The 72089-nt window shown below is 37.8% G+C and overlaps 4 protein-coding genes across 8 annotated transcripts in view; 2 read left to right on the top strand and 2 right to left on the bottom strand.

The window, feature by feature from the left end:
* The window catches only part of LOC127617869 (interferon gamma receptor 1-like), a 24740-nt gene extending 10398 nt beyond the window's left edge, over positions 1-14342 (bottom strand). For both annotated transcript variants that reach the window (XM_052089986.1, XM_052089987.1), the window contains exon 1: positions 14166-14342. In XM_052089986.1, coding sequence (XP_051945946.1) covers positions 14166-14235 — 70 coding nt within the window. In that variant the 5' untranslated portion in view covers positions 14236-14342. The remainder of the gene's footprint in view (positions 1-14165) is intronic.
* Positions 14343-19435: 5093 nt separating this feature from the next.
* On the top strand, positions 19436-37375 carry LOC127618246 (uncharacterized). 2 transcript variants are annotated; one of them, XM_052090603.1, is made up of 6 exons: positions 19436-19563; positions 28842-29022; positions 33514-33692; positions 34152-34478; positions 35605-35847; positions 36491-37375. In XM_052090603.1, the coding sequence occupies exon 6, from the start codon at positions 36517-36519 to the stop codon at positions 37159-37161; it is 645 nt and encodes a 214-aa protein (XP_051946563.1). In that variant the 5' UTR covers positions 19436-19563; positions 28842-29022; positions 33514-33692; positions 34152-34478; positions 35605-35847; positions 36491-36516; the 3' UTR covers positions 37162-37375. The 2 variants fall into 2 exon arrangements, with proteins under 2 accessions (XP_051946563.1, XP_051946564.1); XM_052090604.1 differs by lacking the exon at positions 34152-34478.
* A 157-nt stretch (positions 37376-37532) lies between these two features.
* Positions 37533-41111, top strand: LOC127618245 (acanthoscurrin-1-like). 2 transcript variants are annotated; one of them, XM_052090601.1, is made up of 2 exons: positions 37533-38356; positions 38517-41111. In XM_052090601.1, the coding sequence occupies exon 2, from the start codon at positions 39002-39004 to the stop codon at positions 39662-39664; it is 663 nt and encodes a 220-aa protein (XP_051946561.1). In that variant the 5' UTR covers positions 37533-38356; positions 38517-39001; the 3' UTR covers positions 39665-41111. The 2 variants fall into 2 exon arrangements, with proteins under 2 accessions (XP_051946561.1, XP_051946562.1); XM_052090602.1 differs by having other exon boundaries at positions 37533-38384.
* Positions 41112-49967: 8856 nt separating this feature from the next.
* LOC127618185 (tumor necrosis factor alpha-induced protein 3-like) lies at positions 49968-64507 on the bottom strand. 2 transcript variants are annotated; one of them, XM_052090485.1, is made up of 9 exons: positions 64257-64507; positions 63097-63433; positions 57399-57589; positions 55585-55726; positions 55281-55451; positions 55011-55191; positions 53782-54689; positions 52205-52407; positions 49968-51717 (listed from the first exon to the last, which is right to left on the bottom strand). In XM_052090485.1, the coding sequence occupies exons 1-9, from the start codon at positions 64290-64292 to the stop codon at positions 51457-51459; spliced, it is 2430 nt and encodes an 809-aa protein (XP_051946445.1). In that variant the 5' UTR covers positions 64293-64507; the 3' UTR covers positions 49968-51456. The 2 variants fall into 2 exon arrangements, with proteins under 2 accessions (XP_051946445.1, XP_051946446.1); XM_052090486.1 differs by having other exon boundaries at positions 49968-51714.
* Positions 64508-72089: the final 7582 nt, after the last annotated feature.

Here is a 72089-nt window from a genome sequence, read left to right as displayed (position 1 = left end):
TTCTTAAGTGGAAAATAGTATTTATGTAAAGAGATATATTAAAATAAAAAGTGCACAACTCTTCTTAAGTGAAAGCTAAAAAAAAAGCTTCGTGTCGTGCAACCTACTGATAAAGCGCCGACGAGTCATTAGTTGGGTTAGTAAAATAACGAAATAATTTGTCATATCATTTTTTAAAATTATATGAAATTATATACCACCACCCCCCCCCGACGATATCATCGTCCATCGTGATGTTTTACTGTCAACATCGTCAACTGCCAATTTAGGGGACATCGCCCAACCCTAGTTCATGATGCTGCCACCCCCATGCTTCACGGTTGGGATGGTGTTCTTCAGCTTGCAAGCCTCACCCTTTTTCCTCCAAACATAATAATGGTCATTATGGCCGAAGAGTTCAATTTCTATTTCAAATTTCTCCAAATAGTAAGATCATTTTCCCTATGTGCACTTGCAAACGGCTTTATGGCAGTTTTGGAGCAGTGGCTCCTTCCTTGCGGAGCAGTCTTTACAGTTATGTTCATATAGGACTTGTTTTACTGTGGATATAGATACTTGTCTACCCGTTTCCTCTAGCATCTTCACAAGGTCCTTTGGTGTTGTTCTGGGATTGATTTATTATGTAAATCAAACTATGTTCATCTCTAGAAGACAGAATGCATCTCCTTCCTGAGTGGTATGATGGCTGCTTGGTCCCATGGCGTTTATACTTGCATACTGTTGTTTGTACAGATGAACGTGGTACCTTCAGCAGTTTGGAGGTCCACAATTTTTTTTCCGGAGGTCTTAGCTACTTTTTTGATTTTCCTATGATGTCAAGCAAAGAGGCACTGCGTTTGAAGTTAGGCCTTAAAATACATCCACAGGTACACCTCCTATCAGAATCTAATTGGCTAATTGTCTAAAGGCTTGCGATAATTTTCTGGAATTTTCAAAGCTGCTTAAATGCAGTTAACTTAGTGTATGCAAACTTCTGACACACTGGAATTCTGATATAGTCAACTAAAATTGAAACAATCGGTCTATAAACAATTGCTGGAAAAATTACTCATCATGCACAAAGTAGATGTCCTAAATGACTTGTTTAGACTATAGTTTGCTAATATGAAATCTGTGGACTGGTTAAAAATTTGTTTTAATGACTTCAACCTAAGTGTATGTAAACTTCTGTCTTCAACTGTATGTTTGCTAGAACCAAACTTTATGCAACAATACATACAAATCCTCATATCACATCACATTGAGATTTCAGAATTTTGGATTATGAAGATTTTGACTTTTGCTCATACAATTTGTCTAAAGTTTGGACACACTTGACTGAACTGAATTTATGTTTCTAAAGATCTAAAGTTTAAAGACAAATATGAATTGCAGCTACATATGTATGTTTATACTTAAAATAATAATAATAATAAATGAGAAAGAAATGAGTGTCTAGAATGAGTGTGGCCTACTGCTGTATGTTCAAAGCAGCAAGATTTGAGTTTCATGAAAAATAAAACAAATACATGGGTGTTTTTAAATGTTTTTTAAAATGGTGAATTATCAACCATCACAGCAAACTGCTGTAATAAAAAAAGTTATTTTGGGTCATTTTGGACAAAGGAAATGGTTTCTCGTTTGTGTTACAAATTTACACTGGATATGCAAGTCTTACTCAAAGACTTGAAACACATTTTGAGGCATCAGACTTTTGTAAACATTTAGAGTACAACAGGTCTAAAGGCTCCGTGGGGTAATAGGCACCATTGATCTTATTTCTTCCCAAAACACTAAATAGCAATAAATACCACCACAGTACTTTGCTTAAAACCTGTTTGTCACTATACACTGCAAAATGTTCCTGATCCATGAGTTCTTTGCATGTGGCATCTATAGGTTTTCCTTGAGACAAAATACACATGTTAAAAATACATATCTTATGTAGTGTTGTTTCTAAAACAAGATTAATCTAATTGATCTTGAAGGATTTAGATATTTTTACAGGAAAAAATTCAATTATCACGAATACGATTTTTGCCCTAATATCAAAGGTCTTAAAAGAAATTATGATCCAACATGAATTTACTTGATAAAAAATATGATCGTGCCAGACACCCCTCACAAGGCAGGAAAGACCTTCCAACACATTGGCAAAGCCTTCTCATTGGTCCATGAGTGGTTTCTTAGCAACCTCTCAAACCCCCCCATCCTAAGGCCAGAGGTGAAAAGGACCATACATTTCTTCAAGACCTCTCGAAACAGCATTAAATTACCATGTGGAAAAAGCTGAAACAAAGAAGCCACAAAAGACAAATGTTTCACACAAACTTTTACTCCTAACATGGACACCAACTGCAACATGTTTGTTCACAGAACTGTACATGTCAATTTCAGTTGTTCAATTAGCACAATAGTTCACACAAACCAAACTATGAAAGAGAAGGGAGGGTGAGCCAGACTCTGTGGGACCCCTCAGATCTCAGCAGCCAACAATAACCCTGAAACAAGAAGCGCCAAATGAAAATCTCATCAGGAATGAATACAACTATCCTCTGGATGACCACACCTTTGTCCGGAGTACCTGTCCAGAGGGTCATTAACAGGATACACTTCTATAACACTTCTCCGTTCTGGTCTCACTCCATGAGAGAGGATAACACGATCATCCAACGTTCCTAGTCTGCATCCGAGAGACAGAAGATCACCCAAGTCTCACTACAAGATACTATTGCAACACCAAGTTCGGAATCCCTATACCAGGGAGATAACTACAGTGACAAGGTTTAGCTCTGGCGAGCAAACCTTCTCTTCAAGTTTGGTGCATCTGTGTGTTCCAGGTGAGGAATCTTGCACTGACATAAGGGCTGTATATCTGCATGTTCCAGATTGCAAGAACCCTCTCAGTGCTTCCTGGAGATCAGCATTCCTCAGCTCCTTCATGTCCAAGGCTGTTGAAATGGAATCCAGCTCCTTCCCCACTGTAATGTGGCCCTGAGCCCCAGTGGAAGACGTTGCAGTCACCAAACTTATAGACAAAGCAAGAAGAACGTAAAAATCACTACTAAACCTCTTTCTAGAGACCTTGGCATTAGTGTATACTATAAGTTTATGATTTTTTTAATGTTCTTTAGATTACCTAACCTATGTATTAAATGTCTTGCAAATAATCTATGGAGTTATTTGTTTAATCAGGAATAAGGTTTTCACCTTATTAATTAAAAGAGAAACAGACATTTATCTTTCCATAAGATAATAGTCATACTTTGCCATTGCTACTGCCATTGTCCAATTGAACCACTTGCATCTTTCCATCCTATGCACATTATTTACCAATTCGTTTATTTGATCTTTTAGCACATTATTACCATTTTGTTAGTTATTCATTTATCTTTTTGTAAAAAAACTGATTTATTACAACTGTTTGTTCCTTGTCTTGAGCTCTAAAGGGTTAGGCCGAATTTTACAACAACTTCAGATTAATCAGATGACCAACTCCCTCCAATGTACATATTTATTTTACTGTTAAGGTGAAACTCCTTAGCTGGTGTCCTGAGGATGGAGGGGCCATCTGATATTCACACACACACACACACACACACACACACACACACACACACACACACACACACACACACACACACACAAAGTGAAGTGTGATCACCACATGCTTTGGTGTCTTGTGTGAGGCCCAGTTCTTTTCAATTGGTGCCAGGGTGATTCTCACCACATACAAACACATATATGTATAGTATATACATAAATATTGTTCAGAACTGTGCATTGATAAGTTTAAAAGAAATCTTAACTGTATTTTACTACTTGCATTAAACATTTTAAATCCACTTTGCAATTTAGTTGAAATGATGGTTCCTCTGATTGGGGAGACAGACAGACTAATTTGCAATTCAAATAAAATGTATTGCGGGGTCACATTGGAGTACAAAAAAAGGATGTGCGTTATAGCTTGATCAGGGATAAGCTCTGCATTCTTAAGCAGCCGACCAAACCCATTCTCATGAAAAATCATAATAAAAGAATGAGATTGCAAAATAGGAAGAGTTGGCTTGTACTGTACAAAAGAATGACATTTACTACATTAAAGGAACAAAGCATTGAAAAATTATGTTTTTTCCAAGTGCAATCCCTTATCCAAACCCTAAACTTATCCATGATTTTAATAAGAAAATAACTAAAGAAACATCTGGATTTGGAATGAGATGAGGAAAGAGTATTAGAGGTAATTGACATGTATCATTTGTATTAGGGCTGGGCGATAAAACGATCTCGATATGGCATCGCGATAATATTTATTTAGACTACGATGATAAACTTTTGACATGTTTACGCGATATGGATAGACCTAACAGCCTATTACAAAGCAGAAATAAACGGACAGCAGCCAGTCAGAACGCAGATTTTGGCTTGTGCGTCTAAGTACACGCCCATTTGCTAGCAGAGCACTGTTTGAGCTACCGGCAGTGAAGAAAGTGAATGTAAAGAAAAAATGAGTGGAAACGACAAAAGCGACGGTGAAAGTGAACTCGAACTATCTTCCAAAGCTGAGGAAATTGTTGACAAAAAAAGGTAACAAGACGTTAATTATATGGAAGTGGTTTGGATATCTGAAAAGCGACGATGCGCAAATAAAGACGGTCTGCAAAATATGCCGTCGGTCGGTGATAACCAAGACGGGAAACACAACAAACCTTTTCGGTCACCTGAAAAGGTACCATCCCAGCGACCACACCGAGAGTATGAAAATGCGGGCCCATGTTAATGTTACTCCGTCCACAAGTTTTGCCCAATAGGCTAACGTTAGTTAACGCCAGATGCTGTGGACAGACTAGTCTTTCTGGCAAAAAACCTATAATAGGGTAATTAGGGTTACATGAGCACTACCTAAAAGGTGTAGCATAGTGACTGGTTTACAATGTTTACATTTTGCACTTTTTACTCAGATTGCTACCTCTAAAACATTTGAGATATTTAAAACCAGTACACAATTAATATTTTATTTATCTGACAGTTAAGTACTTAAATCTGCCAGGGACTTTGTGGTTCACTTGTTTACATTTGTTGTCTTGGTTGTACCTCTGCAAACATTTTGAAATGTTTGCTGCCCTGCCAAAGAAATTTGATGTGATAGTACTGTAGTCACGGCTTTTAGTTTTATATTTTATAATCAGTTACAAGGCAAGCTAACTTGCATTGTTTTGTCAAGGCAGATAAAGCATGTTTGCTAAAAGTAAAATGTTAACATTTAGATTTAAAGTTTATCAATATTCTTTTATAACAAAATATATTCTCAACCAATCCATGTTTGCACAGTTAAATGTTTGCATTGTTATTTATTTATGTTAATAAACTATATAGTTCAACAAATATTGAACCTTCAGGTTTCTTCAGGCATCATTATCAGTATACTTTTCAAACGGGCAGCATTATTAAATTATATATCGTAACAAATATCGATATCGATCAATATGGAAAAAAATATTGTGATAATATATTTTGCCATATCGCCCAGCCCTAATTTGTATTGCAAAGCCTAAATAAATATGCAGTATTTATAAATTTGTTTACTGACATTTCCGTTCATAAAATCAAGTGCTGTGTAGGTTACGAGCAAAAATTGAATGCCTGTTGTATTGAATCCATTTGAAAATCTGTTTGTTGTTTGGTAGGTCTAAAAGTTGTACCTTTTGTATGAGCCAGGTTGTACAATATCTCACGATTTTGCCAACACGTACTAATTATTACTAGTCATCATGAGAGTATTTTGGATGATCATTGTGTAGCATAGGCTAGTGTTGTAACGGTACCAAAATTTCAGTAGTCGATACCGATACCAGTGAAATTTCACAGTTCTCGAAACCAATTTAGGTACTGCAGCATAAAAAGGATAATATGAATTGAACACCCATTTAGCCAATTTAAAAAGTTACTTTTCAAAGTAAAAAATTTATTAAAAAGAAATCCATGTTTCCTTCAAGTGTTTTTTCAATCAAGGATGCATCAAGTGTTTTTAAAATAGTGCCCTACTGAAATCAGTTTATTCTTTACCAAATCATGTTTTCCTTTTTATTATATTTATGTTTCAGAACTCCATGTTTTAGAGATTCATTTAATTTAATCATCAAAATGGTGTCTAATCAATTCATTCTTAACTTAGCAAGTGAAAATAGAACTTTTCAACATGACATTGCATTTTTAGCCCCAAACTTTTATCCAACAGCAGTCTTGCTGTTGTTGGTGTTCATTTTTTTAAATGTTACATTTTAAAATGTCATTACTGTCAAGCACTTTGAGATATAAATAATGCAGAGTTGAGATTAAAGTGCAAATGCTGTGATTTGAACTATATATAGGTTTACATGTGTTGTATGGTTCAACTTCACAGAAGATTAGTGCTCTGCTCTGTCATCTGATACAACGTGTTGTGAATGATTCTCAAATCTGTGGAGTTTCCAGTGGATGAGCATTCAGATTTATACATTCAATGTACATTTACATTTATGCATTTGGCAGACGCTTTTATCCAAAGCGACTTACAGTGGAAAACAATCCCCCTGGAGCAACCTGGAGTTAAGTGCCTTGCTCAAGGACACAATGGTGGTGGCCGTGGGGTTAGAACCTGTGACCTTCTGATTAACAGCCCTGTGCTTTAACCACTCCAAAGTACACATCTCTTCTAGGATTGCAGTCTTTAGCGGTTTAATAAATCACGCTAGGACATTTCACAATTTTAATATGATTGATTTGAGTATGAGTAAAAGAGCACATGCTAAAAATGAGCATTTTAAAGCTGTGGTATGTCAGTCATACTGCGTGATGGTACTGGATTGAGTCGGTTCCCGGTACTACCGGTTCTGTAGAAATAATGGTTTTGTTACATCTTATATATTTTAGTATCGACTTGGTACCGAAGAACTAATACTTTTGACAGCACTAGCGTAGGCCTAATGTCTTTATTGTGCTCAACATAAGTACATGGTTATAAGTGAATAAATCCCCAAGTTCACATATACTGTACTGTAGAGTAGTCTGAAATTCACTTGTGGCATAAAAATGAAACTAACCTTAGCACATTGGGAAAAATTAAATGGGAAGAAATGATCAATCAGTTGAGTAAAACTCTTAACTCAGTTTCTGCATAGTAAGTTTTAGGAAGAATGAGCAAGACTATCAATGAAAATCAAATAAAATAACACAGACCTTGAAAAAAGTTATAAATACTTAGAGAAGTGAAATTTAGTAGGCAGAAACAATTTGCATGCAAGAGGAGGCCCACTGTTGCTAAATCTCTGGCATTCCGTTTTGATGTGAGGATATGAAAGAGTGTGAACTCGAGCCACAGCAATCACATGCCAGCATTGCACAAATGCCCAATCTTATTTTTTACTTAAAAACATCATTCTTTTGGCTGAAAGGACCGTTTTATTTGTGTGCCTTGACATGTGTAGGCATATTCTCTTTTCTCACACTTCCAACGATAGCGCTCCCCACCAGTTTGAATTTGTTTCTTTAATTATGGGTTCCTCTCTTACTGATAGGACCTGAAAGTTACAAAAAGAATAAAAGGTCCTCCAAATGCTCTTAAAAGGACATAAGTAAGGGTAAACGGGACTTAACTCGTAATGCTGTGATGGATAGAAGTACAGTCCATTCAAATGGTTGTAATCTTGCATATAATAGTGTTGATTATTAAGATGACAAAACTTTGAAAATAGTCTTTCCAGAAAGTTTCTGGTGAAAAGAAAAAATAACAAATGTTGGTTGAAAATGTTTTAGGTCACATGACCAAAGACTTGGAAGTCAGTACAACTATTGAATGGACTTTAGGAAACACTGGTATAAAAGCACCATTGATTTTATTTTCTCCCAAAACACTAAATGGCATCAAAACCTACCACAGTACTTTCCTAAACACCCGTTTGTCACTACGAACTGCAAATTGTTCCTGTTCCATGAGATAATTATGTGTAATGTCTAAATAAATTATCCTGAGGTAATTTGATCCAATATTTAATCATTTTTTTAAATGTTGCAAATTTATGTAGGTAATGAAAATCCCTGAAATAATTACATTTGTTTTGAGAAAAATATACTTTTAGGCCTCTATTAAACACATTGTTTCTTAAGTGGGGTGAACAGATTTATTAACAATTTTCAAAGTGGACTCTTATGACTCATTGAATCATAAGAGATTAGTTTGTTTATAGAATACTTGAGATGATATAAAATGCCAAATGTGTTTGAAATAAACAGGAAATGCACCATTTTCTGAAGTAGTAATTTTGAGGAAGCATCATCTTAATCGCTTACTCCAAAAAGCATCTTGCTGTCTCAAAAGTATTGTCATAAGTTGACAAATTGTGCCCTATAACGATTGCCCCGGTATCTACACTATATAAATATAACCGCCATCATGGCCTTTTAACCAACCTTCTATTGTTATTTCTTTTCACACATATGTTGCTCCATTAATATTCAATACAACTTGATTAATGTTTTTCAATCTTGAGACACTCTGTGACCAGAAAAAAGCTAATTTTCCTTAAGGTGTACCATTGTACCCTACTTTATTTCTTACAGCCTTGTTTTCATTTGCATCAAATTAAATATGGTTGTCTATCCACACTAAGGTCCACATTATCAAAATAATATTTATTAAATATCATAAAACTGAGAGTTCAGACTCTAAATTCTGATTGGATGAGGTGTGTTGTAAAATGTTGATAACTCTGCATATGTGATGCACATTCTTTATTAATGTGCCAAGTATTTTTTTGAACATCAAACATTGGTATTTTTTATCAAATTGCTGTTGCTGCCATTTTATGAAAGCAATAGTCCATGAGAGAATGTGCAACACAGTGAATTTACCATGTGGTTCCTCGCCACTGTGCTTAAAGGAATATTCCGGGTTCAATGCAAGTTAAACTCAATTGACAGCATGTGGCATAATGTTGATTACCACAAAAATGAATTTAGGCTTGCCCCCGTAAACCAGCAAAAATCATGGTTCCAGTGAGGCACATACAATGGAAGTGAATGAGGGCCAATTTGTAAACACTAAAATACTCACGGTTTTAAAAGTACAGCCACAAGAGGTAAACAACATGAGTGTAAACATAATTGTAATGTGATAATATCACTTACTAACATTTTCTGTGTAAAGTTATATATTTTAAAACCTCATTCCCATGACAAAGTAATGCTGTAAACACCAAAATGATGATTTAAACAACTTTACAGGTAAAATAAGTCACTTCCATTGCAAGTGCCTCACTGTAACCCAGTTTTTTGCTTCTTCGAAAGAAGACGAGTCAAAAATGTACACCACAAATGCTGTCTTTGAGCTTAATTTGTATTGAACCAGGAATTTTCCTTTAAAAAGTCTTCTTTAATGACGTTTATGCGGTTTCATTCTGATCCTGTTTTGATTTTTCACTGAAGCAACACAGACAATGCATTTAACAAAAAATGCCTGTGGTTTGAACCCACGCTGATGAGACTTCTGTAACCACGTGTGATCACTCACACGTTAACATTTTCACACTTCCTCAGAACAGATCAAGCTGTGGTTTTACTGTGATACAAGTGTGAAAATAAAATTCATACTGTACATGCCATAACTACTTCTGCCCAAAACAGATCTGGACCAGTACATGAGTGTAAACAAAGAATAGGGAGAGACATTAAGACCTAAGTGAAAGAACAGAAAAACAGGAAGTAAGATACAAACAAAGAAAGGTGTGACTTCAAAAGGAGGAAAGGCTGCATCTACAGCATATACAGTTGAAGTCAGAAGTTTCCAAGTCATTCAGGACATCTACTTTGTGCATGATACGAGTAATTTTTGCAACAATTGTTTGCAAACAGATTTGTACTTTTAATTGACTAGATCAAATTTCCAGTGGGTCAGAGGTTTACATTCACTAAGTTAACTGTGCCTTTAGACAAATAGATTCTGATAGTATAATTGGCTAATTAGAGTCAATTGGAGGTGTACCTGTGGGTGTATTTAACCTTCAAACTCAGTGCTTCTTTGCTTGACATCATGGGAAAATCAAAAGAAATCAGCCAAATCAGAAATCACAAAACTTGTGGACCTCCACAAGTCTGACTAATATTTGAGAGCAATTTCCAAACATCTGAATGTACCACATTCATCTGTACAAACAACAGAATGCAATTACAAACACCATGGGACCACGCAGCCAACATACCGCTCAGGAAGGAGATATATTCGGTCTTCTAGAAATTAACATAGTTTGTATTTTGAAAAGTGCAAATAAATCCCAGAACAACAGTAAAGGACCTTGTGAAGATGCTGGAAGAAACAGGTAGACAAGTATCTATATTCACAGTAGAAATGAGTCCTATATCGACATAAATTTAAAGGCTGCCCAGACTACAGTTTGAAAGGGCACATGGGGACAAAGATTTTTTGGGAAAAAAAATTCTGGTCTGATGATTTATTTATTTATTTATTTATATTTTTGATGGAATATCAGCAGCAATGGCTATATTCATGGCAAAGACAACATTCTTCCACTTGTGTGATGAAACTAAAATGTAACTGTTTGGCCATAATGACCATTGTTATGTTGGAGGAAAAATGGTGAAGCTTGTAAGCCAAAGAACACCATCCCAACCGTGAAGCATGGGGGAGGCAGCATTGTGTTGTGGGGGTCCTTTGCCGCAGCAGGGACTGGTGCACTTCACAAAATAGATGGCATCATGAGGAAGGAAAATTATGTGGACATATTGAAGCAATATCTCAATACATCAGCCATGAAGTTAAAGCTTGGTAGCAAATGGGTCTTCCAAGTAGACAACAACCCCAAGCATACATCCAAAGTTGTGGTAAAATGGCTTGAGGACAGCAAAGTCAAGGTACTGGAGTGGCCATCACAAAGCCCTGACCTAAATCCGATAGATTTGTGGGCAGAACTGAAAAATGTGTGCAAGCAAGGAGGCCTACAAACCTGACTCCATTACACCAGTTTTGTCTGGAGGAATGGGCCAAAATTCCAGCAACTTATTGTGCGAAGCTTGTGGAAGGCTACCCAAAACATTTGACCCAAGTTAAACAATTTAAAGGCAATGCAACCAAATACTAACAAAGTGTATGTAAACTCCTGAACCACTGGGAATGTGATGAAAGAAAGAAAAGCTGAAATAAATAATTCTCTCTACTATTATTCTGACATTTCACATTCTTAAAATAAAGTAGTGATCGTAACTGACCTAAGACAGTGAATGTTTTCTTAGATTAAATGTCAGGAATTGTGAAAAACTGAGATTAAATGTATTTGGCTAAGGTATATGTAAACTTGTGACTTATAGAAACAATAAACACCCATTTTCAGCAGCCGTGGTTTATTATTTAACGTCAAATACAGACTCGTGGCTTCTACAGAAGCATATCATCGTGTTAAGCTTGGAGCTCATGGAAGGTTTGTTAGGTTAAAAATCATTTTGGGATTTTACCTCCAGGGCCCAGTTGCAAGAAACCCCTTCAAAACCCCTAGTTATAATAGTAAGTGTATTGCCACTAAGGGTTCTCTGAATTTAAGGGGTTTGTTGCATGCAGCTGCTAAAACTTCCTAAAGCACATTATTCTACATTAAAAATAGGGATATGTTCTACCCCCCTATTGCGAACCAATCACAATCATTTCAATAGGAATCAAATACCTACAATCTCTGGATTGTATACCTGCTAAATGAAACTCAAATGCAAGTGCAAATGTAGTTGCAAGCTATGAAGTCTTACCATAAAAAAAAGAGAAGTGAGAAGTACACAAGCACAAAATTGGCCAGTGCCTGCAGGTAACACTTTATAATAACATCAGTACATCATGTAATGCTTAGCAGATCATATTAATTACATGTACTCATTTAGTCAGAAATATCATGAAACTGTGCATAATGTGTTTTTATTACATATTTTTCTGTAGCCTATACGAACTATGGATCTGTGAAGCAATGTATATACCATCTGGGAATGGACTTGAAGTTATTATATGTCGTTATATCTTCGATTTATTTTTCCAACATTAAACTTTATGATCTGCATTCGTAATGTTGTTTGCGCTGCCGTTTACCAGGAGAGAGCGAATGAAGTGATTATCATCAAGAAACCGCTGCTCAAACATACTCTTCAAAATTACAATATCTTTATTTTTTATGTAACAACATTCAAATAATCACAGAAGTCCTGTGACTTGTAAAGGGTCAATTTGTTACCGTTTGATGTGGCAAAGTTTTTTGCCATCAAAAGAAGAATGTAATAAGTGACTAGTTTGTTAACTTGAGCCTTATCCCAGTTCAACCGACACTAATTTTCACCATGCAGCATCCCAACGTAAACAAAATGGCAGTGCACATACGAGTAATTGCATCTTATTAAAAATTACAAACATATTTAAATCACGTATGAACAAACTGTTCTCCAATGCATCTGCTGTTAAGTCCAACGTGACATTTGATTAATACAGCGTGTGTTAAGTAATTCACGCTGGGGGATCAATCAGTACAATTTGAATGTACCTGCAAAAAGCGTTAACGTGAGTCAATATGTACTACTGCTATTATTCTGAATTTAGCCAAAGGGATTTCCATTAAATTATTTCCTTCAGTTTTCCAGATAAGAATGCCAGTCATATGGGTTTGGAACAACATGAGGGTGACTATGCTAAATAATGACAGCATTTTAATTCTTGGTGAACTATTTCTTCAAAAAGTAAAGCACACTTGTTTAGGTCTTTTGCTCAACCATTTTAAAGGCCAAGTATGCGGATGCAGAACCGAGTGCTTGGCTGACACATTGCAAATGTAAGGTTTGTTTAAACGTGCGTTCTTGCGTTAAGGTGGCGCTAACAAACCTCAGTTCTCAAGGGGGCGATAGAGTTACCTTCCAAAACTCGTGCCATAAAACTGGATGTGCCATTACTCAGGTAAATTGCTACAAATATATCGATTTGATTTGACTCTCTCATCAATATTCTCATCGAACAGTTGCTCTGCTATGATAGTTGTTGACAGTTCACACCAATCTCGCTATAGCGCCTCGTGTGGCAACGATGAGAATGCAACGCAGACTTGAATTGTGTTAATTGCGGTCTGACACATTTGGAACTCCTAGCTAGAATCGCCTACGTTTAAGTACTTGCATAGATGCTTTGCCTTAATTCTTAAAACTTTTTTTGCTATTTTTTTCTACAATACCTCCTAAACATGTCAAGCACTTTGTAAACACGGTTTTAAAAGGTGCTAAATAAAGTTTTACTTATATCCTGGTAAGTACTGTATGATGATTACTATATGTGTAACATGGTAATCAAAAGCACTTCAAAGAACACAATGATATTTGTGGTTACTGTTAGTGTATGAAATTATAATTATTGCTTTGGCAAAGCAAACCCTTCTTTATGATGCAATAAACATGTATCGTTTTAAACTTAATTTAACATATATGCCGATTATTATTTTGCTGTTGGAATAGTAAATAATAAAATGACAACTGAGTCCAGATGAAAAGAAAATGGAGCAGAGGAAAATATTTGTGACATTACAAATCAAGCCCCACTAGAACGGATGCTCTCTTGAACAGTGAAGGGAATCCGTGTTGCTTTGCTGATCCGCCTATCATGCGTTTTTTTTCTCCGATAATGTATTTAACTTTGAATCTTAAGCAAACCGTTCTTTGTTCTTTCTACATTAATTGAACTTCCCACACTTTTGACTAAGAAATTTCCCAGTCGTTCGTGATTTTGTAATAAATCACGAGAACGTGATGAAATATTTTAGAGTTGACAATAGCATTTTACGTTCACTTCAAAAAATACCCATGTGCTTATAATTATATTCATTTATTTTACTGATTTTAATTCTCCAGGCCTTGATATTATAACTCGAAAATTCCCCGACGTTTCTGTGAAGATGTTGTTGTATAAATGCATGGGAACTTTGGCCTGTTAACAGAAATAATTCAATCATTAAAATAATTAAATAAATACAAATAAAAACAGATTAAGGCATCTAATCGGACATAGCGAACTATTATTAATTTGAGATTTAAGACCACGCGTCGAATATCGAGTGAACACACCCGAACAAACTGATCCATGTTACACACCGTTAGCGTATAAGCTTTGACGACATGATACTCACCAAAACCACAGACACTTGCACACAGGAACGCGAAAAACAGCAACATCGTAAATACTGGATCCTTAAACATTGTGATTAGCCAGTTGTCCAAGACTCGACGGTCCGATTTCAGAAAATATGTTAGTCCCCAAACCGCATATCCTAGCTCGGCTATGTGTTTGTGCGTCTCCGCGTCCTCTCTTGAACTGGATTTAGACTAAAGGGTTGCCAAATATTCTATCCAGCCACGACACAATAAACAGATGGCTGTCCCACGCACTGATTCATATGTATACTGAAACGCCAATTGTTCTTATTTCGTGTTAATAGACGTGTTTGTAAATATATTAATTCTTCTTATGTTCTGACGCGAGCGCTTATATTTTATTCTTTATTTTATAATGCAATCTGGCAACCCGGTGAAATGAAAGCTCTGGTGCTTTCCACCTTGATGATTAACTACAAGCAAAAAGCCCCCATGAAGGTACGATACAGGTTATCTGAATGCTTTCTAACCGGGGCTAGTTGTCACACTTAATTACTCAGGTGAATATTCCTTCAGGTCACAAGTGGGGAAAAGAAGCTTTACAGTATAGAGGCTGTAAGCGACTTTTTAATTAAATGACAAGCAGAAAATGTCCCTATTCTCTATATCAATGAAACAAGTGCAATGAAACATCACACAAGTCTCTGCGACAGCACTAGGCTCTGTAAACCGTCCATCGTTTCTCTGAGCAACCAGTGGGCGGGGCTATGATGATTGCCTGTTTTGTATTTCTGGTCTCGAGTGGCCAAGTAAAAACGGACAAAACGAGCCATCCAGAGGAGAACAACAATCATTTAAGTGTTATTTGATGGAACATTTGAATTCAGGCTCAACTTGTCCCATTGTTAGCTGCTATAACAACTCAGAATAATTAATGATTATACCTGCCAACACTGGATTGTGAAAAATAGGGAGATCTAAAAAAAAATAATTATATATATATATATATATTGAAGATGAATAATACCAAGACATTCACCATTTATTCAGATGGACCCTTACCACGTCCTTCACAGTTTAGCAAAAAAATAAATAAAAAAATGCTTTTTGAGTTATCAATAAAATTGGTATTTCTTACATGCTGAGAATTTTCCTGACACATGACATAAAAAATATATTAATTTTTATTTCTAAAATGATTTATCTTCTTTATGTATACATCTGTGTTTATTTAAATGTATTTTGAAGTTTTTTATTTTATTTAAATTTACTTTAAATTAATTATTAATTTTTTCCCTTCACCTGTACATTCGCATTCTGGTGCGGTCCATTGTCCCGGGGTGGGCTTCATTTGACACTTTACTACTGTTCGCAGTTAATGGGGTTTAATGTAGCCCTGCTAGGGGCTGTTCGCTTACTGATACAGGACAATTTGTTTGTTTGTTTGATTTTATTCACCCTTTACGGCTGTTCGCAGTCCGTGGGCTTGTTTGCGGGGGACATCATGGCTTCTCCATGTTGCCGGTTTTGCCAATCAGCGATGGATCCCCGTGATGGACATCAAGAATGCCCCTTATGCCTGGGGATTGCTCACTTAAAGGAGGACATGTATAATCCCTGTAGTGCTTGTGACCTGCCTAGGGAGGAGCGACCAGGCCATGCTACCAGGGTTCACAGTTCTGTGCCTGAACATGGTTGGAAGAGAGAGAGAGATCTCTAGACAGGACTGGTGATAAGCGATCTCGCAAGCACTTACATGATCATCATCATGAATCCACTCACAGGTCAAACCGTGAGAGTGTGCGGGGGGTAGTGTAGATGCACAAATTCTGACTGCTCTGCAGAACTTATCACAGAGGATGGACAGTTTTGAGGCTCCTCCTCATCCCTGGCCCCCATCCTCTGCTGGTGCCTCAGCGCCATCTTGTTGAAGATGACACAGATGAGGTTGATGTGTTGTCTATTTTTTGCTCCCCACTCTCTGCAATCAGAAAATTAGAGCTATCGGGGAGATTCCCATTCAGAAAATGTGGAGATGGATGAGGAATCGACAAAGGTGGAAGAATTTTATGCAAATACTCTTGTTAATAGAGTATTTAGCACAATCAAGATTGTTGTGAACCACTCATGTCTGAACCAGTTCCTATGGGAGGTGTCTGGGAGGTCATATCTCAGACTAATTCCGCACCTTCCATTACGGTGGCAGATGATTACACTTCCATGCTGAGAACAGCATGGAAGAAACCATCTCAAAAGCCCAAATTTAATGCAGGCTGTAGATGATTAGTTAATGCCCGATTCCCAGTAGAAACCGGTCTTGGTGATATGTCACTGGTAGAGCAGTCAATAGCATCATGGACAGCCCTAGGAGCAGCCCGTGTATCTGCTAATCCTCACTGTCCTGGCAAGGAGTGTGCTAAAACCGACCGCATGATCTCACGCTCTTTAAATGGTGCTGCACGCACGACTCGTATGGGAAATGCTTTGGCTATCCTCCTAGCAGCATTGTGGAAAATAATGGGTGCAGAGGATCAGGATTCCAAAACTCGTATTGATTCAGCTTTGGCGACTCACTCACAACTGACACGTGATGTAGGGGAGAGTATGTCATTAGCCGCAGGCATATGTTATGTTGCAGGCAAATATGGCTGGCACAGACTTCTTTGCCAGATGCCATAAGGAATGAACTGATGAATTTGCCAGAAATGCCTGGTCAAGTCTTTCATTCCAGATTCTCAGGATGTGCTGGATAGGGCTGAGCGCTCCATTACATTGAGAGAAACTGTCTAGTGGGCTTGTCGTAAACCAACCCAGGCCTTCAGACAAAGGTCTAGAGTACCTCAAAAGCCACAGCATTCTGCTTGGTCTAGGCATGCGAGTGGTGTTCCTGCTGGTGTTCAGGAGCAAAGTTTTCTTACCCTCAGTCAGAATCCCACCACACATTCACAGAGGAGACCTCAGTCCCACAGGGGAGGTTGGAAGTTGTGTCGGACCCATGGGTTTTATCCACAGTAACTCACAGTAACTCACTGTTATCAATGTAAATTGTCACCATGTCAGCCATATGTCGTTTTAATCCTCTATGATTTTCTCTCTTTTGTAGAACACAAGAAGATTTTTCGAAGAATATTTTTTTGTCTATGCAATGAAAGTGAATGCGGTCCAAAATAACATGCTGTTTTGGACCCCATTGATTTTCATTGTACGGACAAAATAAATTTTTGTTAATATAGTCTTTTGTATTCCACAGAAGAGGAAAGTCATACAAGTTTAAGGGCAGATAAATGATTTAAAGCTAGCTATTTATTATTTCCACTGTTTAGATGATCTGTTTGTCTATACTGTTTAATTTGTCTATCTACACTCACCTAAAGGATTATTAGGAACACCTGTTCAATTTCTCATTAATGCAATTATCTAATCAACCAATCACATGGCAGTTGCTTCAATGCATTTAGGGGTGTGGTCCTGGTCAAGACAATCTCCTGAACTCCAAACTGAATGTCAGAATGGGAAAGAAAGGTGATTTAAGCAATTTTGAGCGTGGCATGGTTGTTGGTGCCAGACGGGCCGGTCTGAGTATTTCACAATCTGCTCAGTTACTGGGATTTTCACGCACAACCATTTCTAGGGTTTACAAAGAATGGTGTGAAAAGGGAAAAACATCCAGTATGCGGCAGTCCTGTGGGCTGAAAATGCCTTGTTGATGCTAGAGGTCAGAGGAGAATGGGCCGACTGATTCAAGCTGATAGAAGAGCAACTTTGCCTGAAATAACCACTCGTTACAACCGAGGTATGTAGCAAAGCATTTGTGAAGCCACAATACGCACAACCTTGAGGCGGATGGGCTACAACAGCAGAAGACCCCACCGGGTACCACTCATCTCCACTACAAATAGGAAAAAGAGGCTACAATTTGCAAGAGCTCACCAAAATTGGACAGTTGAAGACTGGAAAAATGTTGCCTGGTCTGATGAGTCTCGATTTCTGTTGAGACATTCAGATGGTAGAGTCAGAATTTGGCGTAAACAGAATGAGAACATGGATCCATCATGCCTTGTTACCACTGTGCAGACTGGTGGTGGTGTAATGGTGTGGTGGTGTAATGGTGTGGGGGATGTTTTCTCGGCACACTTTAGGCCCCTTAGTGCCAACTGGGCATCGTTTAAATGCCACAGCCTACCTGAGCATTGTTTCTGACCATGTCCATCCCTTTATGGCCACCATGTACCCATCCTCTGATGGCTACTTCCAGCAGGATAATGCACCATGTCACAAAGCTTGAATCATTTCAAATTGGTTTCTTGAACATGACAATGAGTTCACTGTACTAAAATGGCCCCCACAGTCACCAGATCTCAACCCAATAGAGCATCTTTGGGATGTGGTGGAACGGGAGCTTCGTGCCCTGGATGTGCATCCCACAAATCTCCATCAACTGCAAGATGCTATCCTATCAATATGGGCCAACATTTCTAAAGAATGCTTTCAGCACCTTGTTGAATCAATGCCACGTAGAATTAAGGCAGTTCTGAACATAGACATAATAAATACATAGACGCCCTATTGGCCGCTTTGGAACGTTGCTGCGATACGTCAACGCGTCCGCCATTTTGCGGAGGGCAAGACTGCGCTGTAATCAAATGCAAGTAAACGGGTGAGTTGCGGTTTTTCTGGATAAAAACAAAAATAACGTTTACATTTATCAACCGATTTCAGTGGTTCGTACATGGTGTAACGAGTACTTGTCATAAAAGTCGGTTTTAAGAAAATATTTAGATTTTCAGGAAATTCACTTTATAATATAAAATATAAAGATAAAACTATACTATAAATCATGTCAACTCATGTCTCAACTTTCACAGCTCGCAAGCAAGCTATTTTAGTCTGACTAACTCCGATGGCCAACTAACATTACTATTACTAATTATATAACGACCAAATACAACCAAAAACAAATGTTCAGTTTTACTTGTGAAAAGTAATTCCCCGAGACCTGTTTTCAATAGTGCGGCGATTTGTACAGCCCCAAGCAGCACATGAGGCAGGCATTTTTCCTCAACTCCCGTTATGAGAGAAATGGGAATGTTGCCTTCCGCAATATGGCGGCCCGTTGACGTACGCTCCAGCGGCCAATAGGGTGTCTATGTATTTATTATGTCTATGGTTCTGAAGGCGAAAGGGGGTCAAACACAGTATTAGTATGGTGTTCCTAATAATCCTTTAGGTGAGTGTATTTGTCTGTCTATCTCTTTTTCATAAATCGAAAACTAACTCACATTTGATAACTTTGTACACAGTTGTTCCAATCAGAGGCAACTTCTCCCGCCTCCCCAGCAGACTGTTGTGGCTCCAGACAGTGTTAGTTGCTACTGCCCGCATGACCCTCCTCACACACTCTCCTGGATTGGCCCCACCAATAAGGCTGAGATGGTGAGTCTGAGAATTAAGCCATTTTAACATAATTTGACTATAAAATATTTTCCAGGAATTTCATTATATGAAACACATTTGGTCAATAGCAAATGTAATTTTAGTTTTATGTTTTGCAATGTTGCATTACTACTTTTATAAGCAAATGTACATTTTACCTATACACATTACACATTCAGGTACTTCTCACAGTTTGCTGGTGTAAGCCCGTTTATCGGTCCAATAACGGTCTCCAATAATACGGGTGAAGGTCTCTGCGCGTTACAGTCTTTCTTGTACGCAACACAACAATATTAAATGAAATACATTTTCTCTTGTGTATTATCTCGTTATTTCATCTGACTCCATAAATGAAAAAGGTTTTTAATGATATCTGAGTATCATTAAAAGTGAGCGAATGTTTGATTATTCTTTTAACTCCTTTAATTATATTTTACCCGTTTAGATTAAGAAACTATGTCGCTTTGAGGTCCTCGCGTGTTTTTCTCTACACCGCGGGTCTCACGATCACAAGCGGCCAGTATTGGATCATCAAACAGAGGTAATTGCTATATACCTGAGATCGGTCACATTCACGTATACACAATCAAAGATACTTCAGTATAGCCCCATGGAATTGCATACACTTGAATGTAACTTAACGTTTTCTTCAGTAGAGGTCACGGCCACTATTACAGATGTAAGTTGACCAACATAACTTCTCTTATAATAGCTTTGGATTGGCCATGCGTGGTTTCCCACGTACACTTATCTGGAGAAACATCAAATTAAAACAGAGGTAAGACACCCAGATTTAGATTGGTCAAGCAGCGTTTGCTGTTCTAAACGGAAATTCCCTTTTTGTCTTTGCAAACCAAGTACACTTGAATCGATGCCAAATATTAGTCGTCACTAATCTGACGCAGACTTGCGGTAACATACGAATCATTCAATCTGTTTGGGAAACACAATGTCAGAGTCAGTCAGAATCAAATCAAATGTTGACAATTTATTGACCAGGTAACATAATCAATTCATCAATTCCAATTAGACATTGATAAGTCAAAGTTAGACATTTTATCAAAACATAAGAAATACGAATTGCAATCACCTGAAATAAACTACAAACAGTAAACTGTTTGGGATCGTCTGATTACAGAGAGCCCTGAGCAATGTGTGACATCTCCTTAAATACCCAGATAATTCAACATGCTTACCAAATGGTGGTGTCTGTCATTATAATTAGGTTTTGGTCCCCTGTTGAGGGGGTTCCTGTAGATTAACATACAGGAGGTATGGAGGATCTGGGGGAGGGCACACCTTTAAGGGGCACACCACATTTCACATATTTTATAACTTCTTTTAGCTTTTCATTATGGCTGGGAGGATGAGACCAGTTTACCAGGCGCACTGAGAGACTTTAAATGATACCAAACATGTTATAGTTACTTTTTGTACACACTTCACATTGCATAGGTTTTTAGTGAGCTTTAAGTGAGGAGGAGGAGTAAGATAGAAGGGAGGTGTTAGCTGCACAGTATGTTGCATCTCGGATGTTGCTGTTACATCTGCGAGAGAGAGTTCAGATGTTAATTCTCATGAGAGCCTTTTGTTTTCTCGAGGAGTAGCCCAGACTCACTGGCACCTGCCTTACAGTTTTCCCCGTTTGGCACCGTGGGCCACACACAGGGTTTCCTGCGGTGTCACTTCAGTCTTTGTAAGGTGGGCAGCTGTAAGGGGCTGAGAGCAAGTGCCATGTCTGTTGATAGACCTGATGAGGCATCTGAAGTCGCAACACTGTGTCTGGTTGAGGTTAGCACATGTGTTCAGTTCATAGAGTCCATCAAGGCATTTGTGGCTTGTTCAGTGGACATGTCATTCCATCATGGAGAAACATCTGCTTCTGGTTGTACCTTTAATGATGATCTGACTCTTTGAAGAATTCTCTGCCACCTCCATTGGTGGTCTTCTGGGCAGACCTCAATTAGGTGAAGGAGTTCTCCCTGGCAATGCATATACACCTGAACAGCTTCTTAAATGACCATGTAAAGATGAAACTCTGAAGAACTTAACTGACACAATAAAAGGTTGAGTAATACATGATGAAAAGACAAACAATGAATCAATGTCACCAGTGCGAGTGGTAATCCAGGTCTCAAGTGTGTATTTAAAAATGCAAAGGGGACTAATTAATCTGAATTAATTAAAGGAAAGGTGTCACAGAGCTCAAGGCAATTAGAACATGTATCATCAATATACCATATTACAGTGGATACTAAATTAAAGGAAACATACCACAAAGTCAGTATAACTAGTATTTCCATCAGTGGCAGGCATCAATAAACATATAGTTATAATACTAATTCTATGATTTTAGAATCACAGTTACAGACATATACAATAATAATAACAGTGTTAATTCAAAATGATCTAATGTGTGTGATTTGGTGGCTAAGTCACAATCGATGATACATGTCTATTTTCAAAATGTGAAGTGGATCGATAGAAGCCTCTGCATTTCATATCATCAACTTATTTTATTTTTATATTGTTATTAGCAATGCGTTGGAAACCAGGGGCCCTCTGGTTTGCAACCATTCCAACAACAATCAATTGGTTTGATTTATACGTACGTGGAAATGTTGAAATTTTGTTGCTTGCAATTAGTAATTAAATCATCGATGTGTGACTGTAGCCATGCACGTGTCCCATGTATATTACAGTATTTAAAAGGAAAGTTGTAAATAGTGCCTGTTTTATGGAAACAGGTTTGTAATATCCTATGTGTGAGAGGCTATGTGTATGTGAGAGGCGGGCCAGATCTTCAGTGGATTAGTATCTTCAGAATCTTGGCCATTATTTTGTTCCATGATGTGTCGTAATAAAAGTGGGTGCTCTGTATGTTTAGGAGATGGGTGGAACCTGATCTAGAGCAATTGGTGTTGTATAATTTTTGGTTCGGTGCTAAACCGGGAGGCCGTACAGATATTTTTGTTTTTGTGGAGCTGTGAGGTGTGAATGGCCTGTTAGATTTGCTTTCGCACCCATCTCCAGCATGGCCAAATTGATGTCCTGGCTTGAGGCCGGGGATCAGAATTCTTTTTCATCTGTCCCTCACGACATTGTAACCTGAAATATGAACAACTACAGAAAGAGAAAACAGTTAATGTTGAACCTTTAATTAATTTGCATTTAGACATGTGGTACTTTATTTTCCTCCGATGGTCAAAGCCAAACTGTTACAGACAGCTTTAGTCTCATAATGTATGGTTTGTGCCATCAGGGGAGAAACATGTACCATTGCAATGTCCAATGCAAATTTTATTTCAAAGATCAAATTAGACTGAGCATCTTTGGTGAGATCTGAATTACTGCTGATATTTTAGTGCAGTTTGGAGTGTGAAGCACCTTAAGCTGTTCTCACAGTTGAGTCTGTACAGTCTGCTGTTGTGAGCAATATAAGCCCCAGTTCTGCTGGGGAACTTTCTGAGCTTTGTTTTATTGCTCCCAACACAGATCTGTGGTCAAAGAATCAATTCACATTTTGGTGATGTGTCTTCTGCTTAGCATTTTTAAGGATGCTATTCACACGTTTGATCATCTATGACCTATGATCTCGGTGGTCCGTTAGGGTTATGAAATTTTGCCTGATGTTTAGCATTTTACACACAAATTTTTTCATTGTCTATCCAGTGGAATGGTTCCCCTGATCAGATTTTAAATTCAATTGGTGCTTCTCAGCGAGAGATGATTTGGTTCATTATCATGTGCCACTGCATTGGTGCACAGCAAACAACGACCGTATACTCCTCCCTCTTGGCACTGAGAAGAGAACCAATGAAATTCAAATCACAAGAATTTTCAGGGCCGGTAAGGTTGTTCGGTTTGCAGTGTCACTACAAATATACATGTCTAATATACATCTGCAATGCCATGCATAACCTTTCCCCGTCTGTGGCCATGCATGGCCATTATAATATAATGCATATTATAATGTGATTATAATACAACTATATTGTATTAAAATAGTATAAATTAAACTGATTTTATCACTGGTTTCTGGAGGGCTTCTGGAGCGATGTATTTATCGTCATAAATCATGCCTTCAGTGACCTTGACTAGTTGGTCCTGCTGCAGGTGCGGTGTCAGCTCTCCATCAGAGCTCCACAGTTCTTGTTGGTACTGTTTTGAGTTAATAGGAATAGTCTGAACCGCACTCTCAGCAGGAACAATCAGCCTGTCAGGCTGCCATTCATCTCCCTATGGGGATGGAGGCCACATATCCCTATTGGTGATGGTATTTTCCATTATTCCGTTTGCGTTGTGGGCCACGCCCTTTTGGCAGTTTTGTTTTTAAACTCTGTGAAGAAATTTGTGAACAGTTTCAACAGGTCGCTATAGGGCGTTTTTTGGCAATGTTTTGCTTGTTTTCTCAAATCTCTTTCTCTTTTTTGGCAATCTCTTATGAGATGGTTACACTTTTTGCAATAATGGCATTGCATTTTGCTCTGAGATCTTTGGTTAAGTTTCTCTGGGCCTTTCCTTCTGTTAACCATTTTGCAGACGCAACACTACGGGGTTTTGATCTCCACCTGCTTTCTATTCTTGAACCCCAGTCTACTATTGATCTGAACGTGTGTTCGGCCGGGTCGACACCATTGGATAAAGCCGTTTGAACTGGGATGCTGGCATTTTTCTTAACAAGCTGTAGTAATGCGTCATGGTCACGGTTTGCATTTTCTAGGCCTGAGTGTTCTTTGTATGTTACCCATAACCGTTCAGCGTACGTTTCAAATGACTCATTACTGGCTTGTTTGATTTCAAATATGTTTCTCCAATCTGCATGTGTCGGTCCCTCATGTCTAATAATGCCTGTTTTAGACGCTCGTAGATCATTTCGTCGGTTTCGTTATTTTCTCGGTTCATAATGTTGCCAGATTTCATCTCTGTGGTTAGTTTTGGTCTGAGCTCCTCAGGAATTGTGAAGAGAGCTATTTGCCAAACATCTCTAGTTTCTAATTTGTACACCGTGGCCTGTAACATCAATGCTTCCCAGTAGGGTTGAAACGGCCCTTTTCTCGGCATAATTCCTACGACTTGTTTATGTCTAGAGCATTCTTCGCATGTTAACGGGCGGCTGATTGTTGTGATTTCATCATCCGCGTTCGTCATGGTTTTAAGCACAGCGACATTAACTGATTTCTTTGGCAAGTCTTTCGATTTTGTTCGAGTCTTTACTGAGCTTTGCAGGTTTGGTTCTTCAGGCCGCAGGTTCACAAGAGCTCGGTTACGAGTTTCTCTCTGTGGCCTGTCTCCTAACGCGGCATTGTCATCATCATCATTTTGAGTCTCTAGCTCAAAGGTTTTATCCAGTGCTGCTCGTTTAACTGCAGCTACTGGAAACCCGGATTTATCACAGCAATCTTCGAGAGCAGATATGTAATTCCTGCCGGTTTTAAGTTTTCTTTGAATTTGATCAATTGTTTTTGCCATTTCTTCGCGTTGTCTAGCCCACCCCTGTTGCTCGTACGTGAAGGCTTCGACTTGTGCTCTTAACTTTTGCAATTCGTCAGATCGCAATCTTTCGATTTCTTTGATATTTGCTATTGTTCGTTCGTTCTCGGTTATGGTCTCGAGGTCGTTACGACGAAGCAAATAAACAATTGCAGCGGGAATGTTATTGTATTTTGATTTTGATTTCAATTTCGCACCCTCAGCAGAATACCAGGATATTAATTCGTTGTTGCTCCACTTTAATTTTAGTCCCTTGTCGCTTAACCGAACAAGGAGGTTTTTAATTGCACACCTAAAATATCCATAATTTCCCGTCTATACCGCTGCTGTGCTTTCCCTGGAAAGACATGTTTCCAGTCTAATTCTTATGCCCACCGGAGTTTTCGGTTCCGGTCTTAATAAATGTGAGGTGTAAACAATCTCCCCTCAACACTTCTAAAAGGCAAATAAAGATTGACTTACCACAGCAGCTGGAGATAGGTGAGAAGGTCAAACCTCATGTCCCGGGCAGGGATCAAGTTGAATGTTGCGCTGGAAAGACGTTGCTCGTCTGGTTGCGAGATCACGGAAGGGCTGTCACCACTTTGTAAGCCCGTTTATCGGTCCAATGACGGTCTCCAATAATACGGGTGAAGGTCTCTGCGCGTTACAGTCTTTCTTGTACGCAACACAACAATATTAAATGAAATACATTTTCTCTTATGTATTATCTCGTTATTTCATCTGACTCCATAAATGAAAAAGGTTTTTAATGATATCTGAGTATCATTAAAAGTGAGCGAATGTTTGATTATTCTTTTAACTCCTTTAATTATATTTTACCCGTTTAGATTAAGAAACTATGTCGCTTTGAGGTCCTCGCGTGTTTTCTCTACACCGCGGGTCTCATGATCACAAGCGGCCAGTATTGGATCATCAAACAGAGGTAATTGCTATATACCTGAGATCGGTCACATTCACGCAATCAAAGATACTTCAGTATAGCCCCATGGAATTGCATACACTTGAATGTAACTTAACGTTTTCTTCAGTAGAGGTCACGGCCACTATTACAGATGTAAGTTGACCAACATAACTTCTCTTATAATAGCTTTGGATTGGCCATGCGTGGTTTCCCACGTACACTTATCTGGAGAAACATCAAATTAAAACAGAGGTAAGACACCCAGATTTAGATTGGTCAAGCAGCGTTTGCTGTTCTAAACGGAAATTCCCTTTTTGTCTTTGCAAACCAAGTACACTTGAATCGATGCCAAATATTAGTCGTCACTAATCTGACGCAGACTTGCGGTAACATACGAATCATTCAATCTGTTTGGGAAACACAATGTCAGAGTCAGTCAGAATAAAATCAAATGTTGACAATTTATTGACCAGGTAACATAATCAATTCATCAATTCCAATTAGACATTGATAAGTCAAAGTTAGACATTTTATCAAAACATAAGAAATACGAATTGCAATCACCTGAAATAAAATACAAACAGTAAACTGTTTGGGATCGTCTGATTACAGAGAGCCCTGAGCAATGTGTGGCCTCTCCTTAAATACCCAGATAATTCAACATGCTTACCAAATGGTGGTGTCTGTCATTATAATTAGATTTTGGTCCCCTGTTGAGGGGTTCCTGTAGATTAACATACAGGAGGTATGGAGGATCTGGGGAGGGCACACCTTTAAGGGGCACACCACATTTCACATATTTTATAACTTCTTTTAGCTTTTCATTATGGCTGGGAGGATGAGACCAGTTTACCAGGCGCACTGAGAGACTTTAAATGATACCAAACATGTTATAGTTACTTTTTGTACACACTTCACATTGCATAGGTTTTTAGTGAGCTTTAAGTGAGGAGGAGGAGTAAGATGAAGATACTTTAGAAGGGAGGTGTTAGCTGCACAGTATGTTGCATCTCGGATGTTGCTGTTACATCTGCGAGAGAGAGTTCAGATGTTAATTCTCATGAGAGCCTTTTGTTTTCTCGAGGAGTAGCCCAGACTCACTGGCACCTGCCTTACACTGGCTTAGGCCCTCTCTCCACAGTAACATGCATTAGCTGTTCTTGACTGCTAAATGGCTCTATAACCATAGACTTTCACAACTAATGCCTGATTCACACTGGACATGTGAGCAGCGCATAGGCAGAGTGCATGCAGTGTGGAAATAAACCATAATCCAGGAGTAATATGATCCCCACAGCTTGAGTGTGCGCCTAATAAATAATTATAATTTAGCTCTAACAGGTTTAAGCTCTGTCTGTGTGGTATTAGACACCTCCCTTTTACTGGAGCAACTACTGGCAATAGTGTGTTTTTATTTTTGTTTTGTTTTACACAGTGCTGAAACGTAATTTACATGATTTTATGGTGAAATTGCTACTTTTTTGTATAAAAATGTTTATAGCACTGCTAATGATGTAATAGAGCAATAGAGTTTCCCTACTCTCTCAAATTACTTAAATATATTTTTAAAATCCATATGGGAAAAATACTTCTAGTACTTCTGCTGAAAAAGTGGGTGGGCACTTTTGCACATATAATTTGCTCTCATAATATATCATAATTGGATTGTGATTGAACTTTGCACGAGAGAAAGAGAAACTGGAATCTTAAACCTTTCTGTGATGATTAGTCAAGATTAAATGTTGTAATATTACCGGTAATTTATTGAATTATTCAATCTCCATTTTCAAATGAAAACGTTACAATTCCTTATTGTGCAAAGGTGCAAATTGTCCCTAGGATGGCTTGAGGGTGAGTAAATTATGGTATATTTTTGGGTGAACTAACTCTTTAACATTTTTGAATACATAGCATGAACTTCACTCACGGGTGATGTGCAAATACCTATTAGTTGATGGGTCAATAATTGAATTTGGTTATTGGCCCAATCCAATGTAAAGCTATTGAAATTTTATGAAACCAAAAATATAATTATTTATATTCACCTATGTATATAATGCCTAATTGGTGTGATGGTCCCTGCGTCTTCCAAATGTGAGTCAGATCTTTATATTCTTTAACCATTAATGTGTGGGTGAATCCACAATAATGTCAGTTGGCACTCTTACATGTGAAGATCATATACAGTACATTGCCTAAATTTAGGTCAGATAATAGGGGGTTAAGTAGGCCATTTTTGTGAGTTGATACTACAAAGCATTGCACAACTGTAGCAAACTATAATGTGGATCACATCAAGCGTTAAAAATATTGCAACATTTAAGAAGCCTGTTTGATATAGAAACTCCACATAGCATAGGAATTTGACATATCAGGCTCCCAAATTGTGGTTTGTATTCTGTAGCAGAGCATTCAACAATTGTATGTCCAAATAATTAATCATCGAAGACTGTAAAGCAAATGGATACAAAACAAAGGATGCATGAAATACATTACTATTAACATTGTATTTCATATTAGCCCTTTTTGTCAAATGTAATTGTCCTCTTAGTCTTCCAAACATACAGATATGCAAAACCTGGTGTTATGCAACTGCTATAGTCTCATTTCCAGTAAGTCATACTATTGCACACAAAATTATGAAGACATTACGTAAATGGAACTTTCTTGGTTATCTTGCAACATTAGGAGCCTGTAGTGACGACGTTGTGAGTTGGTAATTTAATGGTAATTAAATTACGGGCCTGCAATGTTGTAGTTACGATGCCAGTAAGTCATTGTGGCAGAGGGGTGTGGCCAAGTGCCCATCCGGAGAGAGAGAGAGCGGAAAGACCACTTACACCTGAGCTAAATTATGACTAACATCTGTCTCTAATTCCAGTGAGCATGGGGAGAGCGGATGAAATCACCCACGCCACCAGCAGAATGCAGAGCGAGTCTGGGTCCTGGACAGATGTTATTGTGAAGCTGAGGAGTTGCTATTCTGAGACATCATTGTGAAGCTGTGAACGCTGCCGTGTGTTCAGTAAAGAACATTACCTGAGTGGAGCAACCAGCCTTCCGTATCCTCCTTCTCTTCCAACCTTTACAGTCATGAAATTACTAAAATGTGGAGCTAATGTTGCTTCATGCTTCGTGAAGTTCTTGATCTGTTTAAATCACTTACAGCCCCTTTATTGATCCTTTGTGAAAGGAATATTCTGGGTTCAATACAAGTTAAGATCAATCGACTGCATTTGTGGCATAATGTTGGTTACCACAAAATCTCGTCCCTCCTTTTCTTTAAAATAAGCAAAAATCTGGGTTACATTGAGACACTTACTATGGTAGAGCATCTCCTTGTTTCAGAATTATAGCCAAAAGACGTAAACATTATGTGCGTTAACATGGTTTTAGTGTGATAAAATCTCTTAATAACCCTTTCTGTGTAAAGTTATGGCCAATTTTACAACTTCACTGCCATGATGATGCAATGTCAGCAAACCCTAAAATGACTGTAAAAATGTAAACAACTTTACAGCTCAAAGCAAAAAAATAAAATAAAATACAATAAAAGAACCTCAGAAATTGGCCCCATTCAGTTCTATTGCAAGTGTCTCACTGTAACCTCGATATTTGCTTGTTTTTTGTTTCGTTTTTGTTTTTTTATAAAAGGAGGAACCAGTCGAAATACATTTTTGTGGTAATCAACATTATTAAAATGCTTTCGGAATATTACTTTCAAAGGGGTTCTATAATAAAATGAATCTATTCATTTATAAATGCATTATAAATCTTCGCTATGCGGTTATAACAACATGTATAAAAAAAGAGTGACCTTCATGCAATGCCTGCCAAATAGTGAGAATGAGCCATTTCACCTCACTTGAATGCTTAATAACACATATTCAACATTATAACCAATGAAAATGTACATACATATATATATATATATATATATATATATATATATATATATATATATATATATATATATATATCTATATATACTGATCGCATAACATTAAAACCACTGACATGTGAAGTGAATAACATTTATTATCTCATTACAATGGCACTTGCCAAGGGGTGGGATATATTTGACAGCAAGTGAACAGTCAGTTCTTGAATTTCATGTGTTTGAAGCAGGAAAAATGGGCAAGTCTAAGGATCTGAGCGACTTTGACAAGGGCCAAATTGTGATGGTTAGACAACTGATCAGAGCATCTCCAAAATGGCAGGTCTTGTGGGGTGTTCCTGGTATGCAGTGGTTAGTACTTAGCAAAAGTGGTCAGAAGAAGGACAACCGGTGAACCAGCGACAGGGTCATGGGCGCCCAAAGCTCTCTGAAGGGGAGCGAAGGCTATCCCGCCTGGTCTAATCCCACAGAAGAGCTATTGTATCACAAATTGCTGAAAAACTTAATGCTGGCCATGAGAGAAAGGTGTCAGAACACACATTGCATCGCTTGCTGCTGCGTATGGGGCTGCGTAGCCGCTGACCGGTCAGAGTGAGAATACCATTCTGAGTAAATTCTAGAGACTGTTCTAGAAAATCCATGTTTATGGGGACTTTCCATGGACATAATGTTTTTCATATGTACAAACTTTATATTCTATGCCCTAACCCTACCCCTACCCCTAAACCTAACCTCACAGAAAACTTTCTGCATTTTTACATTTTCAAAAAACATAATTTAGTGTGATTTATAAGCTGTTTTCCTCATGGGGAATGACAAATTGTCCCCATGGTTTTACTATCCTTATGGGGACATTTGGTCTCCACAAAGTAATACACACACACACACACACACACACACACACACACACACACACACACTTATACACAACACTGGCAAGTGTGACTAAGTTCCGCTGTCATTGACCGCAATATAAAGGATAAGACTTGAATTTAGTGAGATGGGCTTGCACAAACCACAGGATGTTCAGCAGAATAATATGCCAATGTCAGATAATTTTATAACGTCAGCACTTAAAGTAAAAGTGTAAGTAGATAATTCACTTGTTGCTGTGCGTTGTCTTGAATAGATGATAATAATATCTGCTTCTTACTTTACCAAGAACATGACGATGCAGTTTTTAAAGTCTCCATGTAAACCTCCATTCATATTTATCTGCAAAACTGATGTTACCTTTATTTATTTATTTGTTAAAGGCGATTAGCACCTGATCTCTCAACCATTCTGCCTGTGCAACAGTGATAGAAACGATACCAAAATGCGATAAACAGTAAAACTATTTGCGCAACAAACCAATGTGCTTATGAAAATGTTTAATGATATAGGATGACATATATTGCTTGCCTGCGATATAAAATAACATAATGTCGTATTATTGTGTCGCTAATATAGCTGGTGACTTATACCAGAAGAGGTCCATATTCAAGATGGATAATGGTGGCACCCAACTCACACTGAATAATAAAGTGTAGTACACCCCATATTGAAACCATCAGTTTAGCAATCTGCACATGTATCTTGCTCCTGCACATATTCACCATACTGTATGTGCAGGACAAGAAAGGTTAATTTTCCCCTGATTGAATGGGAGAATAATAGAGGAAAAGGAAGAACAGACATTGCTTATTTAGAAGTGAAGTGAATGGGGCCAATATTTTAATATTAAAATACTCACTTTTTCAAAAGCATAGTCACAAGACATAAAGAATATGCATGTAAACATGATTTTAGTGTGATAAAAATCACTTACAAAAATAATAATAATAAAATTATAGAAAAGGAGGAACTAGTCAAAATTCATTTTTGTGGTAATCAACTTTATGCCACAAATGCTGTCGAATTAGTACATAATTTACTCACCCTCAAGCCATCCTAGGTATATATGACTTTCTTCTTTCAGCCAAACACAATCAGAGTTATATAAAACAAATATCCTTGCTCTTCCAAGCTTTATAATTGGAGTGAATGGTACCTTAGATTTTGAAGCCCAAAAATGCACATCCATCAATCCATCAAAAAAGTAATCCATATGGCTCCAGGGGGTTAATTTTGAAGCGAAGCATTTTTGTAAGAAAAATATCCATATTTATAACTTTATAAACTATAATCACTGGCTTCCGGTAACTGCCGTCTCTGTGCGTTCACAAGAGAGTCGAGTTCCGGCGTATGACGTAGGTGTAGCATAAGCTCCAGTGAAAAGTGATGAACGCGGAAGCGCGCGTTGTTTACAGCAAAGGAAAACAGCGAAGAGAAGTGAGTTGTTTTAGCTATACTGTAGATTTGTATTAGTCTTAAAATGGTACGTTCATGCGTCTATCCAGTCATTCCAATCGTCCATTCATGGCAGCAAACACTTTCAGCCTCTGTTGGCATTACCTCACATTTCTGCATGAGCACCACCACGTCTCCCGTACTCTCTGTCTACCAGATTCTTTTGTGTGTGCGGCTGCTTCAGCCTCCTCCATCTCCCGGAGTTCCTGGTTGGTGTTCTCCAGTTCAAACAAATAGGGCTGGGCAAAAAACTTCTCTTATATTGCAATCCTCCATCATTTTTGGAGGACTGCATAAAAATCCTTGTTGTTGTCTTCTAATTTGTGTCCAGCATTTTGTTTTGCTCTATTCTCTGGACTTCTGTGTTCGTCACTTCTCTCCGGAGCTTACGCCATGCCAACATCATATGCCGAAACTCGACTCTCTTGTGAACGCACAGACGGCCGTTACTGGAAGCCAGTGATTATAGTTTATAAAGTTATAAATATGAATATTTTTCTCACATAAACGCATCGCTTCGCTTCAGAAGGCCTTCATTAACCCCCTGGAGCCGTATGGATAATTTTTTTGATGGATGGATGCGCTTTTTTTGGGCTTCAAAATCTAAGGTACCATTCACTCCCATTATAAAGCTTGGAAGAGCCAGGATATTTTTTTATATATCTCCGATTGTGTTTGGCTGACATATATAACTAGGATGGCTTGAGGGTGAGTAAATTATGGGATCATTTTCATTTTGGGGTGAACTAACTTTTTAACTTCAATTGAACCTGGAACATTCCTTTAAGTTAAGTTCAGCAAACTTATTTGCTATTTGAGGGTCTGAGCCAGATCTTAAAAATGTTAATTAAATACACCTGACTGTTTTAATGTACAGTAAATAAACATCAATTATTAACAGTACTTTATTTTTCATGTTAGTTACAATGAAAGTGTTACGTAAGATAATATAACAAAAAAAATGTGGCACCTTTGAATTTTCATCTGGATAATCTGGCCCCTGCGAGAAAGTTGAAGAGCCCTACTGTATAGTATAAATACCAAAATGTATTTATTTTTAAATAAACATATCTCTGAGCATCATTTATTTACAAAAAATAAATAAATAAAGATTAGGTTATATATCAAAGAGAGTACCTGCACTTTTTTCATCCACTTCAAGCACTGTGGAAACATTGTTGTTTTTTTTATATACATTTCAGTGCTGAGATTAAACAGAAGTTAAACAAAATTCCAACCTGCCCTGCTTCATGCACATGAACATTTATGCAATCCATTTAGAGTCATTACGTCATATTTTCTTATTAACTCACTTTGTTCCCAGATGCTGTTAATATTTTCCTACTTGGCTGAGCTTGTCATGCATAGCAAGATGCTGAGGACACCGTCTGTGGCTTTGGCAACCTCAAAGTCCTCTTTCAAGAAGTGGGTCTATTATCTCCTCACACAGACTGTGAGCAGGACATGCGTTTGACTGCCTCTTAACATCTCAATGGCAAACAGGTATTTCGATTTTAATTGTCTACTTTGTTTCTTGTGTGTGATTAGACTGTCAAATGTATGTGTTACAAAAGCCAGGATACACACTCTGTTTGGAATCACGTTTGCCATATGTGGACAGTGTTTACATAAAGAAGATCAAACCATTATATATATATAAAAGCTTTAACCCAGGGTGTTATCTTCTACCAATTCAAAGAGTTTCATTTTAGATTAACTACAGGAAACACTGAATCAGCACAGACAAAGCTGCCAGGAATTCTTACTCACTTTTCCCAGAAAAGAATATTCCGTTCAAGACATGTTCATACAGAATCCCTCTGTGGATTCATTTATTCAAAAATCTAGGAAAGGATGCAACAAAATGATGAATAAGATGTTAGTAGAGAATGAAAAGTTCATGTTTACAGTAGCTCTACTGTTATATACAGTAACATCTATAGTGTACGGTTTGTTTTGTAGGAGAAGGGGATATAGAGAGAATACAGATGTTGAAGTGGCTCTGACATGCTGATGAAGTGTGGACACACCCTGGTGTTAGTCAGGAGAGAAAATGGAGGACAGCTGCGTGCGTTCAGGACCAGGCAGGATAAATCGTGGTTGCTAACAGCACGTCACCTCCGGCCAGTTTTGTTGCATAATGAGAAACTCAAGCATAGTTTAAGACTCTGTAGGAAGCAACAAGCAACAGTATTGCAGCTGGACTGGCGCTTAGGAATTTTTGTGAGTTTTTGCTCATGAAATGAAAAACCTTCAGGTTTGAAGTGACCAAAGTAAGATGAATACAAGGTAACGCTTAGATTTCTACTTTGGTTGTGATGACTTATGTGGACACAAGTTTCTGAATATGAAACAGTGATTGTAAGAATGCTGCTTCATGAGAAAATGTATGTGAACAAATGTGCTGTGGACTCCAAAATATGATCCATGGTATATATTGTCATAACTTTTCTTTGTTTTAAAGGTGATAACATTACCAAAAGTGTGTCATTTGAAAACATTACTGGTTATATTTTACATTAATGCCCCCTTAGTTAAGGGTTTATAAATGGGTTCATTATTGGCTAAAGTAATTTACAAATGCATTTTACGTCAGCGATATGTGGTTATAAAATATGAATAAAAAGGGCAACTTTCATGCAGTTCTTGCCAAATAGTGAGCCATATTATCTCACATGTTATAAATACTTAATAACATATAATCAGAATCATCACAATTAATAACCTAGGAAAATGTGCCTTTAAGAAGCATTTATTAAGGAGTTGTCAACATTAGATACATATGTACATGAAGTTCAGTATGGCTTAATGGTCATCAGGCTTTATTATATATATATATATACTGTTTTTGCAGAGGACTTTAGGTAACTAGGACTAGTTAAGTTGGGACAGCACATGGAGTAGCACCATTCTTTTGACTCAACAGGACAAGGAGAGTGACAAAACAAGTGAATCAAGATATTACAGTCATGAATATAAACACAAAATAACAAAATCCCTTCTTTTAAACTCACTATAATAGTCTTTATTTGATACATTGTGGTATAAATCATGAATTAAAGCATTTCATGTTTTTGATTAATAGAAGTGTGAATAAGTGTTTTTATTAAGCATTTGTAACATGCGATTTAAAAAGCTCACTATTTGGTAAGTATTACAGGAATGTTACCCTCTTTATTTATGTTGTTTTAACTGCATACCAATGATTTATAATGCATTTTTACATAAACGATTAGTCATTAATGAACCCCTTTATAAATAATAAACCTTAACAAAGGGAACATTCATGTAAAGCATTACCACATTATTTTTTCAATAGTGTTTGGTGAAGCTAACAGTGCAGAACTTAAACACTTCACTTTAAAATGTAATCAAATATTAAAACGTTTTAAATATTTGTTGTTGTTATTTTCAGGTGAAATTAATAAAAATCACAGATTTTAAATGTGGTCTCAGATCTTTGGACCCCATTGACAATTATGTTCCATCCAGCTGTATAAGTCAACTGTTCAAACAATCCACTAAAGCCATGGCAATGCTCAGAGTGATCTTCATTAAAGACCGTCAGAGGGCCGAGCCTGTTTTACTGCCCTGTCTTGTATTGGCTGATTGACCCTACACAGTGCCTCCACTTTTCATACTTCACTGAAACATCCAGGTGGGTTGCAATTCTTTTATTTGCAAGCATTTGCTCTTTAGAAGAAGATTAATTTTCACTATAGCGCCCCTTGTGGGAACAATGAGAATAAAACTCATACTTGCGCTGCACAGTTTCGGGGAGTCATTAACTAAAAGTAACAATGTAAAAAACCTAACTACGTGCTTCAGTAGCGTGACAGTGGCTAAAACTTGACATTTACTTACCTAATCTCTCACGTAGTATCGACTATGACAAAGTAGCGATTCTCCTGAAGTACAACATTAGGAAGTAGCGAGTTCCAAGGTGCGCATGCGCAATAAAAAACAAAACGCTGTAGCCATTACATCCTCAGCTGTTCCGTTAAGTCCTTAATACAACGCAATGAATGGAAGAGAACGCAGGTGTCTCAAGACCTTTAAAAATTCTTTTAACTTGACTTGGTGTCTAAAAACAACAGGATGTGGCATAAAATTCAAGAATTCTGTCTAGTGCATTTTTACGTTGAAAACAATGAACGAAAAGTGCCGACGGATGCCAAAATGCGTTCAGTGTGAATGGCCCCTTGAAATGCAGCTGCCTATTTAGGAAGACGACTGTGATTTGGAACAGAGCCACTATCATTACTGTATGTCTAAACAAACTTTTTTTCTCATACACACAGATCTCTTCAAGGAATCCTTATGTGAGATGATCCTGTTTAGTCACATGTCTTTTGCAGTGCTGTACTGCATACTGTGGCTCACTGTGCCTGTCCTCCTGCACTCTGAATTCAAGGTGGCCTACGTTACCGAGCGCAGTGTGTACATGTGCACGTGCGCGCAGGATCCTAGCTTCTGCGAGAAAATGAACTCCAGTGAGTGCAACAAATGCAAGAACCAATCACTTGGGCTTCAGGAGGCTGAGAGCCCCAGCCCGGTGCAAAAGAAGCACCTGACGGTCTGGTACACTTCACCCCTTAACGTGGCCCTGCTGTTGAACAACTCAGAAGTTAGGCACCTGTCGTTGGTCCAGTGCAAGCCCACTGTTGACCAACCTATCTCATTTGACTACTTCACAGTGCAGCGCCTGGAGACTCTAACAGTCACCTATCCGTTCTGGAAACCTGGCTGGGGTTATAATATCACCATAGGCAAGGACAGGGGTGCCCCGTACCATGAGGAAGCGAGAATCGCAATCATTCACACCTCTGTGTTGACTGGAATAACAGAGCTAAAGTCCTACACTGTCCAAACAAAAGTGGACCGCAATGGCATGATCTCCTTCCCAGACATTTTCATATCTCGCAATGGGCTTTTGGAAACGTCCAGGATATTTGTCACTTTTCTGTACTGAGAAGCCTTCGAATAGACTCCCCAAATGGCACAGTGTAGTGTTTTATGATTACACACTTTTCATACAGCTACTATCTACTATGATGCAACACAGTTGCTTTCGCCAGTAAACAAATAACTGTTGTACATAATAATGCATATAATTTAAATTCTTATTGTACTATTGACCAATGCACATCACTTTCTGATTAAAGACCATATACTAAGACTTAATTCTAAAAAAACATGGTAACACTTTCTATGAAGTCCATTTTTATCATATTACACACACAAACACACACACACACACACACGCACACACTCACCACCCACTTTATTAGGTACACCTGTACATCTACATATTCATGCGATTATCTAATCATCCAATCGTGTGGTAGCAGAGTAATGTATAAAATCATGCATATATGGGTAAGGAGCTTCTGTTAATGTTCACATCAACCATCCAAATGGGGAAAATTAAGATCTTATCCACCTTTTTCCTGGGGGTCTTACTGGGGGAACGAATGTGGGTAAGACTTCTGCTGGAAGACCCTGTTTACAGCTGGTAATAAGACCCATTTCGGATGATCCGATTTCAAATGGTTAGTGCTAAATATAGTTTTAAATGAGGTGCAAAATATTTTGTGATTGTATCACAAAAAAACACATACAGAGGTAGTCAAAAACCACATCAAAGCACCACCTCTCACTAGTCAATCACCGCCAAACAAAAGTTTAAATTTACGTGTGGATTTAAAAGGAAATAACCGTCCGATCGGACATCTTGAAAAGGCAAATACATACCCAAGGATGAGAACTTCATGGATCTTCCTCAGTGTGTCTGTCTGATTTGAACATGTAGGCTGACACACATCTGAAGCTGAACTAACACAAATACTCCACTAAAACAACCGATCATTTGCTCAAAATGTTGCATTTGTACTTAGATTAAATTACATCTGCATCTGGAGAAACAGTGCACCGGTTTTGTTCTCACTTTCTTTGTCATTATGACTTTTTTGCAGTTTATTATCGTTCACCAACACACTGATATAGTGACTGATGTATGTCCTCATGAAATCAGTCACGCTCTCATCAAAATCCCAACACAGCAAGGAATGAATGAATGGATGTATGCTGCAACAACAGCTGTGTTTACTTGACAACTGAAGGAACACCCATATTTCTCACTAAGCATCGCGGGACGTAGGAAAAAGGTGAATATTAGCCAAGTCTTTTTAGCAGGTTAGTCCACTGTCAGCTATTTCTGGAACGCTTCCAGGAGGCTATTCACCCTGTGCTATATTGAAAGCACTACAAAAACACATTATATTATTTTTTACCTTGTGAATTTAATATATATATATTTATAAACAGGAGATGCTAAACAGTTGAGGATATCGTGTTGAGACTTCAAAAGAAATCCTTGTGCTTCAAGAACAAGGATGGATCAGCTATGGAGATGGAATTGTTGCATATTGTTATAGCGAATGCAGGAGGAGGGAGACAAGGGGTTGGATCTACGTGCGGGTTCTTTTATTAAATAAACAAGAAAACACAGAATAAAACAAAACACTGGGAACAAACAAAACATCCATGAGGGGATAACAAAAATGTAACATAAGAAACAACCACGGAGGAACACGGAACTAAGAAAACACGGCAGGACAGGCAACGAAGCAAACACAGGAACAGTGGAAACATTAACCTACAACAACATTCAATGAACGACAAGGAGTGGAGAACAAACAGGTGCGAACAATAACACAATGTGAGGATCGGGAACCATGGTGACAGTGACATGAAAAACACGGGACAGACTACCAGGGAATCGTGATGGAGAAACATAGTGACGGTGACACATGGTGACGGTGACACGGGGCAGACAACCAGGGAATCGTGACAGAATCCCCCCTCAAAAGGATCGGATTCCAGACGATCCTAAAAAAAAGAGACAAACAAACCCACATAACAAGAAACAAAATCGGCCAGGGAGTGAAGGGGGGGCTAGCAGACAAAAGAGGGTACACGGGGCAAACAGACAGTCCAAGGGGGGCACAAGGGGCAAAGAGACAGACCAAGGGGCACGAAGGGGCAGACAGGCAGTCCAAGGGGGTACAGAGGGCAAGAAGGCAGTCCAAGGGGGCACCGAGGGCAGGCAGACGGTCCAAGGGGGCACAAGGGGCAGACAGACAGTCCAAGGGGCCACAGGGGGCAGACAGGAAGTCCAAGGGGGCACAGAGGGCAAGAAGGCAATCCAAGGGGCCAAGGGGGGCAGACAGGAAGTCCAAGGGGGTACAGGGAGCAGACTGGCAGTCCCCGGGGAGCAAAAGACGGGGACTGGGTCAGGTGGCCTGGGAGCTGGCCACAGGACAGGGACAGGTTCAGGAGGTCTGGGAGGCGGCCACAGGACAGGGACAGGTTCAGGAGGCCTAGGAGCTGAACACAGGACAGGTTTGGGAGGTCTGGAAGTCAGCCTCAGGACCACAGCCATGGGGAACTCCGAGGGCGGAGCCGAGGGTTAATATACACACACAGGATGAACACAAATAACAAACAGGTGCGAACAATAACACAATGTGAGGATCGGGAACCATGGTGACAGTGACATGAAAAACACGGGGCAGACTACCAGGGAATCGTGACGGAGAAATATGGTGACGGTGACACGGAAAACACGGGGCAGATAACCAGGGAATCGTGACACATATTAACATACAAATGGAAAGAGATTCACAAATAGAAAGTTGGTTCACAAATAAATTGAATGAGATTTATTTGTCAATGTTAGGACTTTCACAAAAATGAAATAAATTCACAAATAAAAAGAATGAGGTTCATAAATATATGTTTATGTTTATAAAAAAAGTGAATTCACAAATCAAAATAGATTTTTTTAAAATAAATAAATTATTTACAAATATATTTTTTAACTCACAGACAGAACTCGGTCCAGCATTCATTTGTGAATCGCGCACATTTATTTGTTGATCGCTTCCTTTGCATTTGCGGAACGCTACACGAAGCGTGATTGGTTGAAGAACATTCTACAATTGGTCCGAGTAATGTGGCCATTTTCTGATTGGCTTGATTAGACGATGGGTGGAGTCCACCTATTTGTAGATTTGTGTGCACGTCTTGACGCTAGATTTGTTTCACAATTGACAAATGCGTGTAGCAATTCACAAATTAATTCTGGACAGAGTTGTGTTTGTGAGTTAAAAAATATATTTGTTAATAATTTTTTTATTTGCAAATCTCATGTATTTGTGAATTCACTTTATTTTTGTGAAACTTCTTACATTTATTTGTCGATCTCATTCAATTTATTTGTGAACCAACTTTCTATTTGTGAATCTCTTTCTATTTGTATGTTAATATGCAACAATTCCATCTCCATAGTTGAGGCTTGCCAGTTTGCCAACAGATTCGTCAGCAAATAATCCAGTGCTTTAAGAACAATGTTCCCCAATAGGAAATTTTAAGGATTTTGGGAATTTCACCATCTACAGTGCACAATTTAAAAGATTCAAGGAATCCGGTCAAATCTCAGTGTGTAAATTCAAGATGAAAACAACTTCTGAATGTGCGTGATCTCCGATCCCTCAGACGTCACTGTCTTAAAAACCATCTTGCGTCTGTAATAGAAATCATGACATGGGTTCAGGAATACTTCGGTAAACCTTTGTCAGTCAACATCATTCACCGCTGCATCCACAGATGCAAGTTGAGGCTTTACTATGCAAAGGAGAAGCCATACATCATCACTGTCCAGAAGCGCCGCTGACTTCTCTGGAATCGGTCTCATCTGAGATGGAAAGTAGAACAGTGGAATCGTGTTCCATGGTCCGACAAGTCCACATTTCAAATGGATTTAGGAAAAAACCATCATGTTCTCCAGGTGCTATTGGGGGTTGGGGGGTGTTGTTGTTGGGGTTTATGATTTAATTATACACTTTATGTTAAGGTTATATATGTTAACACATGCACATGTAACATGTATTACATTGCAAATTAGGTTTCAAGAAATAACTATGAGAATTTTTTCACGCATTTCTTCATCTTGGAATTCTTGGTTAATGTTAATTTATACCTACTATATTGTTCATTGTTAGTTCTTAATGATTTTACTTTACAGTTTTCGTATTAAACTGTATTAGTGTATGTAAAAAACACTAGGGTATGTATCTTATTTTCATTTTAAATAGAGCGCTACTGTTTTGTTTCTCTTTTTCTTTCTACCGGCCAATGATGATTCTGAGAAAACACACCCACAGACTATTTTTGTTCCTATAGTAACGAACGCAACTTCCAAGCGTGTCTGATTGACAGGTAAAACACAAGCTTTTCTTTCAGCTTTGTTGTTAGATTTGTTGTTATTTCAGCAGACAGTATGTTTCATACATTCAGATCAACAGCATTAAGTTAGAGAGGGTAAACTTTATCATTCAATTGAAATGTACTCAAGCATTTTAGACACTTAAGGTGCATCACAAACGGCACACTATGCACTTACAAAATATACTATGCACTCAGCCATGTAGTGTATGAATGATCAAAGTGTAGTATCGTCTCAAATGGAACACAACTTTCAGCTACACGGAAGCCTTCGCCATTTAACAGCTGATGGAAGTGATGTTTCAAACCAAAGGTGTTGTGTTGCCGCTAGCTTTACCATGCTATCCACCCTCAGTTCAACACTTATACCTCAATAATATACATATTCAGACAGCATGGTATGATGGTAAAGTGTTTAACTCACTTTTGTAAGGTGCTTCCTTCACAGAAGTTTCGCTAGTTTTCATATTTTCCATTATTTATTTTTTTGCTAGATCAGCATCGCTGCTGGTAACTCCGCCCCTGCACGAAGTGTAACTCCGTTTTGACTGTTGAAAAAGTGCATCATCGGTACTCGTAGTACACTTCTTTTGTTGCATTTTCAGTGTGAACATACTACTTGCACTATTACACTACAAAATGACGTAAAATAGTGCAGAAGTGTGAAGTTAGGTACGCAAATTATGTAGTGCGAGATGTATGCTTACACTGAAAATGCAACAAAAAGAAGTGTACTACGAGCACCAGCAATCTTCTTTCCTTTGTGGTTGAAGTAAAATGTGTTCTGCGCTCTCTCTGCTGTTGTGATACTGTAACAGCCACCAGCAGCAACAAGACTAATTTTACCTTTATATTTCTACTGTTTAATATTTTATTATTATTATTAATTTTAAATATTCATTTAAATTAGAAATACAAAGTTTAAAAAGTGGAATAAAGTATGTACGCTAAAAGGAACACAGAGTTCAATCTTAAATTGGCTTAAAACTAACCAGCATTCTCTTTTATATATTCGCCTACCACTAGATGGCAACATATCACCACACAACCGTCTCCAGAAGTTCTTTGTGTCTGGTCTATAGTCTAAGGATGATGTCATTTCAATTACAGTCATTTAACATTTTACAAGCAGATATTTCTCACATTGGGATTTTTTCCCTCTCGTTTCAGGTGCTTAAGCATTTCCACTTTCATTTCCCCATTACTTATACCAGTTAAGATGCAAACAGTTGCTTTGAGCACAAACTGTTTGGTGCCATTCGCAAAAGTGCTTCATGTAAACAAGTGTCAATATTTTATTGTGACAGTCCTTCATTAGGTAGCCAAAGGGACAAGTCAAGGGAAGCAAAAGACAAAACCACAAAATGCCAAATGACAACACCAAATGTATATTGGGACAAGCTGAAGACTCTGTGATATCAAAATGGGAGTTTTGTGGCTTTTAGTCCATATATATATATATATATATATATATATATATATATATATATATATATGTGTATATATATATATATATATATGTATATATATATATATATATATATATATATATATATATATATATATATATATATATATATATATATACACACACTATTGTGCTCTTTAAAGTTTTATAAAATCATCTTTTATCTGTCTCAGACTAAAAATATTGATGACTTATCTTTTTTTCATTTGAAGACGGTTGATTTTTGCTACACTTACACTTTTCATCCACATTAAAATGGCATTTTTCTTCACCGAAAATGGAGACTTTCAAAAATGCCACAATTTTGATGATATTTTTGAAAATGATGATATAAGGCAACTAAAAATACTTGATTTCAAGCTCGTTTACACTTCCTAGTGCTTGACGCATAGGAAGACCGCTAGATGGCGCAATAGGAAATGTAATCAAGTTTGAAATCATGATCTGCAATGGCAAGATGTAAACTCAAGCAAAAAAATGGTTAAACTGGTCGAAATGTCACATCGACAACTACCCATCTTGACAAGAACACTTCATATCAATTGGTTTATTTAAACAATAGCTTAATTAATTTATTGTAGAAACCATTCTGCTCTCAGAAAAATGGTTCATATTTTAATTATAATGGATTAGCAAAATTCTGTTCAATTCAGAGCTCAATAGTAATTATTGCATGCCAAAATTGGTCAAATATGAAATACTGAAGTAAAACTCTAAACATTTAAAACAGCAACCATTAACACTTTAGGGTAATTCAGCTCATCCATACATTATGAAACCAAAGTGTTGTACCATTGTTGCCATTTGAAGATTGTCTACTTTAAGTGTGATGGGGTGAGTGGGTTTTTGAATCATGAGTCAAAACAGTAACTTACTGAAAAGTTACAAAAAACACCTGAAAGAGTGATTTCCCCTTGAACTATGAATGTTTCCTATAGCTTCTTTGTGTCCACACCTCCACTTCAACACATTTTGAGAAGTTTGAACTGACTTCGCTCTAACTCAAGACTGTTGTTTTACTTGGGGCAGCCCCCTCAACTCAAGTTTTAAGGGGCTGTTTAAATCAGAACTAAATGATGATGAAATTTACAGGACTCATCCTATAGAGCGCTGGTAGAGAATGAGTCAGCTTGTGAACGGAAGGACACTAAAGGGCTTAGAACATGACGCGGTCATGCAAATCAATCCTACTTCTTGTATCACTCACTTGGCCACTCAACACGTGAGAAACTTTCAGTTTTGTTAGCTGGAATTGACATCATACTAGATCAAGGCTTCAGTAAGCAAGATAAGATCAAATAAGTTATTCTGAAATGTATGGTACTATATATATATACCATTCATATCAAGCTAAACACAACACACAAATGATCAAATAATTCATGTGCTGAAAATACCCCTAACCTACAGAACACATAATCGGATACAGTTGATCATTTTCAGCTAATCATATATATATATATATATATATGTACTGTATACACATATGTGTGTGTAAAATAGTATAGATTATATACATTATACATGTTTTATATATATGTATATATATATATATATATATATATATATATATATATACACACACACACACACACACACACACACACTGCGCCTTCACACACACACACACACACCCACACACACACTATTACTATTTATAGAATGCTCAAAAACTGTACTCAATAGATTATATGTAATAAATATAAAATAATGTGTTTAAAGTAAAAAGCTCTGACAACAATAGCAAAAAAGTCAGGTGTAGTTGCTTGGTTTTCTACCATTGAGGGGCACAACCTACAGCCTCCAGGAAATGTTTCTGGAATGCACCTGAGGTGACATCATCTTTGGAACTTTTCCTGATGTACCTAAATGACTCATCGGATCTAGTCAAACACCGTAATATAAAAAACTTGGAATTCCCTCTTCATTCCACCGGGCAAGATCAGCAGCTGTTTATGAGTATGCTAAAAAGTATGTCATATGTAGACATGTAGTATCCTCAGCCATTCCGGTTTTGTTTTCCTTTATCGCTTTTCCTGACTTGCTAGTTTTTCTTTGTTAGTTTCTTTATCACTCACTGAAGTACACTTTCATTATGCCGCAGTTTGGAAATGTCTTACACTGCATACACCAAATGCTTCAAGATAGTCTCCAAATGGTCAATGGTTAGTTTGAGAACCCCATATCCAAGATGGTCCTGAGCAGTCCATTTCACTCACCTTTGACAGTTAATAAAATGTATTTTTAAATGAATAATCAGGGATGCAATCTCATGAGAGGTGAAAAAGTTGAGAATGTCATAGCATGTGTTGTAGATATATACATTTTAATTGATTGTTTGTTGCATGAAAAGTTTTAAAGTGTGTAAGTTTTCATCCCTGAATAATTGATAAGTGTATTGATATTGAACAAGAATTATATTTAACAAGATGAACATGGAGGGAAATGTATGAGAAACACATTATAGCAAATATGATCTGACATGAAAATGATATGAATATGAATATGCAGAATTTGTGGTTGTAGTTTACTGAAAGATTTGTTCATTTAAACGTGTAGTCTTGGATGCTGATTGGTCAATAAATACAGAATACTAAAGTACCGAATTCGGAAACATCTATGATGCAAAACGCTGGTTTATCTAACTACTGTGTTTAACACTGATCGCCACCAGAGATCAAGAGGTGAGTCCACTTGTATTAAAATAAATAGGAGAAATTTGAACAGCCAATATTAAGACAAGGAAGTCCCGCCTTACAGGTAAAAGAGCCAATCACCCTTTAGATACAGACATCACCTGTCAGTCAGCTCGAGAACTCACCTCCGCCTTAAGCGGACCAGCCTAAAAATGACTTTTTATTTTTGCGTGATCTGAGCCGAAGAAGCACAATTTATGATATCATTGTGGTCAGATTTTAAAGTTATATCCAATACCAGAATTACAGGGTATCGTTGCCATGGCAATAAATTTGTAATTTTGGAGAAAGATATGAACCTAAGCAGATTTATCACACTAAACTCATTGTGGCTGTACTTTTGAAACAGTGTGATTTGTTATGTTTATGGACTCGCCTCATTCACTTCCACTGTAAGTGCCTCACTGTAACCCAGATTTTTTTTTTTTTTTTTAAAGAAAAGCGGCAGGTCAAAATACATTTTTGTGGTAATCAATATTATGCCACAAATGTTGTCAGTTGAGTTTAACATGTATTGACAGGGGCGCATTAACACACAGCCTTATATGGGCTGAAGCCCAGGGGTCCTACCACTCCCATGTGGCCCAGCTCAAGGCCATGGAGCCCATTTTTCACTATCCATGTTTGCGGGAGGAGAGCATTTAAACGCTTTCAATGTGAGACGCGGTTGTTCACATAGTGACAGTGCCCAACCGTTAAAGGCATCCGTGTGATGCTTGATTCCACCCCACCGCTCAACAACTGGATGGGGGGCCTCTGTGGACCAGCAAGCCCATGGGCCCAGAGGTACCTTAAAGTGCCCCTATTTATCGTGCACGGAACTTTCCTTAAAATTATTTGCCAATAAAATAACGTTTTAGAATTTTATTTAAAAATGTTATTATGTAGTTACCATTTTATTAGCAATAAGGCATTCAACACTATGCAATATTGTGAATATGGTCATGTATATTCACAATATTCTGTGTTCACAAAATATAGCATTGCCTTTTTATTAAATAAGAGATAAAACCTCAAACAGAGAACTTACTGCTCTTAAATGATCAAGCCTAGACTTTAAGACAAGGGAATTAAACTTGTGACTTTTATTTTGAATTTTTGTCAAACGATGATCCATGTGTAATGTTAAACTTGTAGTGCACTCAAGGAGTCCAAACCAAAATGTTCATGTTTGGGCAAAGAGTCAGTGGTGTGTGCGCTGCACATTTTAAGGTAAGTGTGTCACTTTGCACAGTTTACTATTTTCAGAGAGCTTCATTACAGGTTGTGCGTTAACTTTCCGCCCACACCGTCGTGGTCCCTTCCTCCGCATAACTGAAATGTCACCTCTTCCCCACAGCAAATACCCCCTCCCTGTCTGACTGACACAGTCCCCGAAACACTCTTTCCTTCCAGCTGTGAGTCAGTAGAGCTCTTCAGGGGGTTCGGGGGTTGCCTACTTTTCAAGCATTTTGAAACGCCAGGGAGTTCACTTTCAGAATCACATATTACAAAGAGCGACGAACGTTTCAAACAGCCAAAAAATTAATAATGTCTGATATGTTGTAACTCACGACCGCAACACTTCCTGTGACGGATTGGTCGGTTAGAATAATTGGCACATCATTCTCCTTATCTTAACGCAAGCTTGCTAAATTTAGAGTCTGTTCAACAAACATCTCTCATACGAAAATGCCACATAGGTGTGACGTTATTTTGATGAAACTGATAAAGGAAGGCTAAATTAACAAAACACAGATTGCTAAACCCTTGATAATACTTTCCTTTTTCGTACAACGCAACATTTTTATTTTTTATAATTTTAATATCTGTCTGTCACTATGGTTGTCTAGTGCTGCTTAACCGTACAAAGCCGTTCTTTGTTAAATAAGTAATATACTTGCGTATTACCAGTGCTGGGTATATTACTTATGAATTATAATGTAATACTGATAACAAATTACACGACTAAAATTGTAATCAGTAATATAGTCTCTTGGATTACATTTTTATTGTATATTTGATATCACAGGCCTTTGAGTAGGATAAGCTCCTACAATTTTGGCAATGTTCCTTAAATGTAAAAATATTTTCTTAATAGTTAAAGATATGAGAATGTACAGTATATGATTAGTTTGTGTTATATGATTTGTCTGTGAGTGAAATAAAAAGATACCTAAAAGTTTTACTCCTGCAATTTTGGCATTTCAAATGCCAACAATCTGTGGTAACAGATTAGACCAGTTATATTTGTGAATCAACATCACAAAAAAATCTGTTTAAATATTGCATTTAATTGTGGAATTTCCAGTGAACAACTACATTACCCATGATCCAGCAGAGAAAGATCCGCCAATAGGAGAACCACGGCCAACAAAGCCTGCCAAACATTCCCGGTAGCCACCGCCCACTCCCATTATGTACTGTGTGAATGATGCAAATGAGTCTGTCTCCCTTCACCCTCAAAATACAGAATATTTAGCAATAAATGTAAACTATTTTGTTTCTATAGTTACAATGAACAAACATATTTCAATCGTTTATACTGTATGTGATTACATAATTCGCAGAGCTTCATGGGATTGTAGTTTATGCCCTTGTGAAAGACGGTAAGTACTAGTGTTGTCAAAAATACCGGTACTCCGGTACCAAGTCGGTACTTGCGAATGTCCCGATCTAAGCGGGAGAGATTGAAACTGCACCTGGCTGAGAGAGACTCCGGGATTCGGCTGTAGTTGCATTATGATGTGCAACTGGTTTAAAACTTTATTGTGAGTGTGCGCATGGTTGCATTGCTTCAACCCCTCTTTGTAAGTCCCGCCTTCTCGCGCACCAATTGGTCGATTATAAGAGGCTTGCAGCAATTATTGGCCAAATTCCTGCCTGTCAATCTCTCTGCGAACGCACGAAGCGCTTGTGTTCGGCATCAAACAGTTGCTTGACAGTAGCAGCAAATGACAGCTGAGTGGAAACAATGCCCAAAGAAAAGTGCAAAGATTTGCAAAGATTTGCACAAAAAATTCCCATCCTTTTGTCCAGGTCGAGATCCGTAGGAAGCAGAATGTATGACATGTAAAGATGGCACTTATGTGTCAGTTGCTAATAAAGGTGCATTTGATTTAGAAGTACACATTAGCTCTGTGAAGCATAAAGGGTCAGCAAAAGGTGAAAGTTCATCAGGTAAATTAACGGACTACTTTTTCTGACCAGGTAAAATTGTTATCACATTGCTTCATTTTCCATGGACATTCAAAATAATAGTAATAGTAAATTAAGGTACACTAATTTTATTTTAGTACATAGACATTCAAAAGAATGTTGGAAATTTGTATTTATTTATATATGTTACATGTTATATTATGCTAATAGAGTGTCTTTTTCACTGTATTAAAGTTTGCATTCATTGTAACAGTGTTTTGAACCCTTTACCCCCCCCACAAAAAGGTTTCCTCTTTTTGGAAAACCAGAACATGGTCACCCTAGTTATAATTCCAGAATAATATATTTAACTTGAAGTGTAGCTCAATGGTATATTTTTGTTCTTAGGTCAGCTGTTAATTTGTTAACTTTGTTATTAAAAGAGTGTTGTTCAGAAACCTGTTTCTGTGTTTTGCTTTGGTACCAAAAATGGTATCGAGTACTGTGAAATTTCACTGGTATTGGTACAGACTACTGAAATTTTGGTACCGTGACAACACTAATAAGTACACAGCATTGTACCTTTTTGTTTTTGTCTGATTTTTAAATACTTTTTTGCTTGAAAATAAAGTTTGTGATGTTGTGATTCATCTTGGAGCTGGTTTGGTTCATGGCTTACAACTCTTCTATGAAGGGTTTTATGAAAAGTCTAAGGAAGAAATTAAAAGGGAAAATACACTCAATGACCACTTTAAGGTACCCATGTTCACCTACTTATTCATGCGATTATCTCTAACCAGCCAATCGTGTTGCAGTAGTGCAATGCATAAAATCATGATATGGGCCAGGGGCGTCTGGTAATATTCACATCCACCATCAGAATAAGGAAAAAAATTGGATCTCAGTGATTTCAACCCTGGCATGAGTTTTGGTGCCTGATGGGCTGGTTTCAGTATTTCTGTTACTGCTGATGTGAAAGTAACTGTAATCTGATTAAGAGTATTTTAAATGTAATTTAGTCTAATTACATGTAAATTATTTTTGTAAACTGATTACATAATCCAGATTACATTAATTATATCTCTACCCCAGCACTGCGTATTAATAATTTAATCACTAATTGTTTACTTATGATAACACATATTTCAAGTTGCAATCAAAAAAGCAACTGTTAATAAACACACACTGGAAGCTGGTTTATGTTTTCCTATTAAAATAATTTATTCCAGGAACACATATAAATAATTCTTGAAACACATTACAGATCATTTTTGCAGTGAATAAATACCAAACAAACCAAAAATCAAGGCTTTTCATATGATATTCTTTACGAATGGTTGCACAAAATTTCTATCTTGTCATCTATATTCCTCTAGGTCTCTAACTGGAATGTCACAATGTACAGTAAATCAGAAGTACCATTCCAGATAATTCCAGAGCAGCTTATTAGGTATTGTGCAAGTTTGTGATGATCCGAACTGACTTCGGATCCAGTAGTTGAAGTTCACGATTCGTCTTGCGTGTAGCATTTATCTAAAGCACATTCTGAATGGGTGAATCTAAGTCTCACTGTGCTTGCACAATGTTGGACTTCAAAGATGGGAATGTTTAACATAGTTTTGTTTTTCAGTATAAATTATGCCACATGTACTAACGATAACATTTTCGTATGTGCAGATATCACACAATATTCAAATAGAGAATGTCAGTTTGCGCATACTAAACATATGCAAAGAATAGGCTGAGGCATTGTGTGTTTAAAGGTGAGTAGTGCAACCAAAAGAATGTGGCAGGGCAAGAGCGACAAACAAAGAGTGGGCATGTTTCTTACCTAGGCGTGTTTACTTTTGGATTGAGTTGTTTTTTGTCAACTGCTTATTTGGGCAGGGATTTCAGGCATCTCATAGTTACTTCTTATCAACGTTTTCGGCACAGCAATTCCCTTAAGATTAATTCAACGTAATCTGCTCTAGAGAACTGCGTTTGCGTCAAGTATCTGGCTTTTTCATTGCACTTAAGGAATTCTTTCAGCCACAAGAACATATGAACTTATCCGTTCAATAGAACAGACCATAAAGTCATATGAAGTTTAACAAGGCAAGCAAAAGTGAAAAATACTTTCGAGAGAAAGAAGTGATCAAATGGTAAAGAAAAACATTCTCAAAGGCAAAAGATCCATACTGCTCGCACTCATCAAATGGCGCAGAAAGAATGAAATTCGAGCTCTACTTAGCGAGCTCTCATTGGCACTTAATCTACATTTTATGCAGAAAAGATCAATTGCTGTCCTTCAGAGGTCTCTGCATTACCCTGTAACATCATATTCCTGTACTTCCATAAAGGTCTGTTGGTTTTCTGCAGTCCACAGTGGTGACGTACAGTCCACTGGCTTGGACGTGTCATTCGCTTAATTAACTTTGGTTGATTTCGTTGGCTGATCCGAAATCATTCATACTTACACATACTTTCCTCAAATATTTGCAATTTGTTACCCTGTTCGATATAAACTGCAGGCACCATGGGTATGCGTCCTGCACTAGCATCCTGCTTGTGTCCTAAACACATGATTCAAATTACTTTATTTGAGAGGTAATCTTCAATTCAACTGCACCACCGGCTCTTTAGGCCCTGCCCAAGATCGGTGGGGAATTCTGGGCAATAAAGTTCCTTGTTTAAGGGTTAACGTTCAACTGTTTTGTCAGCCTCTGTAAATCTGCTTGAAGTGGTCACATTCGTTGCAGTAGCCTTGCTTCTCTTGATTGGCGTAGTGGTCGCAACCCTGTGTCTTGCAGCGCTGTTTGCTTTTCTCTTTGGGTGCCTGTGCGCGTCGACCCTCTCGTTGGCCACGGCTAAGGCAGTCTGGGCAGAGATCCGTGCAGCCGGGAGAGAAGTTCTTACACCCGCTACGCCGACACTGCGCCTGGCCAAGCAGCAGAGGTGGACGTGGTTTCGAGGCCTGCTGGATAGAAACAATAGAGCTTGTTTAATTGTATCTAGCGTGACTTGAAGGAACAGTTCGCCCAAAAACTATGACGTATACTGTATGTGAGTTAGGCTTAACATCAGTCAACTGAAAGCAGTCAACTGAGTCATTGTTTATATGACAACGTGTAATTTAAGATACATATTCACAACAGAGTTTTCTTGAACTTAATTAATACAGTAATTGGTGTTCTGAAACATTCAAATATGTTACAAAAACATTATTGATTACTGTTGAGCATTATGAGTATATCGACTTGAAGGGAGAACTTTGTTTTAGAGGGTCCTGTATTTTTTATAACAATTATTGAATAATGAGCTAAGGTTTGACTGATTGATCCAGTTCACTAAACTCCTAACCAAAGTCATATGGGATTTCGAATGACATGAGGATGAATTTTGTTTGGGGTTGGGTATTCCTTTACTTATACTGTAACAAAAGCCAGTTAGACAAGGACACTTACTGTGACAAGTGGTGGTGAATGAGAGCCCCTGCTAGCAGCATGGTTTAGTCTGGCACTCTGCTCCTTCATAAAGCACTTGTTGCAGTAACCCTCAAGCATGGCCTTCCCCTCGGCTTCACAGCCTTGGCCCCGGCAAAGTGGACAGTTCTGAAAACCCGCCTCGGATGTGTGTCTGGGCTGGACATTAGCGGGGGTAGTAGCCTCTGTACAAAAAACAAAACAAAACAAAAAAACATTTAAAAAACAATACATTTAAACCAGAGGGATGAATTCACCAATTATGAAGAGTACCTGCTGATAGTGCTGTTTATTTGCATGTGCTCTCTGCATTGTTTTAGCACCTCATTCACTAATGGAACAATGCGAACAGATAATTGCACAAGTGCACCCCCAAAGTATGCAAAAAATCTAGCAGACTATCACAATCTTGAAGAATTTGCTGGGACTGCACAGTATCCTTGCAAACTGCGCAACTGGATATATGCTAGCTTATAATGCTCTTTTCCATCATTTAATGAATGACTTCTGCTACAAATTTTTTTTGTAAACATCTCTTTTACTGTATATCAAATTTTGTTTACCACTTGCTTTCAATGGGCGGTGACGTCACAACATTAATTGTGGCATGCAAATAGCGCTGACTTTTGTGAATATGCTGTATTCTACAATGAGCCTCATTTGCATAGAAAGGAGGCGTGTTAATGCTGAAAAGGATGACTAAAGCTGGGTTTCCATCTACATATTTTTATGTGAATTTTGGGATGTTAGATAAAAAATCTGTGGCATGATTGTTGGTGCCAGATGGGCTGGTTTGAATTTTTATGCAACTGCTGATCTCCTGGGATTTTCACATACAACGGTCTCTAGAGTTTAAAAACAAATAACACCCAGTAAGCGGCAATTCTGCAGATGGTAAAGGCTTGTAAAGGGAGAGGTATTCGGAGAATGGCCAGAATGGTTCAAGCTGACAGAAAGGCTACGGTAACTCAGATAACCACTTTGTACAGTTGTAGTGAGCGGAATAGCATCTCAGAATGCACAACGTGTCAAACCTTGAGATGGATGGTCTACAGAAGCAGAAGAATACGTTGGGTTCCACTTCTGTCAGCCAAGAACAGAAAGCTGAGCTTAACAGCACAAATAGTGGCATTTAATAAGTAGGTGTACATGTGCATCGCAGTGGCTTCAACTTCCATTTAATTTCTATATTGCGGCAAAAACCTCAGAAGTGACGATTTTGCTCTCTTAAACACATGAGATGGAAACTGCTTTTTTCACACAATCTGTTTTTGAGATATTTAGATTTTTTTGAACGAATTAGCTTCGGAACTTGGAAGGAAACATGACTAATTACTTCAATTAATTAATTCATAGTGCGCAGCAACACAAATAGTGGCTGTTAAGTTGTACTGTGGGTGGCTAGCGAATAAGATGCAAATATTGTGCGCTAAAGTAGCGCAACTGTCAAGTAAACTCCCCCCTGATTGTAGCAGAGAAATCACATTGTCTAAGAAGATAATCAATGTTCACATTTAAGAGTGTTCAGTTCTGTGTGACAGTAAAGTAGTTGCACTTACGGTGATTGGTCTGGTAGTCTAGATAACATATAGTGCAGAATCCCAGCTTCTCTGATGTGCCAAAGAACTGGCAGCCGGAGCGTTTACACTGTCGGGCGGCAGACGACTGCCAAGTCTGACCAGTGGTGCCACTGCGTTCCGTTTCCCTATGAAGTGCCCACAAGGAGCCCTCTGTACGAGGCTCCTGCTGCTGGATGTCTCCCCTCTCGGAAATAGCAGTCCTCTGCATGCAGGATGAGCAAAGGCCATTAAATATCCTAAAGACCTCCTGTCGACACATGACGCACCTCTCAGTGTCCCTTTCCCGCTCTCTTTCCCTCTCACGCTCCCGTTCTTTCTCCCGTTCCCGGCCGCCTGATGCCCACTGACTGTGACACCAGCCGTGGGTAGGGCCTTGCACAGCCCCATTGTTGGCCGATCTGTTTTGCCTCGCTGTAAAGCAACGTTCACACAGCCCATCGCGCTCTACGCTAAGCGTGAACAAGCAGCCGGGCGTCTTGCATTTCATGGCGTGAGTCTCGCTGTACAGGCTTAGGCTGGGTGCCGTAGGGGGAGCAGAACGAGGGCTGGGCAGCCCGGAGAGCTCCAGTCTACCCCGGCTCTCTGGGTCTGTGGTTGAGGTCTGATTCGTGGTGGAAACTGCATCCGGTTTCCTGCCCGCCTGTCGCTTTTCAAAGCACTCGTGACAGTGCGGCTGAGTGTCCACCGAGACATAGAAGGTGCAGCGAGGCGTGGCGCAGCGGATCTCGATGAGGGACAGTTGGGAGACGGAGAAGGGAGGGGGATGCTGGGATTGGGGGGGCCTTAAAGACTCCTTGTCTTCTTGCCAGCGCTTGTACTCGTGGTTGACCAGCTGTAGGTAGTCCTCCATCAGGTTCATATCCTCAGGAAGATTGCCTTTATCCAGTCTGATGGAGTAAGGATTCATCATTTTAAAAAGATAAACAGCAACGTGCAACTTTAAGGTTATATTACAAAAACAAAACAAGCTGCCCAATTCATAAATGAATGGCTCAATTGGTACTGTTCTTTTTGATGAGTTAGTTGAACTGATTGGCAAACCAAAACTGAAACACAGGAGTAATCCATTTGAATCATGTACAAATCGGTCGGAAAACATATTTCCTTTGAACGGAGTCAGATTACTCTTTTGCTAACGAATCATAACAGTCATAACATCCTTGTATTATGCAGTAAATTAAGTGGTAAATGCTTGTATTATTTTATACCTGGCTGCAGTGATGATCTGTGTGGGATCGTAGCCCAGGCCAATGACAGGGATCTCTATAAGCACTAGGTAGTCATTAAGCAACTTGTCCTTCTGTTGCTGCTCCTTTTCTGTCAGGAAGTGCACTCGAAGCTGTTCAAACCCTCCTCGTCCAGGGTTTATCAACGGCACCGCACGGATCTCTAACGTGGCACAAAAAAACTAATATTTAAATACACTGGCCTGACTTGTAAGAACGCATTCAGGATTAACACAATCTCTGGCGGCATACCTGGGCCGCTGTCCTTGATGGTGATCAAGGGTGCAAAGTGTTGTGAGTCGTAGCCGAGCACTATGGGATATTTGTAGCACTCTTCTGGAGCCCAGTGCAGAGGCAGGTAGATGCCCCCCACGTTGAGGGGTGAGAAGGAGGAACCGGACTTCATACTCCTGACTACTTGGTCTGTTGAAATAAAATAAATTCAGAATGGTTTCTGTTACGGTCATGTCATCTTGAAGCATCTGTGTACAAAGAAGTCAGTTTAACTTGAAGGATTTGGCTTCTTGCTCCAATCAGTAAGTGTAAGGATATTTACCTGCGATTACAATAATCGGCCTCCGCAGAATGTTTGAGAGCACAAAGATGTGAATGTCCTCCAAAGAGTCAAACTGCAGACCATTACTGCTGGACACTGGAGAAGCCATTTCTACAATCTTTACCCATTCCTCCTCCCAGTTCTGAGAAACCAAAAGCACATTCTATGAGATCTACCTACATCATATCAAGTTAAAGAAACATTACAGGTTTAATACAAGTTTAACTCAATTGACAGCATCTGACACGTAATATTGATTACCAGAAAAATTCTTTTCAGCTCGTCCCTCGTTTATTAAAAAGTCAATGGTTTGAGCCCATAAATATTCAAATAAATATTTTTCAAAAGTATAGCCACAAGACGTACATTTTATGTGTATAGATGTTTCTAGTGTGATAAATTATTCTATTCTACATGATTTTAGTGACAAAATTGTTTATAGGGATTACATACGTTGCATCGTCAAGGCAACAAACTTGTATTTTTGGATATAACTTTGCACATATAAAAGTTATACAGCAATTATATCACACAAAAAATTGGACTGGACACGTATAATGGATTGGAATCAATATTTTAATGTTTATGGATTGGCCCCATTCACTTCAATAGTAAGTGCCTTACTGTTATTCCGATTCTTGCTTTAATTTCTTTTTAATATGACAGAAATAAATGAACGAGAGGCAAGTTTAACTTTTTTGTGGTTTTCAATTATGCCACAAATGCTGTTGATTGAGCTTAACTTGTATTGAACCCAGAATATTCCTTTAATAAATTAAAATCGGTATTTAAAAATGTACATTTACATTACGCCTGGCTAAGACACAGTGTAACACTAACAGTAATATTCCGGGTTCAATACAAGTTAAGCTCAAACAACAGCTTTTGAGGGATAATGTTGATTACTACTACTACAAAATAATAATAATACAAATCTTTTCTTTAAAAAAAATCTGAGTTACAGTGAGGCACTAACAGTGGAAGTGAATGGAGATTCATTTTTGGAGGGTTTAAAAGGCAGAAATGTGAAGCTTGTAATTTTATAAAAGCACCTCCATGATTTCTTCTTTTAAAACTTGTGTATTATTTAATGTCAATTTCTTTCAATCATTGTTTTTACGGTCATTTTCTGGTTTGCCGAGTTACGTCATCATGGCAATGAAGTTATAAAATCGGATATAACTTTACAAAGAAAAGTTTAGCAAGTGATTTTATCACACCAAAAGCACGTTAACACACATTCTGTTTAAGTCTTTTGGCAAAAATGAGTATTTTAATGTTTACAGATTGGCCCCATTCACTTTTTAAGTGCCCCAGTGTAACCCAGATTTAGCTTTTTAATGAAAAGGAGGGACGAGTCTAAATACATTTTGTCGTAATCAACATAATGCCTCAAATGCTGTCGATTGAACCCAGAATCTTCCTTTAAACAGTAGCGGCACAGAATGGAATAAAACAGATTTCCCATACACACCTACTACCCTTTCCGCCACTGTTCAAATAAAAACAAAACGTTGGCAAGTCAACCCATGAATGGCTTACATATAGTTGTCTTGGCTCACTAAGCTGAGATAGGAGAAAGTATTTTAACATTGAATAATTACACTGCAGCTTTCAGTGTTAACCTTTAATATGAGTTACTAAAGATTCTTCATTGGTCCAGCTAGCCTTCTAAAACTAATCTTTTGCTAACTGCATGTGACCAGTTTGAAGTCTCTTTACCCTTTTTTTATACCCGTTTTCTTTAGCTGGCTTTGTTTATGCCACACAAAGGACACTTTGTACATGTTCACAATGAAGGTGGAAGTAGTTACCGAAGTGCTGTACCGCAGGCCGGTCTGTGTGAACTCTTGCGAGTGTAGCAGCTCTGTTTGGAAACGCATTCTGAAATTACTAGTCTCTGTTTCCTTCAGCACGGCATAAAGTGCCTTCCGCAGCACCAGATCTGTGTCCTGTACCCCCAGCAGGTACTGAGAGGCGGCGTGCAGCAGGCAGTTCCCATCACCTGAACAAAAGCACACATATTATGCCTCGGTTGCAAAACCTAGTGAGTTGCATATTTAGGCAGCATTTTAAGGCTTCATAGGTCTCCTGCTGTAATGCTTTCAGATAACTCATGACAAATTACCCCTAGAAGTGCACTTAGAGATTTGGCTTCAACTTTAACTAGGGTCATAAAAGTTCACAATGCAAGCTTTTTAAAAAAGGCACATATGTTGCAGGACAAACCTGCATTTCCTGTTTGAACTTCTGCAATCACATAGATTGTCATAACAGAGAAAGCCTTAGCAACCAGTTGACATGCATTACATACTTGCAACAAAATGAATACTGAGAAGATGGAAAACTTCATGTTAAGTCTTTTCAACAGCATCAACAATCTCAACAGCCATATCTTTTACACCTAAAGGTTAGTTCAGCAGTATTTGTCAAGAAGCAAGATTAAGAACGAGATAAAAGCAATGCAGGGGATTTCCACAGACGTGTTAAAGCAGTTTAAAGATATCCATTACACCCAACCATGTACATTTTAAAACAAGAAACATGACAATATCTCTGCAAAAGTGCACCTTAACAGACCTAGGAACCTTTTAAACATCCCACAAAATTTTACTATTAAGTAAACTGAAGTAACCTTTGCTGATCAAAGGACAAGAATGCATTTAAAGAAATGGTTCACCCAAAAAAGATAATTCTCTAATCATTTACTTACATGGTTTAATCCATGTTCAAAATTTAAGTCCTTATTCACTATAAATCTTAACATCAGCAGTCTCCTTGGCACGTTCATAAGAGAAGCTCGATTACACTTCCTTACAATTTACCCATGCGCAGAGTACTTAACAGCACCTAACCCTAACATCGAGTCGTATGGATCATTTTATGCTGCCTTTATGTCCTTTTCAGATCTTGAAAGTGTTTGGACCCCATTGACTTATATTGTATGAAAAAAACCCCACATATCTCCTTTACAAAATTGTTTGTGTTCCGCAGAAGAAAGAAGGTCATACGAGTTTGAGATGGCACAAGGGTGAGTAAATGATAAGAGAAATATCATCTTTGTGTGATCTATTTCTTTAAATCTCACATTATAAGATACTCTGCCGAGTTATGGCCATGTCCTAAATTGTGTGTTCTTTCTGAGGTTGTGCAACAGGCATTTGCGTGCATTTACATGTGCGTTCTACATTGGCGAATGTGAAACAGCCCAAGTGCAATGGCGAGGAATTTCCCTAGTATGTGTTTTTGTGATTAAGTGCCGTAAGGGCTTCACTTCAACTTTTTCTTCCCCTTGACACCAGAGCCATGATAAAATGTGTCTGGACTTTCCAGAGAGGAGGGGCGACGCTGTACTGGAATGCTTGCACTTGTGCTATCACTGGGGCCGCTAATAACCAAGAGTTCTGAAATATTCAATGTGGGAGAGACAAAATGGGAAGTGCGAACATATGATGTTGTTCCTGTTCTTTTAAACCTATATAAGTCTGCAAAGCTCTGGGTTAGGCCCGCACCTGCTAGTATGAACACAAAGACAAAATGGAGCTCATGAGTAGAGGGTGGGTTAAACTGCTCTAAAGTTGGAGTTTTGTTAGGGAAACTATTTGTACAGTGCAAAATTTACCACATTTTCTTTTTGATGCACAGAGAAAAGTTTCCATATTGCCTTTATCCTCTACACAAATGACTTTTTGAAAGCAATTTAGGTAGGAAAACTCCCCCAGTTTAGTGTGGTAACTCGTTCACAGTTGGACTATGAATGCTACAATCCCTCTAAAACAAACTATCATCGCTACAAACAAATGAATCTGAATGTAGAACTAGGGAGTTGACATGTCCTATGGTGTGTCATTTGTTAATTCTTTCACAATTATTAACATATTATTTATATTTTTTAAATGATTATTCACATTGCAGAACCATGTAAAATGGCAAAACACTTGACCAAAGATAACCACATTACTTTATAAATTTTTATACATTGCCACCCAAAAAAATCTAGATATTGATTTAAATGAATACAACGGGTTCAGTACAAATCAAGCTTAATCGACAACATTTGTGCCATAATGTGGATTACCACAAAAAAAGAATTTCGACTCGTCCCTCCTTTAAAAAATAAAAATAAAGAACAAAATCGAGGTTGCAGTCGAGGAGGCACTTTCAATGGACGTCAATGGGGCCAATTTTTGGAGGGTTTAAAGGTAGAAAAATGGAGATTATCATTTTATAAAAAGCAACTTACATTAATTCTTCTATTAAAACTATTTTATTATTTGGGCTGAAAAGTTGTTTACATCATAATTTTTACAATTGTTTTAGAGTTTATAGTTATGTTGTCATGATTGTAATAAGTTGTAATATTGTCTATAGCTTTACACAGAAAAGGTAAATAAGTGTTTTTACCACACTAAAATCATGTTTACATGCATATTGTTTATATCTTGTGACTAAACTTTTGAAACATTGTGTATTTTAACATTTACAGATTAGCCCCATTCACTTCCATTTAAAGTGTCTTTACATTATGCCACAATTGCTGTCGATTGAGCTTAACTTGTATTGAACCTTTAAATTCCTTTAAAACAGGGGTAGGGAACGTCAGGCCTCAGTGCCCATGAGACCATTTTACCCAGCCCTCGAGGCCAGTGGAGAAATACTTCGAAAAGCAACAAAATTGTCTTGATTCCATTAACTGTAAAAATCTACAAAAAAAAAATTATGATTTAAATAATAACAAAGCAAAAATATTGTATAATAGACCTTATTATTTTTGTTCTTGGTGCGTATGCCCCTAATGGAATGCGTATGTTAATTTGAATCCACAATCAAAAATTACAAGCAACTGTATAACCCACAAATAATTTTCGATATAATCAAATTACCCTTAATCTGTAGGAAAAAGGTTCTCCACCCCTGCTTTTAAAAAAACATTCATGCACAATTATTGGGTCAACTACTGAAAATTAACGTACACAACATGTGGAAACAAACTAGAAACTCTACATCCTTATCAATACCAGCCATTGGGCCTTAAAATAAACGTGTAAGTATTATGGACATATCCTAACATTGTCCGGTTCTCCTCTGACTTGTTTTCCTGTAATCTGATGGGATAAACCCTAACAGTCAGCAGTCCAATCTGTTATTCGCAACATCAGACTACCTAAACACACAGCAAGCTGGATGAACAATGTGATATTGGAAACAACATACTTTAATTCCCAAAGAGAAGCTTTTTAAATGGATATCAATGAAATCTAGCTATGCGTTAATATTACCAGTTTGGGCAAATGTAAGCTGGATGGCCCTCTATGCATTCTTCATGTGCCAATTTCGGCTGAACATGTGCTGTCTGCTGACCTAAAAGGCGGTTACATTCATACAGACAGGAACATTGCTGATTTTCCCCCCAAAGCTGCTAACAAATCAGGCCAAAAAATAAGATGACACTTTTGAAGAAACCCTAAACGTAACCCTAACCCAAACTAATCTGTTTATAATGACGTATGATTGTATTGTACTGCAATTCCTAAATTGCTAAAACTAAAAATTACATAAGTTTTTACAAACTATTGTCATGACAGATGTTACTTTTATACCGGTTCTCCACTATCTCCAGTAACGGATCATATCGGTTTTAATTAACTTAACCAGTCTAATGCTTTCATAATCCTGTGTGACTTACAAGAGGAAATTCCAGTTTCATAATGAGGATAAATCTGTGCTGTCCAGATCTCTTAACAATGACAAATTTACCAGAATAAAACAATGAGACACCATCCACTACCAGGAACTGAATAGTGATATAAGGAGGTCTTCACTCGAACTATCTAAAATAAATGAAACAAAAAAAAAACTTGTGGACAATTTTACAAATATAATAAGTTCATGGGAAAATAAGGGGTGTGTAATCTTGATCATGTTTACCTACACTTACAAATTTTGGTTACAGTAACTAGTGACTGTACAATGGAGCAACAATGGCAAGTACAGAGAAGTTTCCCTCGCAGCATTACTCATTAGAGTAGAGCAGTGCGACCTGACCCGGAGTGAACAGAGAAACATCAGAGTCATAAAGCGCACACTGTGAGCCCCGCATCACGGCACAGCCACTTAAATCAAATTTTGCCACAGAATTAAGGGGGGAAAACAGCAGTGTGACTTACATTGTAGGGTTTTCCTGTCTGCCCTCAAGCACTCATGTGACAAGCATTAAAAAAGCACTTATTTCTTTAAAGTGGTCGACCGATTTTGAATGGACAATGGCGATATCTACAGAGCAGGGTGGCCAATGGCCAATACGATGCCCATATATAGTTACAATTTAGTAACACTGAGATGTAGACACAATTGCTTATAACAAATGAAAATGTAGCCATTTCATACAATATCTACACAAAATTATTTAAAAAACACAACCAAAATGGTTTATTATCCATTAACGAAGCTGTCGGTAGATTTCACTTCTGTAAATCAGCAAATGAGACGTGGCTATCTGATGGTTCCGACTATCTCAAAATGGCCAAATATTTGGCAAATTAATCAGCCGGTCCAATATATTGGCCTATTACTGGTTATGACAGCCTCATTAATGGATGTCTCACTAGAATGATTATCTTAAGTGAGTAACAATGCATTTAACCCCAAAGTATACTAGATGCAAATGCTAGACATCTGCGTACAGGATGCAATGTTCTCATCAGCAGAGCAGCCCAACTTTTCGTACCGCATGAACTCTAACTGCGTAGTATGCACATGCGCCTGGATCATTTGGTCTAACTAGTGGGTCCACAAAGGTGGCAAATCACAACTGAGCTATTGCTGTCACAAAGCAATACTAGAAGATGTTATCGCTGCTAAACATCAGGAGACAAAGGTGCAAACAGTGGATGTGCACGCCAAGAGCACGTGTAGTCAGGAGATACCTGCATTTGTATAACTCGAGAACAAGTTAATGGGTCTAAACGTTTGAAGAGAAGTAGTCCAGCATCTTATAGCAGTCGTAGTGTGCATGCACCAACTGCCTTTGTTTGCGCACACTGTCAAATTAAGAATCTTTTTAAAGGCTAAGCGTTTAATGTACGCAGACGCTATGCGACCGGGTCAACACTGAAATATACTTTGGGCTTTAGATTGTATATCAAGTCACTGGTACACTTATCATAACTTGATACAAACAAGCCATGATGAGAGAAAGACAGACATAAGTGACTAATGCCATTGTCTGAGAATAAAATGGTGTAATTTGAAAGAAAATACCTGAGGAAACTACCCACAAATCCTATGAAGCCTTAATGCTATAGAGTAATTTGCCAGCAAGTTTACCACACCTTTTGACCAATTACTTTCTAGATTAAAAATTTCCAATGACTGTAGTGATTTACATGACTTTTCCCAGCCTTGGAAATCACCATTTTCAAATTCTCTGATATTTCAAGGTTTTTTTTTGACTGTAGGAACACTTTACCAGGCCTAAATCACCCAAGGAAATCTGAAATATGGTATAGTTACCATTGGTCCTCAGTGGCACCAGCTTCTTGACCTCTCGGCACCAGTTCAACCTCTTCTCCTGTTCCAATGAGCTCTGCATGGCCCGGTCCAAGATGGCCGCCTGGACGACCTCCCGAAAGGCCTGCGGGAACTGGCTCATGCGGATCATCTCCAGTGTGTAGCGATGCATGCTTCGCAGGTGATGGGTCAGGCCGCCGCTGCCTGAAGGCTTGACCACATCATTGGGCACTCGCTCTCGTATCTTCACCGCCTTCAGCAGGTTGCTCACAAACAGGAACTTGGGCAGGAAGTTCTGGCCCTGAGACATTGCGATGTGGAGATGGGAACCAGTGTATCTCTGCGAAAGCAGACATAAAACAAAATCACCATTGTAAGAAGTGTTCAACCCACGGCCATGTGCTGTAAAATGAGAATTTCCCCACATTTTCCTGGCAAGAACTGAAAGAAAGATCAATGGCCCCTAAAACTGATGGTGTATTCCAGTCTCATGGTAAAGGACCATGTTGAGGTCAGATGAGTGAAAGGTAAATATCTTTATTAGTCCACCCCCTTCAATGAATTTCCCCAAATAAACTAACACACTAACAGAATATCCGTTGAATGGCTGTCTTAAGTTGCCATTGACTGCAAAGGCACCATTTTTTTTGTCTCAGCTGCTCGAGGTTCTTTGGGGACAACTTCTTCACAACGCCAAACAAGACCGCGTTCCCTTAAAATACCTGTCATGAAACGTTCGTTATTGTGTTATCGTGTAGACAAGAACGAAAGCAGCGTCCACAGTTTTATTAAACACAAAGAACAACGGAGACAATAGGGACCGTTGCGATAATATCAAGGGTAACATCAGTTGCTGACGCTCGAATTACGTAATTCACTTGACAGAAGCAGTTAGACAATGCAAAACAGTTACACTCGAAAGGAAGCGATATGTCCCCATGAGAACATTTGGACGAATTCATGTTTTTAATCGCTGATAAGTGACGTCTTCGCAAACAATGGCTGTCAAATCCGACAATATTGGTCCGTACAACATAGAGCGTCGTTGTTGAAGCCTGAGACAATCCAGTCCCTTTCTCATGAAGGCCAGGAGAAATCGGCTTCGTTTGTTTTCGGATACAGTCTGGATCCGAAATTAGACCGGGAAGCGATGGAACTCTTACCTGTTCAATATGTCTGTATCCAGCAACCAAGCCCATAAGACGCTCTCGCTCTCCTGCTGCTTCACTCAGTCCGCTTTAATCGTAATCATCCATACCGCTCTCTGACATCCAATGTATTTCTGTGCTCGCACGAAAGACGTCCAAAACACACCGATGCCTTCAATCTAGTTTGTTGAGATTGCCCGATTAAGGCAGTACATAAAAGCCAGTAGGGGATTTCCACAAGGTACTTTCCACCTCTCAACCCATCAAGTCCGCTAAGGGGCGCCCAAGAGAGGCGTTGCACGCTTACGTTACGTTACGTTACATCGGCCTGATGACGTAAGGCTCGACGTTTGTTTCGCCACACCCATAGTGATTGTTTTTTTTATTACGTGATGTGGAAACATCTCAGTATATGAAATGTACACACAGATTTTTTGTCATAGTTCCAGTCAAGTGATTTAAAGAATGTATGAGTAGGCCCTCTTACAAGAAAGGAAATCTCAGAAATCTTTAGGATAGTGCAGAAAAAACCAGCAGACATGGGAACTCCTTCAATGCTATGGAGGGTTCCGTTTTCTATAATAAAAAAAGAAGTTTACATTTTCATTAAAAGCATCAACGTATATGTCAATATATCTTTCAATAAATAAGTAATCAATAAATGCGCCAATAAATACATCAATACATATATGTTAATAAATAAATCATGAAATGTATCAATAAATACATAAACATATAAGCCAATAAATAAATAAATAATAAAATGTGTTAATAAATACATAGAGTCATGTCAAATAAATAAATCATGTCAATAAATACATTTATATTTAAATAAATAAATAATACAAATGTGCCAATGAACACATAGATTAAATATAAATGTCAATAAATAAAACATCAAAAAATGTATAAATAAATCATGAAATATGTCAGCAAATGAATATATCTGTCAATAAATACAGTAAATAAATAAATACAGAAGTATGTCAAAAAATACAAAAATGTATGTTAATAAATAAATAAATGATTTAATAAATACACATATGTATTTATTGACATGTATTATGATTTATTTCACACACACACACACACACACACACACACACACACACACACACACACACACACACACACACACACACACACACACATATTGACACTTTTCATGTTTTCATTGAAAGATATATTGACATATATTGTTGTTTTAAATGAAATATTTATTTATTAATCTAGCATATTGCCTATACAGTACCGCTTAAATGCACCTCATGAAATCTCATGCACCTCCATTTGTGCTATTTCATAGTTTTGATGACTTTACTGTTTTTCTAAACGTAGGAAAATAGTAATAATAAAGACAGAATAGGTGTCTCAGAACACATGACGGGTAATTCATTCGAGGCACATGCTGAGGTGGGTGTAAACTTTAGAACTGCTTTCAAGAGAAGTTGAACAAAAGTTCCCATCTACCTACAATAGTCCTATAAAGCATGACTAAAATATCATTACTTGTAATGCTCATACATTCAACCTTTAATATATGGAATATTTTTAAAGCTATAGGGCACTGCTGCATAAGAAAAAATGAGAAAGACTGTGCTGGTTACTGTAAAAATACCAGTTTTAAGAGACATTATTAAGACTCAAACTGACAATTTCTGTTCAAATGTTTATGTTTTGAATAGTGTAAGACTTAGATTTAGTAGTTTTTATATGAATGACATGTAGGGTTTTTCCTTTTGGAAAGCTTTTTGTTCTCATTGAGTCTTTCGCTTGTTTAAACATCATCACGTTGCTAAAAAGTTTCCCAATAGAGAGTAAGAGATGCAGGGGAACAACCCCATTCACAACATTCCAAGCGTCATTGACTTATACACCTGATAAACAGGTTTTTAATTCCTCAATTCAAATTCCTTTTGATCATTTTTTGTTGTGGTGTAGCTGTGATGGTGTTACAGAGAGTGTAATAAAGTAGTTTATTTAAAAGGCTGACTTGAATAGCAACAATCAAAAAACTATTTTAAAAGTTATACATTTCAATTTCATATCAACATCTCATCATATTGAATAGACTAATCTTCAATAATAATACAAACTAAATATTTTAACTTTTCTTTATGTAATTTTGCTAAACATTACACAATCCAATTTGAGGGAACTATGTTATGAAATTGAAATATGCAAATCTAAAAAATAGGCTAATATATATATTTTTTGCGTATGAAGCTTTGTTTAAGGGATAGTTCACCCAAAAATGAAAATCCTCTCATCCTTTACTCACCCTCGTCATCCCAGATGTGTATGACTTTCTTTCTTCTGCAGAACACAAATTAAGATTTTCAGAAGAATATTTCAGCTCGGTAGGTTTTTACAATGCAAGTGAATGGTGGCCAGAACTTTGAAGCTCCAAAAAGCATATCAAGGCAGCATAAAAGTAATCCATAAGACTCCAGTGGTTTAATCCATGTCTTCAGAAGTGATATGGCAGGTGTGGGTGAGAAACAGATCAACATTTAAATTATTTTTTTACTATACATTTTCCTCCCTGCCCAGTAGGGGGCAATATGGACAAGGAACACGAATTGCAAAAAACAAAAGAATGTGAAAGTGTAAGAAAGCACGTTTTTTATTTTGATCTGTTTCTCGCCCACACCTATCATCGCTTTTGAAGACATTGATTTAAACCGCTGGAGTCGAATGGATTACTTTTATGCTGCCTTTATGTGCTTTTTGGAGCTTCAAAGATCTGAATACCATTCACTCACATTGTGAGGACAACAGATCGGAGATATTTAAAAAAAAATCTTTGTGTGTGCCATACACATGGATATGGGATAGCATGAAGGTGTGTAAATAATGAGTTATTTGTTATTCTTTGAGTGAACTGTACAGTATATATACATTTACTCATCCAGAGAATCTAATAGTATAATACTATAATGAACATTCATAAAGTAATGTTGTTGTCATTTGACAATAAAGCCACAAAACAGGAAATGAAATCACCTGGAATGATCGCTGTAGACCCTTATAACTGTGTCTCTTTTTTATATGGTGAGTTTAGTTCAGTTTTTTAAAATGTCAAATGGAATAACCCAAGAAACCTAAATAACATTTATTTAAAATAAAATACTGATTTTCTTTTATTATTTTTGGAAAAACAAACATCACCACCTGAAAAAAATAGTTATTATGTGGCAAAAAGCTGACAATGGATTTGAGTGATTTGTTTTTCTTGATGTAAATTAGATTTTATTCCTCACAATGCCTTTAAAAGTGTAGGACGTCTTCAGTTTTTCTCCTTGTAAACTCCCTGTGAAGCGATTCAAATTTCATGAAATTTGTCCTGGAAACTTTGTTTGGTTCACAGTTTCTCCTCTCACAAAGCCGAGCTATGGAATAACAAAATAATTATAACAAGGAATAAATCTATTTTATTTAAAAATGGCATTATAAAGGCATAGTTTATGTGATGTATTGGATCTGGATGGTAACATTTATTCTTATCATGACTTAATGTCTAGACATAACAGGGGCGTAGCGGTCATTTTAAAAGTGGGGTGGGGACACAGCCAGTCAGTAGGTGGCTCGTACAGACCCAAAACTTGCAGTGCAGTATTAATATATTTCAGTCAGTGTTGGGAGGGTTACTTTTGAAATGTATTCCACTAGAGATTACAGAATACATGATGTAAAATGTCATTTGTAACGTATTCCACTAGATTACTTAAAGTCAGTAATGTATTCTAAATACTTTGGATTACTTCTTCAGCACTGGTAGATTTTTTTCACTTGTTTTGACTATAAAAACTCTGCCAGTACAATAAGACAAAATACACATATTAAAAATATATACTCTGAAAAACATAAATATCTTATGCAGTGTTGTTTCTAAAACAAGATTAATCTAATTTATTTGTTTTAAGGATTTTTTGATATTTTTACCCCCCCCCCCAAAAAATACTAAAATAATTATGAAGAATATGATTTTTGCCCTAATATCAAAGGTCTTACTAGAAAAAACTAAATTATGATCCAACGTGAATTTTCTTGATATAAATATGATCGTGTCTGCATGTACAAGTAAAATGGCTAGCAATAGCATTTTAGCTTAGCGTTGTCATATTCCCTGTTGTCTTTTGTTTTTGTGCTTTTATGTTGAAGTTCTTGTTCAGTTCCTGTTTCCCTTTTACAATGTTAGGTTTTTGTAGTTCTTTGTAGTTTCATTTTATGGTTGGTTTTCCCCTGATTGTTACCCCAGGTGTTCCTTGTTTCCCCAAGTTAATTAGTCAATTCTTGCATGTTTCGTTATGCTCGGTTCCCTGTGTTTTGATTTGTTCTGAGCGTTCTTGTTTATTTTAATAAGACTGCGTATAGATCCTTATTCCTCATCACAAGCATAAAGCTGACAATTTACACAAGATTTATTTCTATTTCTTCTGCTCCAAACTTACTTCAAACTTACTTCTCTGTCTGCTCGTATGAATGTTACACATCATAAGAAAGTGTTTCACCGCTGTTCAAATACACTTTGGATCAAATTGTTTATATGTATAAATGTTTTCCATCTGAAAGGACTAAATATGAAATGAAACAAATGACAATAAAATGCAAAGTAATTTCTTCAGTAATCTAAATACTTTTGGAATGTAACTGTATTCTAATTACCAATGATTGAAATTGTAACTGTACTGGAATACAGTTACTCGTATTTTGTATTTTAAATATGTAATCCTGTTACTTGTATTTCGTTACTACCCAACCCTGATTACAGTAAATGTTAACAGTGTATATAAGTATGATATAAGGTTCATATTAATATATACATATTATTTACTTTTAATATTTGTAGTATTTTAAAGATTCAAGTGTTACAAATTAATTGCAAAATTGAGCAAAATCAGCTGCAAAAATAAAGGACATCTTGTGGAGCACAAGCTGGTCCTGAATAAATTATTTAATTACTATAATGACAATTGTGGACGTGAACAATATTATTTTTACTCTGTGCTTGTGCATTGTGGGATTTAAATGTATCCAAGTGACTCGAATATTTTGACAACATTCACCAAAATTAATTCAGATCCATTTATATATATATATATATGAGAGCTAATGCTTCTGTTAATCTGATAATCTCACATTTTGTTCCTGATTTGTCAGCCGGTTTTCCTGCCAGGAAGCCTTATATCACAATATTTCCACTCCCTTTTACAATCCGAATGTAGGCATTCACACATGACAAACATTGTGTCTTTACACTAAATTTGAAAAGGTGGTTATTAAGATGTAACATGTCACTCTTCTGTGTTAGTTTCAGTAACTTCATAGTATAGATTTAACTGAAGGGGTCTGAGAGTGGAAACTGGTTGTGATTCTGGCTCTCAATGTACATGCCATGCTCATGATGTCACACTGGATGGCAGCAAAGGTTTATTTTACTACTTCACTTAAACCAAGCCTGCACTGGTAATTTCGCATCAAAACAACAGTATATTGTCTTATCGAAAGGTATGTAATAAATTTTTTGGTATTCCGGATAGTGTTTATTATATATATATATATATATATATATATATATATATATTAAACAAGAACAAAGATGAACTAATAGGTCATAACAGTTTTAATGGATTATTTTATAATTCACAAGTTCTAGATATTATCTATTCACATTCTATATATTATCTATAAGAAATGTAATATGTTTGCTGAAATATTGTACAGTTTTGTACTTCAGTTGGTCAATAGTGTTTTATTAACACAATCACCATGAAAATAAACCATTAGATTTAGAATTATTTGTGAAATGACTCACAAATGACCTTAAATGAAACTTGTACATAGAGAAAAACCTACAAAATGATCAATTGTTCATTAGTGGTGCTTGCAAAGCAAAGCATCACTATTATAATCTCACACATTTCTTCTTCTTCACAAAACGTTTGTCATACATCTCAGAGTTAGGTGTCAAAACTTTGTATTGCACCAAACTTTGACGGATCATATCTCCGGATGAGAATTTCATAGAGAGCGTGTGTACACTCATTTAATTTAGCCTCGCAAGCAGTTTTGGAGCATTTAGTGAAATTGAGGCTAAGGTGTACCGATGGGGTGTAAAACCGGCACTAAAATGCCCTATATGCATACTATGGCAAGGGTCTCGCCCATGAAAACAATTTTTTTTTCTTACTATGATGAGACACTGAATTTTGTGGGATTATATATCCCAATCAGAATGTCGTAGAGATATGGGGGCAGGCTCTTTTCACTCGGGCTACCAATCAGTCTTTAATTATATTGGAAATGGCGTAGCCATGCCCAAGCAACCATTTTGGCACCCTAGCAACAAAACACTTAGACTTCCATTCAAAATGGATCAGAAGGATGTCTTCAGACAGAAGGAAATATCTCTGCACCAGAAAATCCTAGGGACATCTGGATTGGTTCATTTGACTCAGGCTAGCAAGGAGTCTTTTGAGTATCACCCTGGCAACTGCCTAGCAACCAAAGGAGCTCATCCTAGCAACCAAAGGAGCTCATCCTAGCAACAAAGTAGCAAAACAAATATCTCTGCACCAGAACATCGTAGACACTTCCGGGTTGGCTCATTTTACTCAGACTAGCAAGGAGCTTTTTGAATATCACTCTGGTAACTGCCTAGCAACCATATGGGATCACCCTAGCAACTGAGTAGCAAAACATATATCTCTGCAGCAGAACATTGTATAGACTTCCATGTTTGCTTATTCGCCTAGCAACCATATGGGATCACCCTAGCAACTGGGTAGCAAAACACATATCTCTGCACAGAACATTGTAGAGAATTCTGGGTTGGCTCATTTGACTCAGGCTAGCAATCAGCCTTTTGAGTATCACCCTGGTAACTGAAGGAGCTCATTCTAACAACAAAGTAGCAAAACATGTATCTTTGCACCAGAACATAATAGAGACTTCCGAGTTGACACATTTGGCTGAGGCTAACAATGAGCCTTGTTGGTATCACCCTGGTAACTGCCTAGCAACCAAATGGGATCACCCAAGCAACCGAGTAGCAAAACACATATCTTTGCACCAGAACATCATAGAGATATCTGTATTGGCTCATTTGACTCAGGCTAGCAAGGAGCCCTGTTAGCATAAACCTGGTAACTGCCTAGCAACCAAAGGAGCTCACCCTAGCAACCAAGTAGCAAAACATGTATCTTTGCACCAGAACATCATAGAGACTTCCGAGTTGGCACATTTGACTAACATCAGGCTAACAATGAGCCTTGTAGGTATCACCCTGGTAACTGCCTAGCAACTAAATTGGATCACCCAAGCAACCGAGTAGCAAAACACATATCTTTGCACCAGAACATCATAGAGATATCTGTGTTGGCTCATTTGACTCAGGCTAGCAAGGAGCCCTGTTAGCATAAACCTGGTAACTGCCTAGCAACCAAAGGAGCTCACCCTAGCAACCAAGTAGCAAAACATGTATCTTAGCACCAGAACATCATAGAGACTTCCGAGTTGGCACATTTGACTAACATCAGGCTAATAATGAGCCTTGTTGGTATCACCCTGGTAACTGCCTAGCAACTAAATTGGATCACCCAAGCAACCGAGTAGCAAATCACATATCTTTGCACCAGAATATCATAGAGATTTGTAGAGACTTCCGGGTTAGCTCATTTGAATCAGGCTAACAAGGAGCCTTTTGAGTATCACTCTGGTAACACCCTAGCAACTGAGTAGCAAAACAAATATCTCTGCACCAAAATATCAAATACATTTCAGGGTTTGCTCATTTGACTCAGGCTCACAAGGAGCCATGTTAGTATCACCCTAGCAACTGCCTAG

The sequence above is a fragment of the Xyrauchen texanus genome, chromosome 24 (genome assembly GCF_025860055.1).
Source record: "Xyrauchen texanus isolate HMW12.3.18 chromosome 24, RBS_HiC_50CHRs, whole genome shotgun sequence".
NCBI lineage: Eukaryota > Metazoa > Chordata > Actinopteri > Cypriniformes > Catostomidae > Xyrauchen > Xyrauchen texanus.
Note: the sequence above shows the minus strand (reverse complement) of the source record. Positions and strands in the feature narration are given on the sequence as shown.

What these genes read in the sequence shown, in the direction of transcription:
- LOC127618246 (XM_052090604.1), top strand. Translation starts at nt 36,517, where the DNA reads ATGATCCTGTTTAGTCACATGTCTTTTGCAGTGCTGTACTGCATACTG.
- LOC127618185 (XM_052090485.1), bottom strand. Translation starts at nt 64,292, where the DNA reads ATGGGCTTGGTTGCTGGATACAGACATATTGAACAG. An exon ending in GATACAGACATATTGAACAG is followed by an intron (nt 63,434 to 64,256) that starts GTAAGAGTTCCA and finishes CTGCTTTCGCAG; the next exon opens with AGATACACTGGTTCCCATCT. An exon ending in CAGATCATCACTGCAGCCAG is followed by an intron (nt 54,690 to 55,010) that starts GTATAAAATAAT and finishes TTACTCCATCAG; the next exon opens with ACTGGATAAAGGCAATCTTC.
- LOC127618245 (XM_052090601.1), top strand. Translation starts at nt 39,002, where the DNA reads ATGGTGACGGTGACACGGGGCAGACAACCAGGGAATCGTGACAGAATC.